Below are 72,089 nucleotides of genomic sequence, written 5' to 3' on the forward strand. Positions count from 1 at the left end.
AATCTATTAAGTCCACGCAATTGATAATTATTATTAATAATTCTCTAAAAATATTAAAATAGCGCGATATCATTGAGGACATATAGTTGTACTCTCAAAACTCTGGCAAATTGCTAAATGAGTGAAAAGATGATTAAACAATTCTATTTTAATAAACATGAAACGAGCGATGTTCATATGAAACATATAAAAATAATTTTCCAGATGCTGAAGATGCATATAAACCAATGAAAACCCAACCGGGATATATAAAAACCGTGCACGTCACCAAGAAATACGAAAGGAGTCTGAAAAGGATAATGTTATTGGATCTTGTTTACATGTCTGCCCTTCGTATTGAATTCCTTTCACATAGCTAAGGATAAGCAACAGACTATAACTTCAAAACTGTATTGCTTCTGAGATGTCGTTGAAAGCGAAGGCACTAAAGAAATGTGCTGCGTAGATGTCTATCATTTATCCATATTCTTGAGCAATCTCTCGATATCGCATTAGCAAATTTTCTTTTCCATCATAAAAATTAAACGGTAGGAGCAGCATACCTCTAATAATAAAGAGGTCTTTCAAATGTAAATAAAATAATGCTTGGATATATTTAGCCAGCATAATTTTTTTTAACAAATACATGAACACTGTGGTTTTAAGGTATTAATCATGGATTGAAATGTTTTTATGGCAGTCTAATTTAAACGCATAAAGACATAAACTAGGAAATGCTTGGAGAAAATTTGATCTTAGTAAACTTTTATTGAAATTGTCAAGAATTCCTCCTCAAAAAAACTAAATTAATTCTTCCGAGTCCATTAATCACATGTAAATGAAAAAAAAATGAAACTGCATCTTCGAATGACTTGAAAAACGGCAAGAAATTTGCAGCTGATTTTATAGGATGTATGAGATTTAACTCATTCGTAATCTATAGGCTGTATGATATTTAACTCTTCGTATTCGTAATCTAAAATTAAATCATATTCAAGCAAACATTGTAAAGAATATACTTTTAACTAGAACAGGCATACAAATAATTTTCACTAACGATTCATTCGAACTTCTTTTAATAGAGTGTGTAGTAATGTGTAGTAGCTGGCATATAAAATAGATGTTTGAATATGGATTAGATTTCTCAGAAATAAAATGTGTCCTATCTTTCTGGAGACATCATAGAAATATATGGGTGCATTAGGTTGTGTGCAGGCGTAGTTACTCTTCATCCTCGTTATAACAAAGCCCCGCAAATTTTAATAACAGAAAAAAATATTCATAACTTGAAACTGATATATTAATGGCATAACGGTATAGAATTGCGATGTATTTGAAAATTTCTTTAAAAAAACACATCATGATTTCATGATATATAAAATAACCTATGATAAAGAAAAACCCTTTATTAAATTGGAAGTAAAAAAATCATTAAAGAAAATCACTTATAATAATTTTATTTGAGTGGTTCACGTCTTCTTGCAGATGATGCGGTTAAGAAATCAAAATAATTTTTATGCAGACATAAAAAAATAAAAATAGGTGACATTTTATGGTTTCTTAAGAACCCGCAACACATCATTTGCTTTGTCGAGCAACCTTTTCTTCCCGGATCATACCCATTCCTTTCCCCCAACCTCCCTTCCCTTAACCACCGCATTTCAGATATTGGGCTCTATAATCACTCCGAGAAGAATGATTATACCGGAGAGAGATCGCAACATTTCGCACCAAAAAATCATTAGCGCTAATGATTTTTTCTAGACTCTTATCTTAAAAAATAACTATGATAAAAAGTAAGAAAAAAATGGATCAAGAAAAAGAGATCATGAAAAATATCATTTCGGAAAAGTTCAGCTTAATGTATTGATACTTTTGGCGTGTCCATTTAAACAAAATGGCTCTCGCTTCGATCGCTGAATTAAGTTGAGATGTTTACAGTAACAAATTATGCTGATTGTGTCTGTCTGTTTCAGTTATTTTGCTGCTACGCTTTCCTTATTTGTGTCATCCCTATAAATCTTTTTTGGCTTTTATATTTTGTTGCGTCATTGTAAATGAGGTTAAATGAAGGGGGGGGGGAGACGAATCAGAAATGGAATGTTAAAGTAGAGAGTACGAAAAAAATGTGCTAATGAAAAAAAAAGGATCATTTATTTACTAAACTATTGAACACAAACTCATTATTATAGAAGGGATAATTTGAGTTAAATGATACAAAATTTTCTGCTTTTGGCTGAAAAGTGATCATTTAGACACAAATATTTATTTAGTTAAATATTTCTAACGTGTTGGGAAGTGAGTCTTTTTCTGTGAGCTGATAGTTTATAAAACTATAATAGTAAAGTAACTATAATAGTGAGCTAATAGTAAAGAAAAAAAAACTTTCAGTAGAATTTTCTGCATTTATGATTAATAACAATGATATTTTCTCATAAATTAATACATTATGATTTAAATATTAATTCATGTGATAAAAGATTCAAAGAGATTATTATTTTATGTGATAAGAGAATAAAATTTTCTCTTCTTTTTATTCTCTTATCACATCAATTCTTAGAAAAACAATGAGAATTATTGAAAAGATTTTCAAAACAAAATCCGTTTTATGAATGAATAACGGACAGAGCGAATGAGTTATTTGGTGTCTCAGTTTAATGAACTTGTTTTGTTTAATGCATCGAATATGGGAAGGTTTTACAAAATGTCTCATTTGAGTACAACACTCACCACAACATAAGTCACGGTGAGAAAGAGAAATGGAATTTCAATTATTTTTCAGCAGTGAGTAATAAAGAATACGTTTTTTGAAAAAGGCAATAATTCAAATTTAAAAATTTCTTAACCGGGAACGAATCAATCCAACTTTTGATGTTCTTTACTGAAAAGTGAAAGTTTATTCTTTACAGATGTAAATTCTGCTATCTTCACATGTATGATACATTTTGACCAATAGCTTCCTTATTGCATTATAAATATATTTTCAAATCTAAATGCTAAAATTCTGACTCATTTCCATAAGAAGCAGCTGTTCAATTAGTCATGAGTAAATTCAAAACGTTGCGGAAGTTCAGTACTAGCAAAAATCACAACAGTACAAACCACTGGTTAAATGGATCCTATTATTCCTAGCAATTTCTGCATACCAAGAGTTTCCAGAATCACATACAGAGTGAACTAAAAAATGTGGAACAGACTTTTATTTTCTTAAATATTGAACCTAGACATATATTTACAGTTACAAAGTTTTATTAAAGAAAGCAAAACGTTTCAAATTGAAAAAATCACAATTTTTATATGTGCTTCATTTTGCCAATGCAATGGTCATTTTTATTATGTAATTATTTTGAAAAATATAAATATCGATTTCTGTAGGTATGCCGTATCTTTGCGACGATGTATACGTTCAACTGCCACGACTCAAGCCTTATATTTGGATAATATATTTAATTAGATACCCCATTATTTGTTATCGCTTGATTAAAATTGAAACGGGGTCATCTAATCAGATAAAAGGTTCTGTACACTTAGATAGAATACGAGAGCTAGAAGTTATTTACGCGACACTCAACGTATTATTTGAGCACTTGACTGAAAAGTTTGCTCCATGCTTATTTCTATGATATTGATATTTTTATCATGTGAGAGCATGATGTCGTGCTTATCATGTGAAAACATGGTGTGGTTTTTATCATATGAGAACATGATGTTCATGTGTGAACATGTTGTTGATTATCTTGTGAGAACATGATGTTCATATGTGAACATGATGTTAGTAGTTTTTGAGGTTTTTGAAGCTCGAAATCGCGTAGGCAATGGATAAAGCATAAATGGCAATTTTCATCATCATCTTTTTAATCTCATATATTTTTTTTACCAGCTTTTACCAGTGTGGCATTATTATTATGTATGCTTCTTTGAAAGCAGATGTGTTTTTAAAAGGTTGACATAGAACTATGATATCATAGCTGTTATTTCATCTCAAAATCGGCCGAGCTCCAAAACTTTGCTTGAAAGCTCGAAATATTAAAAATGAATTTAAAAAAAATTATATATATATATATATATATATATATATATATATATAGGGATAGAGACAATAGAGAAGTGTCACGTGATTGTTTCAAACCGGTTTAAACTGATTAATGACAAATTAATTAAGACAAATAATGACTTAAAAATAATAATGTTCTCACATGATAACTTGAAATTTGCGATCGTAGATTTCATTTTAATTTCCTTTTATAATTTTTCCCCTACCACCAGATGTTTGATTTTTTTAAATATTTTTTTACACCTTTGGGTAATTTCTAGCTCTCTTCCGAATATATCTTTTAATATGTTGATCAACAAACGGAAAGGTAGAATTTAGTACAGCTGTAGAAACGTAGAATAAAACTGTCAAAAACATTCGTACGGCATTTGTTTACTCTTGATTGTTTCCAGTAGTTACGACGAAGTAAGAGAGATTTCTGTGCCACGCATAACCTGTTATATATGCAGATTGTAATAAAAGTAAGAACTTGTATAATTCTAGATATTTTGAAAACCAAGCATCCAAGATAAGAAAAAAGTAATTTTTTAAATTACATATATCAGAAATAAAATAAATTTTTTATGATAAACTGCTGTAATGGAAATTCCTTATCATAAAAAACGAATGTTATAAGAGCTGTAAAGCAAATCGCTTAGTATGAAACATCGATTAGTATAGTCAGCTTAGCAGGTCTCTATTATCTTGCGTTTCGCAACGTAATGTTTACGTTGTTATTCTTCAAATCGAAGAAAACTTTCTGGTGTGTCATAATTGGGTAATTTGTCAGAGTTTGTTGAATCAGAAAAAGGAATCGAGAGGCCGCAATTATGCAAGCTCTGAGTGTAAGAGAACAGAAAAATAATTCCTTCCATTCAATTGGGCGCAGAAAAACAATAGCTCTAATGGGGATTCCGGATTGTGTAGTGCTTGCGTGCACTGCCGAAGACGTGGTTGGATTGCACAGCACAGAAAAGTATACGTGCAGAACATTCAATTCCTCCAGCCGAAAGAAGAGTTTGTAAGCTTAGCAGGTTTGTGAGCTTCATCTGCTTAAAACTGCAAGGAGTACGAGTCTTTTCTTCAAATCGTTGAGCATCAGTACAATATTACTAGAACATCAGAACTGGGTTTGACTGAGTTTTTTAGACCCAGTGTTCAGTGTTCATTAAGATAAAAATCGTTTAAAAACATGCGAAATTAATTTCCCGATGACGACTTATTCTTTTTTTTATTTTAAAAGTTTGTAAATTTGTTGCGAAATTCTTATGAGACAAATTGCCGCCAATTATTATATTATCGTTGTACTAATTATTATGCTACCGCCAATTTTAGATTTGCAAAACAAGTTGTTGAATACTGTTAAAATAATATCAATATTATTTTTAATTTACTATTAAAAAATTATTTTAAAAATACACAAGATCACATACGAATAAATGAATGTAGGAATTTTGCGCACCAAAATGAATATGGAAAACTGTTTAATGTCCAATGATTATTTTATATACTCCAAGTTTTCAACCTTATAATTAAGCACATTCTGTATTTCGTTATTACTTCATGTTTCCCAAAAAATGTATTTGGACATATCATATTAATTACAATAACCTTTACCATAATTTTAACGAAATACAATCAGGTCATGATATTGAAAATAATTCTCTAGGCACGTTTTATTGACTTAAAAATATCCAATGATTGAAACAATATTTTCAGGCATTCATTTTGAGAGCATTTTCTGGGTCCAAATGTTTTTAGAGTTTTCATTAAAATTCCAAATACTTTTTGTTATAATACATGGAATCTCAAAATATATTTACCAAATCATGGTCAGTCGATTAAGAGTTTCATTTTATTGATTTAGCGTATTGAGAAGAATTTTAGAGTTTTTTTTCTTTTCTTTAGCAACAATGAGAATTTTTATCAGTTCGGTGGTTATGATTCATTTATCAATACTGTTTCATCATTAACATAAGTTGTATAATTCGAATTTTCAAAATTTGATGAAATTCATGATTTATTGAATTGCATGTCACCTGTTTCTTCTCATTTATATATATAGAAAAGCTTCACCATTTTTTCAAAATTTGTCTCGTGATTTTTTTTTTTTTCCTTTTTCTTGGAGTTTACGGAATTCTTGTAATTTTCCATAAAATAATATTTTCTCGATTGCAATCCATTCATGTGCACTTGGCGGATATTATATGCCTTGGATAAATTTAACTTTAACATTTTCCACTATAAAAATGATATCACAATACAAATATGCAAATAAAAAACACAGTTATGTGAGAGAAATATTTAATGAATAATTCAAAAAAACAGTTCTTTGTAAGTAGAAATGTGACTTCTTTAAGAAAAAGTATTTTTAAAAAATGAATATAATCATTTATCAGTTTATGAAAATAATTACAAAGTGGATGTATTAAATTAAATTGTAAATTATTAAAATGGAGTAGTGAGATAACGATATAATATAATAGATTAATTTGCATTGCATTTTGGTTAATATTTTAAATTCTTGCACAATTTTTTATTATTACCAAGTGATTAGGCCATAAAAGTGATGATAATTCAAAATTTAAACATACTGCTTATAAAAAACAGGTTTTTGAAAATTCGGGAATAATCTTTACTATTTGTTTTCTGATTATATGTTTTAACTAAATCACTGAATAATCTTTATTCTCAGACAAATTTATTGCAATTTGTCTGATATCCATACATTGATGACTTATTCTCCTTTCTTGTAATTTTTAATTCAAAACCGATACATTTTCGTAGAACTTTACGTTCACTTCCTACAATTCTAGATGTAAGAATAGGTACATTTCACACATATGGGTGAATGGAATTTTAAAATATCGTTTTAATACAAGTTACAACAACAAAAAAGCAGTGAAAGGCTTATTTTTAATTCTCAGGATAAAATTCATCTCAACTCTCAGCTATTTTCTGATTTACATTTTGAGCGAAAAGTAGATAAATTGCAATATTTTAGTGGTTCAGCTTTTATTATGATCTTTATGCGAAGAAAAAAAATCGTTTCACATGCGTCATAGGTTTTAATACATCTGATAAGATAAAATCATGAAATGATGTAATAACTAAGAAAAAAATTGAGAATGCATCACCTTCTTAGAAAATAAAAACGCATGGCGAACATGCTATTAAAGGGATATTTCAGCTTACATTTATCTAATAGAAAGTTTTTCCCGATTTCAAATTTCATCAACAATTATTTTACTAGATATCAAAATTTGTTAAATATTATAATTCCTTTTCGCAGCATTTTATAATATATTACCTTATATCATTAAATCACTAAGATCAATTCATTTACCATTTTTCATAACAAAAATGTTTGTACTAACTTAATTACATTTCATTTTAAAACCACCACAGGTTCTTAAGAAAATTTCCAGATGCTACGCTTCTTCCCAAATAGAAGCAATATTATATGTGACTATAATGGAACATATATAAAACAAAAATTAATGTTTGTGAAGAGTATGAAAGCAATTGTAAGGCGCTTTAAAACTGTAGATCAAAGAGAATTTTGTTTTTAGATTAATACATTTTTTCAACCACTCTTTATCAATCTTTCACCAGCCATTCTGCATCTGTTTTAACCTAATTAGCTTGTATTATTAAATGAGAGAACTAAGCAATATTTTGGAAAAATACGAAGATACATAAAAATTAAAATTAAATTCTAGTTTCAATATTTATTAATATAAATTACCGCTTTCATACAATTGTTTAATTATCTTCTATTAACATATATTTATCAATTTATAATAGTTTTTTATAGTAAGTTTCTAAAAAAAATATAAGAATTAGTACTGAGCCACAATGTTTCCGAGAAATGTGATTTCTAATTAATCTCTCTTTTAATTAGCTTAATAAACATTTATTATGCTTCTTGTTATTACAATTTATTTTACGTTAAAATAAAAATCTTAAGTTTTTTTTTAATTAATGTATTATAATTTGAGCTTCAGATAATATTCAATAAAGCTATGAAATGTGTTTATTAATTCGTTTTTTTTAATGTCATAAATATTCCTATTCATTTTATGCAGACGATTTTTAAGTTCCTTTATATTTCACTTTATTTTTATATTAAAATGCCTTATTAAATCATTCATTAATGCGTGCACAATATCGAGTGGGACTGCTTTAGAAGTAAACATGAAATATATTACCGAGCTATAAGCATGTTTTTTTCTCTACAATTTCAAAGAATATTTATCGATTTTTATTGTTTTAATTTCAAAGTCTTTCTCAAAGTGAGCTATTAAATTTATACACTTAGGAGTTTTTATAAATAAATTATATTCCATTATTATATTATCTTGTATACGATTTTTCTCTCAAGAGGAAGGAGACATGAACTAATTATTCTAGTAATAACATTCACTTCATCATTAAATATTGGTAAAATTTGTAAATATATATAACGAAAACAAAACTGGCTGGAATAGAGGCTCTGCAAGACCCCAGAGCTTCATGTTTTCAGTGGATAAATTAAATCGTTAATTTATTTAATTTTATGTATAACGCTAAATGCATACACAGTCCAATTTGCATTTATTTGCTTTCAATTTTTAAAGAAATGTAGGAAACATTCCGTATTTTTTGGATGAAGAGAAAATATTTTTAAAGGATCACAATTTCTTCACTTGAAGATGAATTTTTTTCTTTATTCTTTCTATCTCAAGGTTTGATGAAAGAATTGTAAAATAGGGGATTCCAGAAATGCTAAAAGGGTGTTTTCAAATATTTTTCTCTTACCCAAAATTTGCAAATAAATAGGAAAACGAAGGCTTATTAAAGATACAATTAAAATAAAACTAATATTAAATTTATTAAAAAATCTTGCAAAACAATTTTTTTTATTCTTGATTTTCTAATATGCATATTTATATCGTATACTTGCACTTCTTGATTGTTTTATTGGTGATTCTCAGTCGTATTATTCTTTTCAAACTAAAATAAGAAAATAAGATATTTTTTCTTAATGCTAAAATTTTAATTAAAATTAATTATAAAGTAGCAATTCTAAAGTAAAATTAATTATTCAGTAGTAATTCCTAAATAAAATTAATTATTCAATAGCAATTCGTAAATAAAATTAATTATGAAGATCATTAATAAATATGTTTTCATTATTTTATTTCTGACTAAATATTTAATTGCTCGAAACTGTGTTTTGCCGAAATGAGAAATTACTTTCACGAATCTCCATTCCTTGAAAATACTAATAATATTGCAACTTTGCAAAAATCATTCATTATAAAGTTCTGTGGAGCTGCTGTGGATTTCAGAATATTATATTTTTCTTTTATCATGGTTTAAAAATGATCTTGCAATGTAAATCTTAGATTTAAGATATAAATATCTGTGGGAAACATATATGGCTAAATCTAAGATTTTCTGCCTGTTAACACGATTTTTTTCTATGAAATAATAAATTACGCAGATTAGAAATTAATAACGAAATGACAGAGTTTTAAATTAGAGACAAACGAGTTCTAATTTATCTAAAACATTTTAGAGAAAGAGAAAGAAGAATAGAGAGAAAGAAGCAAATTTAAATCTAACTAAAAATCATGCTTTTTTTTGCTTATTTATTTCTACCTATAAATTTTATTCGAAATATATCATCATAAAAGTTGAAATTATCAGATTGATAATATATTTATAATTATTAATAAATCATTTGAAATAATTTGAGTTATATCCAGAATTCACTTACTAGCTTCACAAAGCATCATAATACGAAATATTGAAATTGGTATGAATTAAGTTTGATGTCGCAAAATTTTGTTAAATCATGAATTATTTACTCAACAATGTTGTGTATTGTTTTTCACATATGATATATTACAAATTCTTTTATCAATACCTTGATATCTAAAGTTATCATTTCAATTTCCACTAAGTTTTAAGTTTATTTATTTAATAAGGATAAATATAGCACTCTAAATTAAATTCTGAATTATTTATTATTTCTAATTATTATCGAATGATCACAACAATTATTTCAAATTATTCAGTAATAATAATGGGAAATACTATTTCAAAATACAAAAATATAAACTTTGTCACAACTTTTGTATATTTTAATCTAGAAATCCTCAGTAAAAAAGTGTGTTGCATTTGTTACACACATTTTCTTTTCATAATATTTTGGAAATGGTGTATTGTCTTATGTGCACTTTACTGTGGTATAATTTTTATGTAAATTTTAAAAAATCATATAAAAAATTGCCAATGAAAATCGAAATATTTTATTCTTGATTATTTTTAATTGACAGGATTGAATCATTGCCAATGTTTTAGATTGCTGAATCAAATGGCTTGAACACCATACACAGCAAAAAATCCCTATATACTTTGGAAAATAGGAAATCAAAAATTCAGAGCAATTTCGACAGCATTAAAACGATATTGCAAATCTTTACTCCATATACAAGGTAATTCTTCTAATATTAATATTAAACGAAGGGTATATTTTCTGTCTACTAAATTTTTTAAACAAATTAAATAAAGAATTCTTCGAAACTTCTTTGTTCCAGACATTTATTTCAATTTTGATTGATGCTGAGAAAACCGCTTGAATGCATTTCCTTTAGAAACATTTTTCTATTTAAACCTGCTATTTTAAAATAAAAAGGAAAATAAATATGAATGAATCTTTGAAGAGAAAATCAATAAAAATAATTTAATTCAACCCTTTTGGGATTTTTTTAAGATCCTTTCTCTATGTCGAAGAATGTGAACGAAGGCAGTTTCCTTTGAATGTGTTCATGTATCTGGTATTTTTTTATGGCACGAAATTTGGTGGTGTGCAAAGAAATTTTTAAGAACTTGATTTCAATCGAATTTGTTAAATTTTATGTGCAAATGTAATATGTACAAATATAATTAATTATGTACAAATAGAATTTCTGAAATCAACATCTTGTAGAAAATTAGCGTGTTCGCAGGTAAGAGGAAAACAATAAATAAATGATATATTTTCTTCAAAAATTTGTTCAGAGAATAAAAGGTAACCTTTTCTTCCATTCAAATAAAAAAAAATAATGTCCATTATAGTATTCATCGTTTAGCTAGTTTTATGAGCGACTTGAATGTTATTTATTGTAGCTAATATTACCTATGTGTGTGTGTTTGAACTCACTTTTACATACTACAATAAATTTATCAGAAAAAAATATTAAAAAAAATATTTTTTTTATTTCTCTGCTTAAATGTAGATTTTTTTTTACTACTTTATGGTGTTTAAGTTTTCAATTTTCAATTTATTATTAATAATAATATGAACTGTTAAAACTTTTCCAAATTTACAACTACTTGTACTGATTTCCAATTTTAAGAAATAAATCTATGTACTAAAAATATTAATATAACATATTTCCATTAAGAATACAAAATTGTTCAAAATTTCTCAAGTCAAATCCATAGTTGAGTGGTAACCCGACTGCCGTTTTTGTTGAATTATATTAGCGCTGAACAATCTCATTTAACATACTTGTGAGCAAACGTCTGACCTTGGTGGATATCGCATAAGTTGAAATTGCATACTTGGGTGTACCTTGATGATGATTCGATGAGGAATGCCGCATTTAATGGAATTTATCATAACCTTAGCTGCCGCACCGAAGGTCATACAACACTAGATGAATCGATGTCGGTTTAAGTGCTAGATAATACTCATTTTCTGAATATTGTCATTATCATTTGAGAGATAATATACAAATATGAAAGGGGCATGGAAGATGTCGGATGTTGTTGACTGCTTTTTCCTTGAAACAGTTATTTCAGGTACTAATATTTAGTTTAAATTATCTTCCACTGCTCCATCTAAAGCATATTATTAGGTATCAGAGATTAAAGACGGCAGAGTCTGGGGATCTATCTATCATTGAAGTCTGTCTGAAAGCCGAACTATTGACTCCGGGATAACGGCTTTCCAAAACATTGACATTTGTGCAAGCGCGATTAATTACTTCGATATAATCTGATATAAATTTTATTTTAGAATAAATACAAATTTATAGTTGTCGGAAGCTTACTTTAAATATAACCAAACTTGTTATAGATTATATTATATTACATACAATAAAACAAGCATAACTAGCATGTTTTATGCCAAGAGTATGTTTCCAATGAATAAAAAAAGGGAGAAATAATTAGTTTTAATTTTTACTCATTACGAAGAACATCAAATAGATGAAGCATTTGAATTTTAAAAAAATGCACATACATAATCAATTCATGACTGGGAGGTGTCGTCAATAGAAACATCGTTTCCAACAAAAGAAAAAAAATGCCAATTTTTTTGAAAACTTTTACAAATATAACAAATATTTCTTATTATAACAGTTAATAGAGAACATTTATTTATTTATTTTGGAGTGGGAGGGGGAGAGAGAAACATTTTTAATGACTATAAAATCTATAATCAAAATATCTATTTGACAACGATGAATATTTTTATTAAATTGTATATCCTTGACATTTGTTTATCAGTGTTTTAGTATTTTATTAGAAATATATTTTACTAAGATTTGAGCTGGTTCCTTTCTTTTTGAAAACATCACTTTAAGTAGTTGTGATCTTATAGTGTTTTGCAGTTAAGATCTTTTAGATAATCAGATTTTTTAATGCTTGTACTTGATTAAATACCACTTGAACATTTTATTAAAGACAAAGAGAGAAATTGCAATTTTTATATTTTAGAAGAGAGTTTATTTCTTTTGAAATTATTTTAATATTTCTTTTATTTTTAAATAATAATTGTATAATGTAATACACTGAGGTGACAAAAATCACGAGATAGCAATATACAAATATTGATATATGTATATGTATAAATGGACAATGCATTGGCAGAACTTTCATTTGTATGCAAGTGATTCATGTAAAAAGTGATTCTGATTATTTTCACACGACTTTGAACTCGGAACGGTTGTTGGTGCTAGATGCATGGGACATTCCATTGCGGGAGTCATAAGGGAATCCAACAATCAGAGATCAAAAGTGTACCGAGAACATCTAACTTCAGGCATAATCTCCCACCATGGACAACGCATTGGCCGACCGGCCGCACTCAATGACCGTCACCAGCGACATAAGCACTGAATCGTCAGTATCAACAAGCAAACAATTCAGCATGAAATAAGAGAAGGCATCAATATGAGAAGTACGACGTAAGCGATCGTTTAGACAGTGATGAAAGATTTTATTTTAATGGTTTTTGTTGCTTTTTGAGCTATGGCAACATAAGACCGATTTGAGTGCTTTTAATATAATAATAACATAACTTTAATAATAAAATATTGAATGACTAAAACATTGAGGAGTTAAAGCTATTTGGCAGGATGAACTTCCACTGATGCGGCTATAAAATGACATAAAGGTAATACTTAAGACCATGAAACACTCTTTCGAATAAACATTTTTTTATTATACATGGAAAAGAACTACAAATAAAATAACCTCTGGATTTCAGCCAATATTCACATTTAAAGCCCTCCAATCCCCCAAAATTCGTTTTTGAATCGTCTCCTTTGGGATGCGAGAAAGCTAAATGAACAATAGAACGAGAAGAATGGTTAGAAGGATGCAATTTGTTACATGTTTTTCACATCACAAACATCCATTTCTAGAAAATATTGTATGAAATCGTCTCAAAGAAGTCTGTCTGTCTTATCACCTTAATCTATGCGGACGTAATAAGAAAATAAAATTAAAGGGATGAAATTTTGTAAAAAATTTATCATCAGACTTGTGTATGTAGACTTTTAATTCTGTCAAAGGATATTTCCTCTCAGTCTGTCTCTTTGCAGGCAGTTAAATGTAATCACTCATAAACGAAACACTCTAGAAACATGAAATTCAGTTTGCAGTTATAACACTTAAACTTTTCTTTATCGAATTTTAGATTCGATCTGTCGAAGAGAGGAAAATTAAAAAGTTTGCTGGATTATATGCTGTGAATGAAGAAGCTTAGTAGAAGTATATTTTGTTGGCATACGAAAAAAATTGTGGATTTTAGAATCACGAGTGGGCTGAAAATTCTTGATGGATTGCATAATCAAAAATGTCCTTTTTAAACACTCTGATATTTGTTGTATGTATATGGTTTATTGCAGCTCATGATTGAGGGCCTCTTACACAGTGAATCAGAGGATAAATGAATGTGCTGCGAACTAGAAAAATCGAGTACATCATTTCGAAAATCTTCACCTGAACTAATATTCGTATATTGTTTGAAGGCCCAAAGGCATCTTTCATTTCTGCAATGTTATTCACTATCTCAACATTGTTAAGCAATGTATTTCAATACATCGAGACTCAAGGGAAATAAGCAGAATGTAAGTATCATTATTACAATTTATTGTTTTCAACATCAAACGAAAACTCTTAAATAGTAATTGGTTAAAATGATTTTAATTAAAATATGTTTTTTGGTTTTGCTCATGACAAGCATCGAAAGAATTTCAGCTTTCAGCTTCAGAAAAGCTTTTAAGTCTTGTATCATCTACTTAATGAATGTATTCTCGAGTCGTTTAAGAAGAATAGTTAATTAACTAAAGCATTAACAAAAGTATTTTTCACTTAATAATTTTAACTTTTTTTAAATTGTATGTAGCTAATTTGAGAATTAATTTGAAACGTACTGAAAGGATTTTTTTATTATCTTTCATATTTTTAAATAATGCTGAATCGTGTTTTAATTTTACTAAAACTGATTCTTTCAAATAAAATATGTCTGCTGACGTACGGAAAGAAAATATTATTTGTTGTTCGCAAGACAACTTCAGTTTGCTTATATTTTTTGAGATAAAATGTATTATATTATTTTAATTCAAAAGTTTTAACTATTCTGTTAAACTGAAATATTTTTAAGAATTTGGAAAATTACGAAGAAAAGCAAAAAAATCTCTAAGCACACATCTTTTTAAAGTATTAACTTGTATTCTTAATCATCCATTAAGTAACAAATAAAACAACCGTCTGTTTTTAGCTTCTGCTTCAGAGGATGCAATTTTTCCATTTGCCGGATGTAGTTAAATGTTCCTCAAACAGTAAAAATGTTTAATAAGCGATTTATATTTTATTTTTCTTTCACTTTAAAGGAGTCTAACCGTTTCACGGAATAATTTAAAAAAAACTCATTCAATACGATTCGTTTTTCCTTTTCTTATATAAGGGAAGTTCATTAAGATGTTCATCTCAGTTTCAAGATGATTTAAATTGTTTGAGAAATTATTTTTTGAAATTTCTTTTTAAATGATAGACAATTAAATGTAGATTTACAAACTTTAGGAACTTTTATCTTTACTAAACTTTTTGATTTACGTATGTGTCGCCTTTTAATGAATAATTCAGAAGTATTTCAGTTAAATCACACTTTTACAGTCTTTTATGTAGAATACTTTGCTTTGTTTTGCATGGAAAGAAAATATTCTACATATCATAGAACACCTTTACTTCATGAAGTTTTCGAATGAAAAAAAGTAGTTCTTAAATAATTTCGAAATTGCAATTGCTAAATTATCTTTAAAAAAATTAGAAAAAATTTCACAACTTTCAGGTTTTACGATAATGAGCTTCATTAAAAAAATTATTCAATTTTAAATGTCAGTTTACTTTAGCTATATTTATAGGCAATTCCGAAGCAACATTAAGGTTCTCCTTTGGAAGGACATTGCAACTCGCAGATGACAACGTCTGAACTGTTGCCTCCCCTTCCCCAAACTTTCACTTCACACCAATGAGAGGGTATTTGCAGTCAATGCAATAAAGAGTGTATCAGAGTAAATTTCGGTTTCTGACCCAGAATCTCTTATCCGAAAAGGAAGAATTTCGTCCCACGGATCTCCACCTCTTCATAGGAATGAATATTAAGAGAGTATTTAGCGGCTATTAAGAGAATATTTACAGAGCCTCTATTTTATATGAAAAGAACGCAGATGCTTTTAGCTTTATTGCAAGATTAGTAGCTTGAAAAAGTAAGAAATTTTATATTCAAAAATTTTATATAAGCGTGTAGTGTGAGAACTGGAAAATTTTAAAGATATTCAAGAAAAATTAAAATGGGAACCAGAAAACATCGCTGCAATATCAGTACCGATGTTTGCAGAGAGTGTTGTCAAATTCGAAAGACAAATTCAGAGCAAGGTTAGTAGGCATTCAGTAGATGAAAAATTACCAGAAAACATAGGGTCGCAGGTAACGTTTATTCAGTGAAAATTGCAAAAACAGACGTTGGAAAGGCAATGAGTCTGGCGAAAAGAATGGCTCTATGAATACGAGGTAATCGGGAAGAAGCCTTCTCGTATGTAAATTTTTCATGTTTTCGAGAAAAATAAAGCAACGAGCAAGTATTACTTAATGTGCATTGCAGAATGGATGGTCGTTAAATTTCCTTCGCAAACAACGTCAGATTTCACGAATGCAACTAAAATGTTCTGGTGCTCCATCATGCATTAATCAAATTTTCTGACGTACAATTGTTGGTGTTCTCTGCAGTAAATCCGGAGGAACGTTCTAGAAAAAAACAATGTACTTTTTTGCTGCTTAGGCATTTGGGCAGAAGATACAGTCCAAATAGATGATTCTGCCAGATGTTAATATCAAACTTGTGTTGTACGTTCGGCGAGATAGTAATGTGAGGATTTTCGAAGGACCAAATATTCGCATTGGGCGTGTTGAAGACACCTTATCTCGTAAAGCAGGCTTCATCAGAGAATAAAACTCTAGAAGAAAAGTGTGCATCTTCCTATGTGGCATCAAGTATCCAGCGTGCAAACTCCATCCGATTTGCAATTTTCATTGAAAAAATTTCACCTGCGACCCTATGTTTTCTAATAATTTTTCATCTACTTAATGCCTACTATCCTTGCTCTAAATTTTTCTTTCGAATTTGACAACGCTGTCTTCGAATATCGGTACTCATGTTGCAGTGTTGTTTTCTGGTTCTCGTTTTAGTTTTCCTTGAATATCTTTAAAACTTCCCAATTCTCACACTACACGCTTATATCAAATTATAGAATATAAAATTCCTTACATTTTCAAGCTTTTATTTTTCTTCAAGTTTTAATATTTTTTCAAATATATGTTCTAAACTACATTTTCGTTTTCAGTAATTTATGACCGCCTAGTTCATCAATTCACATGTTACCAGCGTGAAAAAACTTTTAAGTATGTGCTTTCACTTTTAAAAAAATCATAATTGAAACACCATTTGTTATTTTTTTATAAATTTTTTACAGTTTCCAATAGTTCTCCGACCCTCTCTATTTTTGCGATTTTCACCTATTATACATCGTTTGGGACCTCATGTTGTATGGTGATTCTTTTTCTTCTTGATGCCTATTATCACCCCTCTGAAATTGTCGGTCGAATTCGGCAACACCCTGTATATATATATATATATATAAATATTTTTATATAGCACATTATCTTAATTTTTAAAAAAATCTCGAGATGTCTATCAAATATTTTGATACCGTCGTTTAATATTAGCATTTGAAAAAGTTTTGGATCTAAAAGACCCGCACATAAAAACAGGTTTAAGTAGGAGAATGCCTGAGTGGCGAATAATGGAATATTTAACAGTCAATGAACAGGAATCTTTCAGTGCAGATGAAGGTAATTAAAATTATACTACAGGCATGTAATACATCTCTGTTTGTAATGACAAAATACCTTTAACCTCCAAGATGCTGTAGTGCATAGAAGTGTTTCTCTTGTATTTTACTCAATATTTGAATTGGAATTAATTGTATAAAGTTTATTTCTCCCCTTTTAAACATTAAAATTTTCAACTTGAATCTTCCTGGTAATGATTCCTACAAGTGAAATTATAATTAGAGGATTATTAATAAATTAAATTTTTATGGTGTCACATCACACCGGTAATAAGTCGTCTATCGATACACAAAATACATTTTAACCTTCACATCACGTAAAAAAGAACATAATTTGTTTTAAAAAAATATTTTGTGTAACTATGGAAGCAAATATCAATGAAATTAATTGCATTTAATAATTTTAATTAATACAAGCCACATCATTTCATTATTCTAATTGAAAAATGAGCTGTAGAAAGTGTACCAATCTTCTAATGAAAATTGTTTGATTACTTTGAGATCATAACGGGGTAAATAAGTTACGTGTTCTGGAACCTTTGATATTTTGGTTGCCGGGTGTCATTTGGTGATTGTAAAGTAGATTTTTAATGCAGATTTTTCTGAAGAAGGATGTGCATATTTAACATTTTATAAAATCAATCAGCCCCGGTAGAATTTACATTTTTTTCTTTTTGCATTTTAGATGACAGTTTTTGGAGCATATATAAGTACAGGGGTGTTCAAATTAAAGTTGTATCCCTGTTTAGGATACTGTGTTTATTTAGTGTACAACGTCTTCATATTTGGAGGGTATATATATATATATATATAAGTAATCAAAAATATTAGCATTAGGTAATTAAAAACTAGAATTGAAACAATCTGAAATTAAAAATATTTTGGAAACGAAACTAAATTATTTCGGAATCGCAACTCAAAAGTTATTTCTGATTCAAACTAAAAACTGCAAAAAGAACAGAAAAAGTACCATTGTATTTAGAGAGCGCAAATGCAGCTACTTCTAAAAAACAGATGAATCAAGACAATAGTAATAAAAACCAAGTTAATAGGAAAAAAAGTATCAAAATTAAACCAAATAAAATAAGAATCCGGCCTGAAAACTTTCTCTTGGGTCACCCTCATTCAGGGATTATATAAAAAGGGACTTTTTCTCTAAGGAAAAACAGACTAAAAAGTCCAACTATTGATTCCTCGTGACCCGAAAATCCTCTGAAATTAGGCTTAAGATATACAATTTTAACAGAAAAGAAAACAAAACAATAAATTAGAAGAATACGACCACTAATAAGCAAAAATACAATAACATAAAATAACCATATAATAATACTCAATCCAATTATAAAAACAAAAAGTTAAGCACATATCAGCAGCTGGCATTTTTTTTTTTTTGTAATATAAGCTCTCCCATTGTTTCCTGCGCCCTAAACTGCCCTAGCTAACACCATTCAAGATAAAAAAAAAATAATCGGATTGTGATGATTTTAAACAACGCAGAGCTCCCAGTTACGGTTACAGTAGGAGAATTTAAAAATTTTCGAATGGCAACACCCACTTTTTTTCTTGCGCAAATTCATCAGCGTATTGAAAAACCACAAATGGCGTTGGAACGATTAGCGTGTGACGAAAATTGCCGGCGTAAAGCATTTGCAAAGAAGAGCATTATAAAGGACTGATGACAACACAGAGAGGAAAGAGAAACAAGCTTTTATTGGAATGGAAATTTATAATTACAGGTTTTCAATGTGTTCACCTTCGCAGGTGACAACGCATTGCATTCGCGAGATTGTGGACAACAATGCCGAACATATCATGACAGTAGGAATCTACATAACTTCACACGTTATGGCATCGTGCAATTCTGACGCATGTCATGGACCAGGCGTGTATACCTTAGATTTCAGATAACCCCAAAACCAAAAATCCATAGTAGTAAGGTTGGGGAGAGATGACTCTAGAGAAGACTGCAAGAGATGACTCTATCACCAAAGTGTTGTTGCAGTACTGGTCGAACACATTGGGAGACGTGTGGAGGAGCCCAATCTTGCATCCATACAATGTCACTAATGACATTTCGTTGCTGCAATTCAGGAATAACATAATTCTGCAACATTCATTGTTCACTTGTGACAGAGCACGATTTCAAACCTGTGGTAGTGACCTCTTCGAAGAAGAACGGACCGACAACAAATGTGCTAGCGATGCCGCACAACACAGTCACTTTGGCTTCGTGTAAAGGCATTGGTGCCACATCGTGAGGGTTTTTGTCAGCGCAGTGAACACAGTTCTTGGTGTTAACGATTCTAGTTAAAGGTAAGTGTACCTCATTCTACCATATTATCCGCAGCGGACATCTGTCATCTTCATCATTTCTGATGAGGGAAAAATTTGCGAAGTCCAGACGCAGTTCCTCATCTCCAGACTGCAATATCTGAACGCTCTGAAACCGATAAGGAAATATCCGCAGAACAGAGCGCAGAAGCCTGAGAACTGTGGTTTTCGGTAAATCCAAACTGCGAGCAACACTTCTTGCAGTATGCGATGGACCTGCAGTAATCTTATTATGCACTTCCGGAACAACTTCAACTGGAACAGTTGATCGCCCGGATTGATCGCAAGTGCATCCAGTTTCTTCAAATTTTCTTACCAAATCACGTACACTTCTTACGGAACATGGGCCTCGTCTTAGCTTGTGATTTCGCCGATAAATTCACACTGCTTTGGCAGCATTTTCCCGGCTCAGATAAAACAGTTTTATCAATTCACCTCGTTGTTTCTTTGTAAGCGTCATCTTGTTGCACAATCAAACATCTGATTGAAGAAACACTCTTCCCACACTGCTTTGCACGTGGTGTTCTGCGATTCGTGCTTCTACTGTCTAACCCTGTGAATTATGCAAAGTGCGTCAAAGCCCCTCCTCCCTGTGTTGTCATTAGTCCTTTATAATGCTCTTCTTTGCAAATGCTTTACGCCGGCAGTTTTCGTCACAAGCTAATCGTTCCAACGCCATTTGTGGCTTTTCAATACACTGATCAATTTGTGCAAGGAAAAAGTCGGTACTTCCATTCGAAAATTTCGAAATTATCTCACTGTATCCGTAACCGTGAGTTCTGCATTGTTCAGAATCATCGTAATCTCCAGCGTATACCTTCAAAGAACCATGTCTGAAATTTTAGTTCGATTGGTTGAGCGGATAGGCCGCTAGGGTTCATATATAGGTTAAGTTTTTTTTTGACCACCCTGTATATATTTGTTACAGTGAAAACCTGAAATCAGTCAGAACGTGAATTAACTAGGGAAAACGCGTTTTAACTGACAGCGCGTGTGAAAACCCGAATTAGCTAGGGAAAACGTGTTCTAACTGACTGCACCAGGGTAAATCCGAATTAACTACGGAAAACGTGCACTAGCTCTTTTATTCTTGTTGGAACGTGTTTGATCTGGTTGATTCATTTACGGTAAGTGAAGAAAATGTTAATGCTTTTTGCCCTAAAAAGTGGAAAAATAAATTTCTTGAACTATTACAATTGTTGCAGTAAAAACAGAATGATTTTAATGTTATTACACATGATGAATACAACAATCTTTTATCTGAGGTTGAAGAAGCAAAATCTGCCTTTAGCAAGACTTATGTTCAGTACCGCAAAATAAAAAGCTTTGACATTCTTGAATTCAGTGGAGTAAAAAAAGTTGATTTCTTCAAATGAGCCCATAAAATATTATTTACCAGTTGAAAATTTTTTTGATGTTATCGAAAGTGTACATGTGGCCATAAGACATAGCGGGAGAGACAGACTTAAAATCTAAACTTTAAGAAAATATGCTAACATAACCACAGAGATGATACAATTTTTTATCAATGTGTTACACATGTCAACAGAAAAAAATATGAAAAAGAAAGGTTTTGTTTCTAAACCTATCATTTACACCGAAATGAATAGTCGCTGCAAACTGGATTTGATTGATATGCAATATGAATTTAGATTTATTATGGTTTATCAGTACCATTAAATAAAAATTGTGTTACTACAATCATTTCAGAGCAAAAGTGCGGAAGAGGTTGCCTTGTAAGTACTTAATATCTTTTTAATATTTGGGGCTCTTTGTATACTGCAATCTGATAATGGAAGTGAGTTTGTAAATTCAGTTATAGAGCAGTTATGTATTGGCCAGAATTGAAGAGTGTTCAGGGGAAGCCTCGTCACAGCCAGTTGCACGGTTCGATTGAGAGGGCCAACGAAGACGTTGGAAATATGTTGGCTTCATGGATGAAGTATAATAAAACTACAAAGTGGTCCTATGGTCTTTGTTTTGTCCAGTTCAGGAAAAACAGAGCTCTACATTCAAGAATTAAACAATCACCGTACACATTTATGTTTGGGATTAAACCAAGAGTTGGAATGACAGCCTCAACCTTGTAATCAGATATTATAAAAACTATGGAATACGGGGAGTAACTTCAGAAAATTTTCGAGGATATGAATGCAGAAGAACAAGAAACTGAACAAGCACAATAAGGGGAGCATATGTTTGCTAATAAATCGACCTTTTTTTCTAATTAGGGAGAAAGCCAAAGAAAATTTAATAAAGCAAGCCAAACGAATGGAAAAGATCTCCGATGCAACACATCCAGAAGTTGATATTGGAGGTAATGTTGTTGTTCCCATTCCAGATGTTGATATAGCAAAAGCTGATTTCGAAATCTTATCTGTGTAGTATTTGAAAAAAAAAAAATTAAGATCGCCTGTACAAAATTGGCACTAAGGATGGAGTTCTGAGCAAACTGTATTCGAGGTGAGAAATGATATTTAAACTTAATAAGTTCAGTATTTATTCAATAAATATAATTTATTCAATTTATATTAACTTTAAATTTTACAAGTATTTATACAGTAGATTATATCTATTCAGGTGCAAGTTTGATACAAAAGGTAACATATTCCCTGATTTGTAGATCTAAATTCGATGTATCACCGCAAATTTTTTTTAACTAAAGGAAAAGTACCAATTCAGAAAATTTCTCTGAGAACAGGAGGAAAGGAGATATAAGAACAGGACAAGGTTTCGTCCATTGTTCTTCAAAGAGATAATTCTGTATGAAAAATAGTTCTCTTTGCAATTCTAAGTGTCACAGTAGTTTGCATAAATAAATAATTTATAATTCAGTTAAAATAAATAATTTATAACAATGGCACTGCTTTAAACAATATCCAAATAAAGTATATTTTCTTTAATGGTAGGTCCCCCCCCCCTCAAATACTGTTTTGCTAAGAATAATTTAATATCATAATTTTGTATAGATGTAAATAATTTTGTCTAAAAAAAATCATTCAAAACACAAATAAAACGGTTTTTCCTAGTTAATTCGCGTTTTCCCTAGATAATTCGCGTTTTGACTGAATTCGGCTTTTCACCGTAACACACACACACACACACACACACACTCATATATATATATATATATATATATATATATATATATATATATATATATATATATATATATATATATATATATATATATATATATATATATATATATATATATAAATGATCTTCGAAATCATTGTTTTTACTTATAATGTGGAATATTTAAAAATAAAATGAGGATATCAATATGCATTTTTTAAGACATTTTCTCTTTTTTCATTCGTATTTTATACTTATTACTACATAACAAACTTTTTGGCAAAACAAAATTTTCCTAAAATTTTTAAAAAGATCAAAATTTTTTCCTTAATTTCCTTGAATCAAATTTAAAGGAATGTTGAAAATAAAATTCTGATGTAAGTAAATAAAATGTAATAACAAAATAGTTATGTTCAGTTGAATAGAATATTAGAAGCATTTAACACAATATTTTAAAATTACCAAGCAATTCTCTTATGCTCAGATTCATTTACTTATTCACAAATGAACAATAATAATATATTCGTAAGTTATTTAATTTTGAATATGTCGCAAATGTTTTGAGATCATACTCCGTTGCTAAATCTCCTCCAAAAAAGCGCAACTTTTGTACATATTCTTTTATTTTAGAATTTTATAAAAGTAGTAAAGCGTTAAATAAAAAGACCAGTTTAGCAGAAGACCGTCTGATTCTCCGATAGTTTCTTGGTTTATCTAAGCAGATCACAAAGACTACCTGCTTTTTTTTCTTTTTCACCAAGTATGCTCTTATTAAGTGCCTCTAAACTTTTGAAAGGTAGTTATTAATGATATGGCGGTGCTCCATTTGATCTCGACATTAAAGACATTATATTTTTTATCTTAATTTTCAAAGTAATAATCTTTTTTATATATTGTTTTGGGTATCATAGATATCGACCAGGAGTAATGAGTTCATTCGGACAGTTCAAGGGTCACAGCATCTTCATGAAAAAGTGATAAGCAGTTCAAAGTTCTAATTAGTTCAGCACCTTTCAATTCTTTTATTGGGTCGTTTTAGTGATCTATCGGCGCCCTCTTTGATATCGACCACAAAGACATTCCGAGGCTCATTCTTTTCTTACAACTGTTAGCAAATCTTCTAGATCTGTCTTATGATGCCACTGAATATCAATAAAGTTTCCTAAGTTCATTCTAAGAGCTCAGGGTCCAATTACTGAGAAGGCGTGTCACAACACCTGTAATACTGTCTGAAAGTGTTGAAGCTGATCATTTTGTTGAATTTCCGCTACTAAAAAGTTCCTCCGTCTTTCTTATGTTTTCTTTCTTTTCCTAAGAATCCTTCCTTTTTCCTAAACCCTGATTCAATATATTTGAGGAAATTTTGCTGTACTAAGAATCATTCTTTGCCTAGAAGGATTATTTCCTCTCTATGCCGGCAGCTGAAAGGTCCATGAATTTTATTTAATAGTATTCGTATTATATTATTTAGTAGGGATGCGGCATTTTGTGAAAGATTTCAACATCTCAATATAATAAAATGTACTTGAATTGTCGCTAAAACATCGTCAATATGCAGTTTCCAGTCCTTTATAAAAATGACATTTTCTTTTTCTTTTTTGAGAATTTTGCACAAAGTAGAAAATGTGTATAATCGGAAAATATCAATTAAAACTATATGAAGGATAGTGTTAAAGTGCCACAGGCAAACTCTAATAACTTGCACTGGGTAGTCAATCATGTATGTGATTTAAAATGTTATTGGAGGTATACCACCCTTTTACTATTAAGCACTTTTGGGATTTTTGATAGGTTTGCATCAAATTGTCTATGTTTCTATTTTTCTAATGCGATTAATTATTTAGTTGAAGGGAAGCACTTTTCAAATTGACATTGATCATTTAGGTTCAACTGTAACACGGCACAACTCTCTGCAATGAAATACTTGACTTCGATGTAGCTGACAGTGACTCATTCGAATAATTTATTAACCGTTTTCTCTCAACAGTATTACAGACGATCCATTTCTCGTCGCCCGTTATTATGTCCATTAAAAATAAATCGACTCGTTATATTTAAAAAAATAAATTGCAAGTGCAATAAGGAACACTCAACATTTTCCTACTTTCTGAAGTATTCAAATATTTTTAGGACAACAAAATTCAAGTGGCAAAAATTTTTCATAAATGGACCATACCGATACTTTGAGTCTCTCTGATGTTTCAAGAGTGATAGGATTCTGATTATTTGAAATTAGTATCTTTATTTTTAATCATCAATGTTGGCACATTGCCGGTTTTGAAAGTGAGATTTATCCTGTCTTAAATTTACAAAACTTATTTACACTATTCATTCATTTACACGGTCCTCTAAGTAAGTAATACATATCATTTTTGAAGCTTCAGAAATATTATAGATTTTATGATATAAAAATTGGATTAAATGATCAAAATGGTAAAAAATGCAATTTTTAGCAAATAAATATAAGTGAAACACTGTTGAGAATATATAGATATAAAAGTTAATACAAGTACTGACTTTTAGTTACGAATAATTTGAAAGGTTGACAAAAGCATCCAGCGATCTTCCAATGATTAGTGCAAGCTATCAAAGACGGCAGAATCCTATCACACAACCTAACATCTAGTTTGTGATTTTATATATTTTAAATTAGTTGATAAAAACCAAAACCAGTTCCAGAACCTAAAATACTGGTCCTATTTTAAAAGTTTCTATTTTATAGGAAAGTTCATGGCCCAGTTGTCACTACGTCCACTGATTTCGTATCCATATCGTAAAGTGAAACTTTCTCAAAATTCCAGTTTCTACAAGTAGAATACTTATGCCAATTTATTTCACCATTTCGCAACTAAAACTAAACTGTCAGAATGCTCTATGTTCATTGTAAAAGCATAATTTAAAGTAGAATTTTTGTTTGCTGTGATAAAAATGTATTTCATCGTAGTTTGCTGAAGTGGTTAAATTAAAATTGTTAATAAGATTGAGCGAACCGGTGTCCGCTGAAGGTGCCTAATACCAACGAAGATGAATGTCAGTCTGTCTATCTTAAAAACATTGTTGAACCTAGATATTCTAAACTTATCCAAATATACTTTGAATGTAAAAGATGGGCATTTAGAAGACTTTTCATTCATATTTTAGTCCTTTAAAAATCAATTAAAGTTTCTACAACCTCAGCAACGATATCTCAAGAAACATTATTACATGAAAATGATTTTTGTATCATTTTAAAATCGAAAGAATTATCTTTCCATTTACATATTATGGAGTTGGAAATCATTTAAATATTTTATGGTATTTAATCTTGTTTTTATAATTTTTAATTATCGGGATCTTGGATCCATATCGCTCAAAAATGTTAAGCAACATTCTATCATGCTGTTAGGGAGAAATTTTAAATAATAGTGTCATCTTCATGTTAGTTCCTATGTCGCCCACTTGACACAAAACTTCAAGTGATAGTTGTTGCTCAATAGAAGCCAATTTTGGTTTTAAGGATTATATAATTTGGAGTTAAGAAGTAACATAGAATTTAATAAAATTTCTCCTGCTGAAAGATACAATAAATTTAAAAGAGTACACCATACACTCACAGGCTTGGGTTAGGAAACACGTCAATAACACTTTGAAACGACTTACGCCATTTCCAAATTAATATTTTTTCCTACTTTTCTATACGAGGATATGTATTCATATTTTACTATATGATGCATCCTATTCAGGAATATAAGATGCAAGAGCTTCGAGATGGAAATATAAGCAAAGCTATTATCTTCCACTTTACTTCATTATTTTAGTTTTCATTAAAATAGAAATATGTTTAATGGGAATCGTGTTTGCCTGTTCGCAAGCCGCCACTATATAAATATACTAATTCTGTCAGGATGTAAGTACATGATCTTACTAAGTGTCGTTAATCTAATAATGATGATTTATTGCCAGTTTAAATTGCAGATTGTATTTCATTAGGTGGGGCGAATGAAACGATGTTTCTTCAAATTGGACAAACTGATTGAATGATATTTCTATGTACAGAATTTGCAGAGATAGGATTATTTTTTAATGTAGAAATGTTGGTTATAAATGTTAATGAAGATTTTCATCGCAGAAATGTAAATTTATGCAACGCATAAAACCTGTATTACGCACATGTTAGTTTAGAAGTACATAATTGAATTATTAGGATTTTAAATAAATTTGCTAATCACGCGTAATGAACTTTGATGGATCGACATTTGCAATATCGACTTTATACAATAATAAAGAAAAATGTGAGAAATTGAGAATTTCAAATAGATATCTTAGAGAGTACTAAAATGCTAAGAAAAGAAATAAAAGTATTTACTTGCATTTGAACGTTTTCTAATACAACGAAATATTTCAGTTACAAACAACGTAAACGAGAGAATAAAAGATTGTTTGAAATTATTAAGCTTTATCCTTTATTATTTTTTTTGTGCAACGAAAATCCATATGATTCAATGCAAACCCCATCATCACTTTAACATATGCTTGTTTCAAATTAGATTCTTGAAAATTTTATAATAGGATTCCAGAAAAGCAATCCTTGATTATTATCTCTCCGTAGAACAAGCCGTCTAATATCGATCTTTTATCGGATATGAAAAGTCAGTTTTTTCTCATTATAATACTGTGGCCAATGAAATCGCATTATTTTTTTTATGAAAATGGCATCTGAATGAGTCTATTAATACTGTTTTAAAGAAGACAATTTAAATCCTTTTGCAATAGAAATGCATGTATGGCTCTTTGCTTTTGCAACTACGCCATCTTTTTTCTCGTTTATAAAATATGGCAAAATATATGATAGAGTGTTTTCATTGACCAAATTTAAATCTAATGAGACAGCATCCATTTTGAAAATCCGTTGAAAACTTGATAATAAACTCTACACTTTCTATTAGTTGAAAAGAATAACAAAGTATTATTAACAATTCCCAAAATCCTCGAATAGAAAGATATTTCTACCATTCTCCTTTGGAGAAATGTGTGTCTCTACTCGCTGTCTGCCGTCTCTCTTTCATGATCGCCTATTCTTCAGTGATTGTTACTCGGCACTTAAGATTGGTTTATGATAAATGCTTGCTGCTATTCGCTGTTTCTTTTTTCGTCTAGAATCCCAAGGAATAATCAATTTTTCATGATTTTTCTAATCATTTCTTTTAGTATGGCTACTACTGAACCACAAAGAGCAAACAAATGTGATTCTCTTAAATGAATTAATTTTAATAGTCATTTAAATAACCATTAAAGATAGTAAGTACTTTTACTGCTGTAAAGTTAATTATATGTTTTAAGGGTGGTATGACACGCTGTGCCACTTCACAAAATAAAATGAGTATTCATTCTTTGGTCATTTTTTCCCCGCTCTGCTTTTTGTGTTTGAAAACTTTCTAATAGTGCATTCGTTGTTTTTAGAGAGTAAAAGTTTATAATTATTTTAATATTTTAATAGAATTGTGAAACAGGGACAGCAGTAAAAGTGCTTACGGAACAATATTTTTCTATGAAAAGCTATTTCGTACGGAATAATGTGAAAAATCCATAAATAATGTCATATATTCCGCAAGCGTCCAGAATACACCAGAAAACCTTCGCAATGATAAATACTTCCGAAAAATAATTTTGTTATGGTTTAAGTTGTTGTTTCAATCAATGGAAATTTAAATCTGAAATTCATCGATAAAAAGAAAAAAAAAATCAATGGGGACAAAAATCATGACATATGCTCAACACCTTCATTGTCACTTGCTGATGTATTAAATCATTAAAAAAATGATTTTTCTGTAAAATTCTGCACCATTTCCGCGAATGAAATGAATGCAGGTTTACCATTACATCTGTTGTCCATGTTCGAAAAAAGGAATGAAAAGGTTGTGTCGTATTCCGTACCTAATTCAATATAATTAAGACTAGCGCATTTGGATTTTAAGGTTGCATAGATGTTTGAAATCATAGATGCTGGATTCCTGTACTGTTTCTTTACTTCGTGAAAGCGAGAGACAATCTCCTAAAATCATTCGCATCGCGATGGGATAATTGCGTAAGCGATTAATCTTTAATTATCGATCATGCGGTAAATCCGATGAAAATTATTTGAAGTTGGTTTCCCAGTTATGATTTTCAGCTTATTAATTTAACTATCTTCCATTATTATACTTATGTAAAATAGGATAATTTAATATCAGTAAAAAATGACTCACTATTAGTAGCAATATTTAATAATTCTTAATTATTAAATATTTCAAGGGATTGCCGTACCTGACGAATTTTTCTACAGTTCTCAGATATATCCTTTTGGATTAAAATGTTTAACACAATAAAGGAACTTTTAACATACTACAGGTTTTCCTTTTTTCCTTTAATTTATTTCCTATAATTACTTTAAAAATTCAAAAATAGAAATATCTCCCTTATTTTATAATTTTTATCCCATATATATAGAATGATTGTTTTAGTGTTATTCTTTCGAAAAATGCTTATATAAAATGATTTATTTTAACCATCATTTAATTAAAATATGCTTAATTCAGTTTTACATTTAATCAAATGTTTCTCTCTATCAGACAAGCTTGGGTCCTAGTGCAGTTAAATTTACCCACTTCCTAATCGATTAATAATTTTTCTTTGGAACTGTGCTCATCAAACATGCAGCATTTCCCTCAAATTAATCACCAGATTAGAAGTTTCCACACAAATTGAATTTCAAAATGCATGCAGAAATTAGTTTTATGGAAACAATGGGTCCCCGCACAAGGAGATGATGCGTTCTGTTTGATTGGAAATAATAGTATTATGGAATGAACTTAAAAAGCTCAAAAATTCCTCTAAACTGTTTTAGAAATGCTATTTTCCTATAAATAGTGGTCACTGTCTGCATATAATCAGTAAGTAAAGGTTATACATTTTCTAGCAAAAACAGTAAAAATTCTCGTGATCTGTACCACTCGAAACGAACAAAAGCGCCGACAGAATTATGTTGTATTTTCTTAAAAATAATAAACTAAGCTTATAGTGACGAGAGTACATATCCGCTTTGAAATTTCAAATGATATATTATACTTATTTTAAAATGTAACTTCATTTGGATTATGTTTATTTGGATTTCTTTCAAATTGTCTTACTTTCACAGATAAATTTTTGCTTAAAATATGTGAAGAAAAATGAACTGATTGAATGACTGTTTAATGAATTTAGAAAACAGAGCACGTGAACCAGACATATGTGTATATATGAGAAAAGGCACATATATGCTCATATGTATCCGCATATACAGTGGCTCCCAAAATTGAGTATACACTATACTCTTTCTTCTTTAATTTTATTCTTTTTGATCTTAACATTCCTATTTATTTCTAATATTTATAAGAACGACAAAATATACATTAACAAAAGTACCAGGCTAAAAAACAAAACGTAGGAATCAATAATATTTTTATTACAATAATTTTATAATTTAAGTCAAAGTTGCAAATTCCAAAGTCACAAAATTGAGTATACACCTTATAAAATATGCGACTTGACTACCATTATTTATTTTCAAATGAATAAGTAAAATAGTTTTGTTACTCTAATTGGCAATCGTTGATTTCCAAGCGAAAACAAACGTTTTGGTTATCATAATGAGCTCCAGAAATGAAACAAATGTTGAAATTCGGAAACTTGTTATTCGATTTTCTGAAGATGGTGAATATCTACGAGAAATTGCAAGGGAAATTCAGCGCAGTCACGGATGCGTTCAAAAAATTATCCAGAAGTATAAAATGTATGTACAAATTGCTAATAAACCTGAAAGAGGAAGAAAAGAAATCATCAGTGCCACGACCAAGAGAAGAGTTATTCGAGAGGTAGCAAACAATTCTAAGGTGAATGCTACAAAAATTGCTACATTTACTTCAATAACAATTGGAAAGTGTGTTTCTGCAGAAACAATTCGAAGAGTAATCTGAAAAGCAAATTATAATGGTCGCGTAGCCAGAACAAAACCATTCATTTCCAAAGTAAATAGAGAGAAAAGAATTTCATTTGCTAAAAGTCATATTTGAAAACCCCCTGACTTCTGGAATCAAGTAATATTCAGTGATGAAAGTAAGTTCAATGTTTTTGGTAGTGATGGTCGATGTTATGTTTGGAGAAAGTCCAATTCTGAACTTCTTCCTAAAAGCATCAATCCTTCTGTGAAGCATGGAGGTGGTTCACTTCTTGTATGGGGCTGTATGTCTGCAAAAGGAGTGGGAAATTTAGTTTTCATTGACGGAATCATGGACAAAATTAAATATTTGGATATGTTGAATAACAATTTAAATCAAACTGCCCAGAATTTGGGTTTAGGGTCAAGTTTTATGTTTCAAAAAAATAATGACCCGAAACATACAGCTGAAATAGCTAAATTATGATTGTTGTATAATTGTAAAATGCAATTGCACACCCCTCCTCCATCTCCAGATCTCAATGTGATTGAACACTCGTGGGCCAAATTAGAAAATCAGTTCAAAAACACGCTATTAGGGGCAGGGAACGCTTAAAAAAAGTATTACAAGAAGAATGGTCGAAAATATCCCCCGAAAAACTCAAACTCTTGTCAACTCAATGCCACACCGTTTACAAACTGTTCTAAATGCAAAAGGATATGCAATAAAATATTAATTTATCTTTTTCTCTTTTTGTTGACAGATTTTTTTAGATGTATACTCAATTTTGTGACTTTGGAATTTGTAACTTTGACATAAAAATGACTGTAAAAAAAATATTATTGATTTCTCCGTTTTCTTTTTCAGCCTAATACTTTTGTTAATGTATATTTTGTCGTTCTTATAAATATTAGCCATAAATAGGAATGTTAAAATCAAAAAGAATAAAATTAAAGAAGAAAGAATATAGTGTATACTCCATTTTGGGAGCCACTGTATGTGAAAATGGATGCCAAAAATTCTAATGATATGCATTTGTTAAAATCCTGTTTGATATATATCATGAAAAGCTGATAACAGAGTTTTAGTCATTTCTTTGTCACATTGAAAGGCACATTAGGAGAGTGCCGCATGCGTCATTTGCAGTCTGAAGAATTTCAATGATGCAGAAGGTCGTATGTCAAAATACTCTTGTATAGCAATAATCACTTTTTAATCCGTCACTGGGAAGGTGAAAATTTAGGATTTAATTGGGGATATTAGACCGCACACCTCATTTTCCTTACACTCAAATTAAGTTTTCTAACAAAAGTATAAGTATGAAAATCTGTCAATATATTCTGCAGATGCATATATGTATATATATGTGTGTTTCAAAAATTTTTCAAAATATATTATCATTGAAAAAAGTAATTGCATTGTATAATGCATTTTATTCTCACATTATATATTATAACAAATAATATTCTTCAAAAAACATATTACTTATGATTTTTTAAATCATATTTATTTTTCCAGCATACAAAGGTATATAGAAAAAAATATAAGGAACAATTCAACAATGATATGAAAATTTTTAAAAAATGGATAATGGGTAAAATGGAACCTATTTTTTATTGGCATCACCGGTTTTCGAGGGCATTTTAGGTTAAGTGCAAGTATAAAAATAAGACCATAGATTCTGTAGATATTTCTCTTGGTATATTAACATATTTTAGAAATTTTTCAAAATATATTATCACTAGAAAAATGAATTATATTTGAACCTACGCATCAGAATCAGCCGAATCAGAACTTTCATCGAAAAAAATTTCGGTACAATTTTCCTTATCCCTAAAATCACTTTCTGCTTCATTTAAAAATGTCTGGAGCACTGCTTCATAATAGGATCAGTAAATTGGATGATATTTCGGACCCCAAGATGTTGCTTCATCCGCTAAGCCTTGTTTATCACTGGGGCACTAACAGGGAGGTGCGTTCTTAGAGACCACGCTGGAAGAAATAGCTGAATTATTTTAAAAAGCATCCGCTGAAACCATATGAGAAAGTGCACGTGTAGTGAAGTTTACGAAACAGGAAGCTACAGGGTCAATCCATTCAATTGAGCTAAAAATAGAATAGAAGTGACTGAAAGTCCATCTTTAGCGGTCTGACAAACGGTACCTCTCCAGTTAAGGGTTAAAGAAATCTTTACATTTCTAAATAAAATCCAGAGAAAAGTTTGACTATCATTTATTCCATATTTCTTGAAACCACTTTCCATCCGGTAATAAATTACATAATGACAAAAATATCGTGAATGACATACTCCGGCATCATATATGGGACGACTGATCGAATTGGTTGTCTAGGGAAGAATTTCAGTTAGGAGCGGAATTTCAGCTAGAGTCGATATATATATATATATATATAGCTTAACTTCAGCAATATGAGGGCAATTAATTAATTTTAACAATTAATTTCATCGGAGGTATTTAATGCATGCATGTTCCACTTACACTAAAGTCTTTCGATGAAATCGTGTATCGAACTTGTAACCTCTAAGCTTCGAAGTTGAGATTTCGTCTTTAGGCTCTAAGTTGGTGTTGTGTTGGAAGATTTGAGACAGACATTTCGCTCATGCTCAGGGACGATATTTCAATCTAAGTTTACGTGTCAAAAATTGGATCACTGATTCAATACAAAAATAATTTATTACAGAGAGTCGCACAATTATCGCCATGAGAACTAGTTCAATGATTAAACTTCCTCTATAAAGGAAATTCACACAGCGCAACACTCCACAAACTAAGATACGTTTCAGAAGAAACTCAGGATAAACCGAATTTTGCATTTGGCTTTTAGTATTTAAACCTCTCATAAAGGTAAATGCCTAAATAATGGAATGCAATACTGTTGTTCTGAATGTATCTGAATATAAGTAAAACTTGTCGAAAATTTACCTGAAGCATCAATTATTTACTATTTCAGAAAAAATTACAGGCAAACAGTGCTTGACCTGCTGGCTAAGCTTTTGATATAATATAGCCTTTCGAACAAACAATTTCCGACATTGCAGGGTCGCGGATCATTTGTTCTGAATAAATACGTTTCTTGAGCACTTACACGAAACAGAAGAATGCCTAAACAACTGTTTGTGGTCCGCTTTTACCCGTCAATGGTGTCTTCTTTGTGAATCCGTTTCATACTTATAAAGATGCACACATACATATGATTACGTAACATGAACACCATTCCTTTCAAATTTCGCTTCCTCTTTGCTCACATACATAAGGTAAATTTCAAGTAAGTTCTGTTTAGAAGAGTTTTATGCAAACGCTGATTTCTTAATATTTTATTTAGAAAATTTATAGTGTTTAAACCGTCTCTGTCGATAGGAATTTAACCGTAAATAAAACTTTTTTGTTATTAGAAAATAGAATGTCATTTTTAAGAAGGTAATACCTTTGAACAAACATTCCTTTTTATGCAAAAATTCTATTTTTTCTAATTTATAAAATCCATAAATGTATAAAAATACTGCAACTAAATATTTTTGATATGTATCAGAAAACCAAGAAGCCGACATGCGTTTCTCCTATTCTAAAGTTGAAGTTCCCTTATAATATAAATTCTCTCTATAATATAAACGTGTGATTCTTTTTTGTTATTGAATTCAAACAACCAAAAGGTGCAAACTTAATCTATAGAACGCTTGTTTCATCCAAATAAAACGATCATTATCCATCGAAGTATTTTTAGAAATGTAAAAGTTAGACAAAAACCAATGCATCATTTCTTTTCATCCAGCAGATTTCCGTCCACAGTTTCTTACTATATATATTCAATTCCTTTTGATTTTTACAGATGATTCATGTTTCCTTGGTAAGATAAGTCTTGTTTTTCTTCCGAATAGCTCTTAGGGCGGGAGGAAACATATTTACCTTAGACCGGCCGCCAACCCACCGGCCGAAAGAGTGCTAAGTGAATGTTCCTGGAGTCGTGTATCTGTGATCAATACATGACATCCGGAATTTGGACATAACTCCATCTAACAACATGGAGCTAACTTCTCACCCGAAGCTGGCTATCGGATTTTCTTTCCGCAGGAAGAAGTTGTTTCGCCCTCACCTTTGTTATTTTATTTGATAAGACAACAGCGCATCGACCGAATGGGACGAATAAGTACGGAGGAAGAGTTAGTGTTGCCCCCCCCCATCTCTCTGCTGGCAGTGTTTTTTGTTTTGTTTTTTTAATCAGCTTAACTTATTCACCAACCAAACAAGATTGTACTAGAGTCTCTTGCTCGAACCCGCACATTCAGTGAATGTTCATATCTAGTGAAATACGTATTTGCTCATTTTTTATACCTATAATTCTAAATCTCTGATAAAAGAATAGCATTTTTCATATTTTTTTAATATAAATAGTGAGCTTTAGACACCAAGAAAAATGTCCAAATTGTATTTTTTAAATCGTTTATAATAAATATTTAAAGCTGAGATAATGCTTAGTAAAGAAGGTCATATGGATCGGTATCGAGAGGAATGCACAGTCATTTCGTCGGGCTCGCTATGGAGTCGACCCTATGCGTACATAAGCTGAATTGTAAGGAGATCTATTTTTATTGATCATGAATGTAACTACTGAGGTAAATTCGTTATCGAATGTATAATGTTTTTGTTTGTAAAAAATTGTTTTTAAATATTCTTCAATCTGATTATTTATTTTCTTAACAGACATTTTGTTGCCCCATTTATCAGCACGGTGTTAAGCATTGAAAGATAGAACTATCACGCAATGAATACTCACATTTTATGACTCGAAGTAAAATACATAAAGAAGAAAATAAAATTTTAATAATTAAACTGTCTTTATGATCTGAAATGTCCTTCAATTTTTCCAGTTACTTTTCTACATGCACACTTTTAATGTTCATTTCAGTTTTTTTAAGGTTTAAACTTCTTAACTTTGAAACTTTAAAATGACTGAAGAAGATATTTCATCGCTTCGTAACTCATACTGAATGCATGGAAGGACGACGATTATCGGACAGACGATTTCATTTTGGATAGAATAATGTCATAACAGTCCACGTTTTTTAAGAGAACTTCAAAAGACTAAAAAGGAAACTAATAATATGGTATGCATTTCACACTTATAATGATTTCGACGAATTCTGATAGTGAGTATTGGCGACTTGGGTAATATTTTATCGGATAAAAACACGCAAATGTGTGGCATCGAATTTGATTTAAGTATAACAATTCTTGAATGAATAATTTAAAATATTCTGCAATTCAAAATGGAAAATCTTTTAAATATAGTTGAGGTAAGAAATATAAACAAATAATGACCCTTTTTTATTTATTGTACACGGAAAGGCACATAGTATTTGGGCATATAATTTATGGATTTAAGCATTTTAGATTTCATAGAGAAATGGAAGAGAGCAACTAGAATGTATATTAATATGGTTGTTTTATTCTAATTCAGACTGAAATTCATTTAAATTGTATTTTAAAAATAATTATAAAAATTAAAAGTATTATTTTGCTAGTATAGAGAAGATAAAAATGGATTACACGCCCATTAAATGATTACAGTATGTGATATGATGCGTGGAAAGAATTTTGAATAATTATGATGACAGTGATAGATCAAATAGCATTTATATTAAAAAACAACAGTGGTAGGAATATAGAAATCAGGATGATGACAATAAAATATTTGCTTCTTATAAGGGAGATAGAATTGCTTTCTTTACTTGCAACTACAATACTTGCGATAGCAACACAAGCTTCCTGAACTGCGTTTTCATGGTGAGTCGATCTGCTACAATATGCCATTTAGTCTCAACACACTCAATGACAAAAGAATGAAATTCGTCCTAACACTATTATATAAAAGTTTTTAGTGCATTTCTAAATAATTACCAATCCTGTTTAAAATAATAAAACTACCTTGGTGAAAATTTTTTTTTAAAAATCCTCATATTTTAAATTAAGGTTTTAATTATGAGCGTCAAATCTATTTAAATAATCAAATTTGTTATAACTTTTGAATTCAAGAATACTGGAAATTGAAGACATACAACAAAGGGAATATTTGTGTAAAGTTTGTCCTAAGCAGTTTTTATTTGATTTATTATTTCTTTTAACAGGATATTGCTTGATATATCTTTCATTATATCTAAAATTCAACATCATTTCAACAACATTTTGAGTCTAAAACAAGGAAAAATGTGTCTCATACGTGCCTATAAAAAACATGCTCAGATTTAAAGAAACTGTCCTTTGTCATATTCTGTGAAGACAATTTTGTGCTTATATCTAGTCATCACCAAAAGGCTCATTGGAAAAAAATAATTCTTCAAGAAAATATATCCTCAGGTTTGCATTATGTCCTCAGGTATCCTTTTTTTTTGTCATAAACTGGCTTTTGTGTGATATTTATTAACCCTTAACTGGGGATGTGCGGTCTGTGAGACCGCTAACGATGGATTTTCTGTTGCCCCTATTCTATTTTTAGCTCAATTGAATGGATTAACCCTGTAGCTTACTCTTTCGTGACCTTCAACACGTGCATTTTTTCAACCGATTTCAGCAGATGCTTTTCAAAATAATTCAGTTATTTCTTCAAGAGCGGTCTCTAATATCGTATCTCCCTGTTAGTGTCCAAGTGAAAAACAAGGCTTAGCGGATGAAGCAAAATCTTGGAGTCCGAAATATCATCCAATTTACTGATCCTATTATGAAGCAGTGTTCCAGACATTTTTAAATGAAGCAGAAAGGGATTTTAGTGATAAGGATAATTGTACAGAAGAGTTTTTCGATGAAAGTTCGCATTCAACTGATTTTGATATGTATGTTCAAACGTAATTAATTTTTCTAGTGATAATGTAATTTGAAAAATTTATAAAATATATTAATATACTAAGATATATATATATACATAATTTATAGGTTGTTTTTATACTAGTTCTAAACCTATATGTTTAAAATGCCCTAGAAAACAGCTATGAAAGTCACACAAGCCGATAAAAAAAGGACAAAATTTACCTTTTTTTTTTTTTAATTTTTCATATAATAGTTGAATTTTACATTTTATTGTCTTCTATACACCTTCATATACTGTAGAAATCAATATGATTTAAAAAGTAAAATGTAATAGGTTTTTTGAAGAATATTATTTATTGTACATGTAATTTGAGAAGAAAATTATGTTCCAACGCATTTACTTTTCAATGATAATATATTTTGAAAAATTTCTAAAACATATCTATGTATCAAGAAAAATATCTGCAAAATGTATTGGCAGTTTTTCATCATAATACATGCATTACAAAATTTAATTTGAGTGTAAATGAAATACGGTCTCGTAGACCGCACCTCCCCAGTTAAGTCCTAAACTTCACCTCCCCAGTTAAGGGTTAAGAGTATTTTTTCGAAAACTGATTGAGTGCAAATCGTTGAGTGCAAATTGATATCATTATCAAATACTCACCAAATGTGCATCAAGCCTCCTGTAATGTTTTGAACAGCTGTGAATCCAAAGTAAGGTTACTAGAACGAATTCTAACGTTTAACACTTGTAATAAATTGTAGGAGAACTTGGAGAGCTCGTGGTAGATGTTTGTTTCTCTTATTTTTGTCTGTGGCTCAGCAGTGGAAAAGTGCTATCCTGAAAATATACAAGAAACTCAATAGATAATGAAAGAAATATTTTAGAAAAAGAAATCACTGCAAATGAATCCATAAAAAAATTGCTTCCTTTTTTTATAAAAGATCGAGAATTTATTGAAGGTATTATTGCATAGAAAGGATTTATATTAGAAAAACATAAGACGTTATATTAATTATTTGGAAAAGATGCGTTTCGATTTGTCTGTAAAAATATTTTATTGAAAACATTGTTTAAAATTTAAAAATAATGGTATTCAAGAAGATAACTAGTAATTAAGCTGCTTCGATCTTCTTCTTCGAGTGGGTTGTTATTTTCCAGCCCATTTAAATTAATTAACGAGCAGTTGTTTTCGAAATTTCCAAGCATGAAATGCATAAAACATACATATACATATGTAAAATTAAAAGATTTTATGGTATGACTTAAATCAATATTAGCATTTTAATTTCCAGTTTTATTCCCTTTTAAAAATGTCCTCTAGAGAAAAAGCAAAAGTAATTCTAAAATGTGTTTTTAATTGATATGATGAAATGTCTTTAGTTCACCATTTTAAAAAATCATTTCACTTTATTTATTTTTAAGTTAAAATATCGAATATATGTTTGAATTTGTTCAGATGTTTTCTAAATCATTTAATACTTCAATATTTGCTTAACTAATTTAATATTAATAGATATCGTTTTATCTACCTCATCCAATATTTGTGCAACTATTTTAATAATAAAGGTTATCATTTTACTTACTTCATTATAGAAAGAAAAATTATGAGCATACTATGAGAAACATATAATGGGAAACATTTAGTCTCTGATAGATTAGAATTCATTTGCCTCCTTTAATTCGAAAGGGAAATTCACAAATTAAAATCTCTCCTCTAATATTCCCATTTGATGAATCCTTTTTAACCAATTAAAATAGGGTATAATCTAGAATGTCTTGATTTTTTTCCTCCATTTTTTGATTTATGTATCTTTTAGGAAATTATTAAGAATACCTCCATATCAATTCACAAGCATAATTTTTCAGAAATTAGACAACTGTCTCCAATTTCTGTCGTTCAAAGAATGAACAAGGAAAAAAATAAAATTGAATCAAGGGAATATATTGAAATTTTTCATAATCGTTAAGTATGCCTCAATCCTAAAACGCCTCCGCTAAGCCTAGATCGGGTTCTCCTCTTTGTCGGTATTGACCTGACGAATCTAGGCATTAGATTTACGCTTTTAATATAGAGAGAGCTTCTTTTTATTGGATGAAATACTATGATTAAGTATTTGTTCGATGGAAAAGTGGGCAGAGCAAATAACTGAAATAACCCAAGAATAGCGATGGAGAGAAGAAAAACGACTTTTCGGACTTTAAACAAAAGAACCCCCAGGAGATGTTTAGAACTTTTTTTTCTTCTCTCTCTCTCTAGAAAGAGGCAGTTTTAGAATCTCCTGTGGGTCAGAGGTTTTGCAGGTCAGAGGTTTTCTGAAGACTCTACCGTTTTTTATCTCTTTCTTTCGTGCACGTTTTCTGCGAGGGAGATTTTATCCACCTTATCCAAAACTTATTGCGTAATATAATAATATATATATATATATATATATATATATATATATATATATATATATATTAAATAGAGAAAAGAATTGAAGACATTATTCACAATTCTATTTGAGAAATAAATATGCTTGTTAATATTCTTTTCCAAGATAAAGTAGTTCTAGAACTGCCAGTGATGAGAAATAATTTTTTGACTAGAAAATATCCAAAAGCAGAAATTTCTTGAAACTTTGATTACCATTTTGAATTTGAGAAAACTTGAGGAACATAATCTGATTAAACGAAAACTGGTTTAAAATTTTCATTTCGAAATATTTTTTTATCAATGCATCTAATAAGTAAAAAATTAATTCTAAAAAAAAAATGCTTAAATAAAGTATATATAATGTATGTAGTTTCATAAAGAGGAGGCATTCAGATGCACAAAAGAAATCATTTTTAATTATTACATCCAAATAATAAGCATGCGAGTTATAAATAATGATTTTTTGTACTTTTAACATCCATATTTAATTGTATTAAAATAGTTGCAGAATCATGGTTACGCAAATTATGGACAGTGTCTGATTTGTTTTATTCTCAAAATCTTTTTATAAATAAGCAAACTTATATTTCAACTGGATAAATTACCATATAAAATATCAACATTTTTTATCTCTTTCACAGAAAAATATCTAAAAACAAGTGGTGTAAACAGGATGAACTTACAGAGAAACGTTGATGTTTATCTAGGCAGTATCTCTGCATTTTTGAGGCCGTTAGCTATGGATAAATATAGTAAAGACTACTAACTGAAGGGACAAAAAAAAGAATTAAAAATGATAAAAATTACAGATATAAAACAATGCAAACCCTAATGCAATCAAATGTGGCTTTCAACAATTGTGATTTCAACATATTTAAGTGGAATTAAAATCTTACCCACTTACACACTCTATGTTAATCATTGAGTGCTTGGAGACTTGGAGTAAAACAAAAACTTTTGCCTGTATGGTAATAAAAGCATTAAGAATACTTTCGCCCAAATATGTACAAAAAAATGCAGAATATCTTCGTAATTGGAGACCGCTCGCTGGGACTCTCTCATCAGTCTAATGGAGACTACTGTTTAGAAATCTGCAGCTACTGCCCAAGTCCTTTAGTTTTGCTTTGTTGTTTTCACCTGTGAGAGCAGAGTCATTTGGCTCTAAGTGTGGCGTAATGTCTCTATTTCAGCATAATAAAAATATTGCCTTACCTGCTTGTAAATTTTCTTGAAATTCTAAACGTTGTTGAAGTTTCTATGAAAAACTATTCAAGCAGAATTGATTATTTTTTACAAGATATTTGCTATTTCGCCGGAAGTTTTAAAAATTATAAATTTATATCTTAACTAAAACAATACATATTTGCATAAAAATTTAAATGATTTCGCTTTTGTATATAGTTCAAATTAAGATTTTCCTTTCCTCCGTATGGTTCATGAGAAATAAATATTAATTAAAAGACTATATTGTAATAAAAAAAAATCCGTACAATATTTAATAATCTTCAAATTTATTTGCTAGGAAAAATAGGAGACCATAAACAGAGTATATTTTCATTTGTTTTAGTTTCATTTTGCATTTTAATTTTTATTTACTCTCCCCATACAAAAGAAGGAGAAGAGAGCTTTCATTGTGCAGATCTTATTTCTAATTCTTAATTTACAATTTTCAAAAGGTAATAACTTTGAATAAACTTAGGAGGAGTTTATATACTTTATCCCAAAGCATTTTTAATATACTTTGGAAGTGAATATTTAGAAAATTATTTTAAAAATTAAATTTGATGCAAAAAATATTTTAACTACTTTTTTTATGAATGATAACATTGCATTATCATTCATAAACATGTTAATACGTTTATTAATAAGCATTAACATATAAATGAATATGTTTTCAAATTTAGTTATTAAAAATTACCATATATTGTACAGTTTTTTTTTGTAATGAATATTGATGCATTTTTAAATCTATAAATATTAGATACTTTGTACTGACGAGAAATTATTCATTTATGTTAAATAAACATGATCAAAAATTTCTATAGCAAACTTTTACTAAGTATTTGAATAAGACTTAACGATATATAATTGATAATAAATTATTTATATGAATGCAAGAACATGTTTTCTTAAATAGCCGTGAGGAAAAATGTTCTTGATGTTATAGCAACTGCTTCTTGTGCAATTATATAAGTTCTTCCTTTTTATTTCTTTCAATGTATAAAGTCAGGATTAAAATCCAATTACCCTGCTTGATATATCTTGCTGATATCGTTCAAACTTCTGTCAGATTATCATTCTTTGCCTATACCATGATACTTTTTTCGAAACCAAAGTGTCAGCAACTGCGTAAATCTTCGATAAAAAAAAAGAAAAGAAAAGAAAAAAATGTGGCTTATAAACATTTTTATTTTACTGGAATTAAAGAGCATATAAAAATGTGCCTGTAGGCTTGTTTGCATCAAATATAAAAAATAAATAAATATCCAAGATTTCTGAGTGTACACTATGAGCCAGCAGACCAGATAGACCTTATTTAGACCAAATAATTATTAATTTAAATAGTTCTAGTGCGGAAAAATGATCAAAATAATTCTAAATTAGAATTCTGACGTTAGAAATGATTACATTGCATTTGAAATATGGAAAAGAAGGTTTAATATCCATAGGTGGTGTCATAATTTATCTGGTGTAATTCTTCGTAACGTTCCTGGGAAATATTGTAGAATTGCAATACCTAAATCTCCTTCATGAGAGTTTTTGATGTATTATTTTACATGTAAGAACAACTAATAAAGATATTTTTCTAATTTCATAGAAACACGTCCTACATGTATTTAATACGAATTTATGATTTTATATTTTCGGCGAAAGATTTTATCTGTCTTTTAATGATGAATCTAGAAGAAAATTAAACAGCCATTTATCTAACACTTGAAAAAAATTCATTGAAATATACAATCAAGTAACCGACATATTTATACATTCATTATAATTGTATTGCCATTTGTCATTTGTATCTCATAAATCATGTACTTTGCATGATTGAACTCTCCTGACAAATCATTCACTAAACACATTCAGCTGTTCTTCAAATTCAACACAACTCTTCTTCCAAACGACATTCTTGTATTCATTCTTATTTGTATTACGCAGACGAAAAAAAAAAATGAATTATTCCAAAAATTAATGAAATTAAATTTTTTTGATTTAAGAAAGTAGTTACTTACAGCATCGTAATGATGGTTCCAATGACAGCTATCTAAAACCAAAAAAATCATTACTTTTACGTAGATTTATTATCGATATAAGAAAAAGTATTATTTTTTTCTTATTTTTATTCCATGAATTCGCATCTAAATTTATTAAACAACATTGTATCTCTCATAAAACACCACTGTGGAAATTATCCAAATTGATCTACATTTTATTAAAATGTTTGTCAGCTTTCACAGAATCTCACATTTAATCTGAAATAAATAACATTTAAAATATTGTAGCCTCTTCCAGGCTACAACATTTTACCAGGAACACTTAAAATATTGTGGTCTTACAATTCAGGTAGCTAAAAGACTATTGATTGACAGTTTTATGGATTGTACGCATGCAAGATATGATGAAGTATTCGGGACACTTTCGAATACAAAAAAAAAATTATGGCTTTTCCAAGCGTGTTAAATGGATGGATTTTCAAGTCGGAGTACGGTAATTTATACTTGAACTAAGAGTTTACCATGAATATTGCTTTGTTTGGTTTAGTTATATTAACGTCCCGTTTTAAAGCAGTGCTTGGACTATTTTGGGATGAATATCACAATTTTGAACCATTGTCAGATGACGAGGACGACTCCTGAGCTGGCACCACTCTCTCCTAACTTCCTCATCACACGTTGGGCCCCAGCGAATTTAATGCGCCCCAGACCATCTTACACGACGGTTCTTGGGTGGTTCCTGAAAGGCCTCCGGTTCCGAAGCCGATATCTTCCTACAGGCCACCGTGGCTGACCATGAATATTGAATGCATAATGAAGAAGAGGCTGGCCTTGGCTCATTAGTTTCGCTGAAAAAAGAATAATGATTTGAAATTCTCATCAATAATTTTATATGTTTGGAAAAAATGCTTCAAAAATTCGCAAATTTTTTCGTGAGGTTTTTGTTTATAAAAGTAGAGTTTTCAATAAAGTAACAAATTAATAAAATATTTGATAAGCTATTATATTAAAACCTAATATGAATTCATTAAATATTCTTGAAAATAAAAGCATTTTATAAATAAATTATAATTGTGCATGTGTGAAATTTAGTATAAAAGGCAACAATGCAACATTTTCAGTCTTAAGCAATTAAGATTTCGAATGATATCAAAGTTTCAGCAAATTGAATGACTCTTTAAAAGAAACTAAAAGTCGAGCAAGGGATCAACATATTGATATTTTTTTAAACTCGTATCTCTCAATAGTTAAACTGAATTTCATGAAGGCTGGAAATATAATTAACAGATTTTCAAACTGAGTACTTAGCATTAAATGCAATAAATAAAAAAATAATTGCATCAAAAATAAGAAAATGCTATTATTATTCATCATTATTTGCCCAAGAATAGACCTAGAGTATTTTCGCACTTGATTTATAATACAATTAAAAAGTTTCAAATACTTTTAGGCTTTGTTTATCCAGCAGACCATCAAATAATAGTATGAAGACCACCTTTCATAGCAAAGACAGCTGCTACTCTAAAATGGAGACTATCCACTCATTTTTGGAATTATTCTGTAGAAGTTATAGTCTCTTCTAGTGAAATATATCTGGGAAGCTCTATAGCTGTTATGAGATGTTGTGATCTAGCTCTGACCATTCAATGAACCCCACAGCTGCTTCAGAGAACGGAATTCTTGAATATGAGCGCACCAGTCCAATTTCATAAAATTCATGTCAGCAAATTATCTCTGCATAATCGCGCTTTGAAAATAGGAGCAGATTCGCTGATAAGGTTGCTTAGGTAATGGACCGGCTTGATTAGAAATCGATAGGATGAACAAGGGATATCGAAATCGAGTGAGTCCTATAAATATAAGCGACAGAGCTTACTATCTTTCATTTATAAAAATGGAACATCATTCCTTTAGAAACGTTCCAAATCATCCCATTTTCGTGAATAATCCGTGATCTTTTTAGAGTAGTAGTTGTCTTTGCTGCAGAGGTGGAAAACGTTATATTAATAAACCTTATACCCTTTGCAATCGGAAAAATAATTATATGCATGATTATTCACAGAATATAAAAGCTCATTTCATTGTTGAGTATAAATTACAAAGTGTAAATTGTAACCCCACCCTACCTTTCTCTTACAAAGCTGTATATATATATATGCCTATATATCTGTCTTTTCAATGATGTAAGAAAGAGCGTGTTATATTCTTGCAAAGGCAGCTAAATTTCATTGACTGAAATACTCAACTTATTTGAATATTGAATAAATTCACTTTAAATTTTAATAGAACTCTTTGTGAGTAGTTCACCATATATTTCTACCTTTCATGAATAAAAAAAACTTATAGGAAAATGTGAGATGATTTTTAATGAAAACCTTTTAGATTTTGTTGAACCCAAAAAATATTTTTACAAAAATGTGCGTAATTATTTTCCCAAGCATATAAAACCACTGCTGAAAACTACAAATCATTATTTGCTTTCTGTGAAAAGTGGTGAGCCAAAATAATTTTCTTAAATATAATTTTCCTTCAGATCCATAAATATCTCTTCATCAAATCTTCATTGCAAAAAGTTTTCAAATATATATTTTTACATGATCAAAGTTCAAGGATAGTTCACCCAGCCGTCCTGGAGGAATCTGGAAAAATGCGCAATTGAATTAGCTGGACACTTTTTATCACAAAGGTTATCCTGAATGCAAAAATTATAGAATCGTGTTCTTTGTCTATAAGCATTGAATGAACTGTATATATATTTAACTGTCAGTATAAATATTTAACCATTTTATGATGCATATTGAAAAATGATACATGATACATACAAATCGGCAAATGGTGGTTCAAATGATTTTTTTTAACTTCAATCAAAATGAATTTCACACTGAAGATTGGCGATGTTCCAATAGGCCAGTCTCGGTCTAATGAGCACCGTATTAAAATGCTGATCTCAAAAAGTCCTTGATTACCGCTCGTGAAGGGACATTGAGATTCAGAGTGTCCAATTCGAACATTTATGAGTATTTGACATGGCTTGATTTTGACAATATTTCAAATATGTTCGATTCAATATGCTTCGATGCAAATAAAGAGAAGATTTAAATGAAACTATTTCCCGATGAAATTTATGGTTTTAACGCATCGAAAAAGATTTATTTTTGAAGGGTGTTATAATGGGAAATAATATATGGATCATCAGTTTTCAATATTAAAATATGTGAATAACCTCTTCTCCGATAAAATTCGGATGTATTTAATGAACAAGAAATTTTATTGCTATTTGCATAAAATTCCAGCCGTATTCTCGTATTAAGTCTATAAAATTCCAGCCGTTTCGTTTAAGAAACTAAAATTATATTTACGATTATTTACTTCACTGATTTAATAGTGTTGACATTTTTATTTAGCGTTTACCATTCTAAAATGTTCATTAAAAAATGCTTCCGTTTCAAATCTCGTATTAAGTCTATACACGAAATAACTCCTAAACTCTTCCAATGACTGAAGTCATTTTATTCATCCTTTTGACTTTTTCTATGGCAGCTGCCATATGCAATAATGTTGAGTGGAAACTGCCGTGGAATACTTGACCCAATATCTGCCACCCCAATATCCTGAGCACACAATCAGATAATCATGTTCCGTTTCTAATGAATTGGGAGGACATTGTCTAATGTATGGACTGCGTTATCTAGACTGATACAGCCAAGTGAAGCAATTAAATCGCTAAAATATATTAGCTATCTGAGCAATTGGAAGAAAGCTAATAACCAGAGATGTTGTAAACTGGTCACTAGCAAAACCATTTTCCGTCACTAGGAAAATGCAAGATATATTATTTCTTATTTGTGCTTGATTATGTTAGACCCAAATCCAAATTTGCCTAATATAGAATCGCCCTACTGCTCTTTGGACAGTTCGTAGCAAAATTCGCTAATAAGGGGAAATTTCAACTCTCTGGGGAAATGCAAGCAGCACATGGAATAGTCTTTTAGCAATAAGCCAGATAAATTCTAAAAGACAGGGATAAGAAAAAACTTTTTAAACAATGGCAAATAATCATCAAACAAATGCCATTTATTTATATTGAATATACTTCTTTATTAGTAGAAAAAAGTTGTCACTCTTATATCTCAAACGATCTACTATTTATTGTTGCCATCTTATTATAGTTTAGTCTTTAGTATACAGTGATTGATATAGTACATACTATTGATTTATGTCTATTTCCAATGTTGCAAATTATGAAATTCAGATATTCAAAATTATGCAGATTTAATGGAAAATGAGTTGTGGAGTTTTAATTTCGTCCTCCGTCAAATATCTTGTGAGATAGTGACAGTGATCAATACTTTCTAGCATTGCTTATAATAAAAATGTTATCACTCTTATCATACATAAAATTTTGTACTTCGGTTAAGACTATAAATACATTGAGTGCTCGGACTTTTAATTTTACACATGAATGTAGAGTGCTTCTTTGTCTAGTATCGAAAACCAAAACTGTGTACAAATGGCGAATAAAACGTACGAAACATCTAAACTTGACATTAATATAGCCTTTTTACTGAATATAGGCTGCGATTTTTGGTGAATAAGACACAAGACTAGAAAATCGAATATGCGTTTTGGAACCATTTTTGACCGGTTGAAATAATTTGACATAGAACTACAATTGTATGCACAAAATCAAATACCATATTTCATTTACTTAAACTTTTGCATTTTTCAGTTATTGCGTTTACATCTTGAGATCGGACAACTAATCCGTTAACCCTGTCAAACGATTCAGTGAAGACAGTCGAATCAAGCCTAAAATATTTTCTTGCTACGATGTTTGAAACGAAAGATTTGAAATTTAAATTTTTTAATTGTTTTTATTTTTTAAGCTTTTATTAACTACCATTCATTTGAATAAATCTGTATGACATTTTTTTTAATGCATGTGCGGATGCTTTGGGCAAAAAGGCACGAAATCTTGTCCAACCTAATTCCACCATCACACTTAAAGATACGAACGCTGCAGTCAGATGTAGACATAAATCATCCATACAGGAAGCCTTTGATGGCTGACTTTCATTTCCCTAAGAATGTAACACCCACACTGGCTAGATTAAGAAGAAATCACTGTAAGGGAATGAACATCCTTCCTGATGGGACAAGAGTCTGTATGCACTGCAAGAACTGCCTGAAAACTCAGCTTCACATACAGAGACACATCTTCGAGTGTCCATCTGTTAGCGCAGATACCTTAAAGCTTCGCTGGTTTCCGCTGATGGATCTACTTTGGAAGATCCATTACAGTCCTGATAAACCAAAGCTGGCGGCAGTATTCCTCCGGACCTTTGACAATATCTGAGACTTTCGTTCCTCACTTTTTGCATTTTTATGGACACGACAACAACAACAATAATATAGCTTTTAAATCAGAAAAAGATTGTTTTAAGATTGTTTTGGAAATGCTTATAGTGTGAGATAACAATTGGAAAAAAAATTTTAACTGAATTGTTATACCTTTCTTTGCCACTGAAAATAGATAAAACAATATCTTTTTATTAGTCACTTTAGGAACTTTTTTTTTAACAAATGTATAACATCTGCATAATTCACTTTTCATTATTCTTCTATCAAATTTTAATCCACCGTGTTTTCTAGGGACATTTTTATCTCTTAAATGAGAATTCAAACATTAACTGAATAATTAATTTTTAAGCTTTTTAACTGATTAAAAATGTTATTTTTGCTTGAATTGACAAAAGAATGATTAATTATGAAACTCTCCTCACTTAAAAAAAAAACTAAAATTAAACCTTAAAATGAAATATTTTTCCAGTAAACGCAAATATTTCATATGTCTGTGATTTTCCGCAATTACAAAAAGAGTATCGGATTGAAATCAATAATAAATTACAAAAACGTTTCTTCGTTTTTAAAGAAATTTGTTACACTTAGATAGCCAAGTAGTATAATAGTTTCAAGACAAATATTTGACATATAACAGATTAAACATTTTTTAGACAAACTGTTAAGTCGCCTTTTAGAAAAAAAAATGATTATGCTATTAGTTGAATAAATACATAGATTTAGATTTTTAGAATGCAAATAAAAGTTCGATACAAACTTTTTTCACTTTCCATAAATTTAATGTCAATATATTCTTAAATATTCTAGTTTAATTTATTCTCTACGTTGCGATAATATTAATTTTGAGTGTTTAATTGCTGAAATATTCTTTCAAACTTAGCTTTTTATTAAAAATCAAAGTCTCTCTTGAAGGGCAAACATGATGGATAAAATATTGAAATTCTTAGTGATGGCGTTGATTTTGTTTATTGAGAAAAAAACTCTTACTTCTTGAAAGTTAAAAATGATAAATAAAATATCAATATTCTTTAAGAAGAAGAAAATGATTTGATCTTTAATGAATTTATTTAAAAATATGAAAGATGGTATTTTATATTTAAAAACCACAGATCTGGTGTGATGCTTAGAAGCTTTTAAATTCTTCACGACTCCTCATTTTACGAAAGTACCAATATTCTGGTTGCAAATATTTTATAATTATCCTTTGCAAATCTTTGTGAAGCACTTACTTGATATCAGCGAGGAACATGAACGGATTCTGAATGACGAAACTGTCTAAAAATAAAAGTTTTCCATTAGGAAACTTGAAAAGAAATTTGCAAGATCTTTCTTACTGTATATTGGCTATTAAATCTTTCTTACTGTATATTGGCTATTAAATCTTTCTTACTGTATATTGGCTATTAAATCTTTCTTACTGTTTATTCGCTATTAATCAGCTGGAAAGATTGATGTAAATTGAAGATGTTAGTAGTTGCTAATTTCTTATAAATTTGGGTTTTGTAAAAAATTAACTTTCCTCACGCATTTCCACAGTATAATCTTCACCCCACTTATGATATTGCATTTAATAGGAAAATTTTTAATGTAATCATTATTATTTTTTATTTTAAAGACATAATTTTAAAACATCCTCTTCCTCTAATATTGGGGTAAAGGATTCAATGGACAAGCTCATTGAAGACAAGTTCAAAATTGTCTAATTTGAGCAGCAGAAAAACTTCATGTTTTCCCGAAACAACCATTGCATCTTGAAAAAGTGACAGTATGGTGTGGTTTTATGACTCCTTTTCTTTGGAATGTTTTTTTTTCTTTCCTTTTCTATGAGGATATACATGCAAATGGAATCGAAACCTGTCCCGTCGCAGGTCACTGATACCGGATACGCTGAGGGATTACCAGATCTTTAGAATGAAATTACGGCTTCAGCAGCGTGGATTCATTCTGGGCATCATTTTCATGCCGCATTTTATCAGGCTTGATCGTCATGCATCCGAATAAAACGGCATTTCAGAGATGCAGGGATGATGAGCCTGCGTTTTCCAGTAACATGACCTCCTCGTTAGACGGATACCACCCCCTGCGAATTTTAATTGTAAGATTTCCTGAAGGACCATCTCTACCGTCAAATCCTATTTGAGTCAGGAATGAAGGACAGCGTCCGGTGCCATTTTATTGATATTCTGTCAGGTTTTCTCCGATGAGCTGCGAAAAATATGATTCTTTACCTAAATTATATTGTTGAGCATTAAAAGAGATATAATGAGCAACTTTATTGCTATTATTTAAAGTAATTAACATTTATAAAGTGTATTAAATGTTTTTATTTGTATCATAGCTCTAACTATCGACGAATTTTGAACTGTTTTTTTTTTCTATTTAATTAAGTCAAGCGTGTCTTTTGAATTATCTGTAGCTAAAATTTTATCTCTTACTTACCAGTAGACTCCATTCAAGAGCCCTCTGGGGTACTTATATCTTGCTAAACCTGCATTTATTAAGGATATTTGCAAATACCTAAATGAGTTAGAGCTAAATGAATGAATGCTATCTTGAATATAATTGTACTAGTATATTGCAAAGTTATGATGAAAAATACCAAAGAAATAAATTTCAATAAAAAATAATAATTAAATGAATTTTATTATAAATGATTATCGTCCGCTAAATACAGCGACCGACAAACATGATTGTCTTATAATTGAATCTTAATTTGACACTATGCTTCTTGGGTTCAGTTAATATAAAGCGCATTGCTTTTGTTAAAAAAGCTATACTCCAATGACTGACATTGTTTTAGGATTATATATTTCCTCAAAATATAAGCAAAAGGGTTTATTTTTTCTTTTTTTTTCTGAATGACCTATGACAGAGGAACTATAAATCGTCATTTTAAATTTTCAATTGTCATTAAAAATGAATTGAAATACGGATGTAGGCTTAATATTTATGCATAATTTTCTTTGTTTACCGTTTAAACTCTATCCAAATACAATTTTAATAACAGATTTTCAGTCATCACATGCACACTTCTCAAACCGAATGCCATTTTTTATATGAAAAAGAAATTAGTACAACAGAGTAAGTAGAGAAAGATGCAATTTAGCTTGAAACATTCGACATATGTGTGTAAAAAGGTGATAGAAAACATTAATAATTCAATAGTTTCAGAATAAAATGATGGTTGTTCATACATATAATTTAAATTATTATAAGTTTGAATATCAGTATGAGAATATACATGTTATTTTCTGAAAAAAATTATTGCGAAGGGTTATTAAAGAACTATCACGATATACTTTCACGATATTTTTAAATAAAATGTACGGTTCTTTTGAAATTCTTTGTCTTCGTCTGCTTTCAAAGAGAACGAACCTCTTCAATACGCTAGACATTCAGTGCTCCAATGCGGGAGGAACACTATCATTAGGATGATTATAATATTATCATGTTGGAAGCTAAAGGATAAGAACATGGGCCTAATTTGTGAAAGTCGCGAGTAAGTCTTATGATAAGTACTACGAGCATCTGTTCCAACACTTCAGACTGGACAAGTATTCTCTTGACCTCTCCACAAGCGCTAATAAATGCAAACTAAAAGTTTTTGATTGCAACAATAGTATCGCTTTCAAAAGCCTAGAATATTTTCTTATAAATGCAAAGAATATCAACTAAAAATTCAATTTTTAAATGCGTTTAAAAATGAAATTAATTTTAGAAATATTTAAGATAATACTTCTAATAAATACTTATTTATAATAATTCGTAGAAATATAACTAATATATCTTTCTGTTCAATCATCTAATTTAAACATGGTTTTAAAAAAGCATTTCTATAAATAATAGTTTCTAAAATATCGTAAAAAATCAAAAATGTGTTAACAATTTTTTTAAAAAATTAGTCATTCACTCATTTTAGTGAAATTAAATATAGACTGCATTCTCTTTGAATCCTACATATACGCGTTTGAAGTCATTCATTATAGAAATTATTCAATTTTAAAACAAAGGGAAATGAATTACATATGAAAAAATGACATATTGATGAAGAAAGGGCTCTTTTAAGTGAATATTTTATTTCATAAGACAATCGTGTTTTAATAGATTGCGCTAAATGGCAAGTTTAAAATTCCTTTGTATCACAGTACGTATTACACATACTTGCATTGTGAGAGAGTTTCTAAAAAAGCACTTATCACCTAAGGGAAATGTAATTAAGACTCGCCTAACACTCGGTCTCGGGAGTATTCATTTCGAACTCTTCATAAACTTTATTCTCTCTAATTGGATTCTTTAATACTATTTCTATTTAGCCGAGATTGGATTTCATCTTCCTAATGCACCTCGGAAGGAAATGAATTCTCCGTGAAAAACTTTCATTTCGTTGTTTCCTCTATTTTATTGGTGTATTCGAAAAGGTTTTTTTAAAAAAAAAAAAAAAAAAAAAAAAAAAACGAGATTTCTTTATGTGTGTATTTCTTCATTCCATAAAAAAAAAATAATAATGAAACTTTTAATGAGTTTTGAGTGGCAACAAAACAATTCAGTTGACATTTTTTTCTGGAATTTTCTTTTACCACTGAAAGAATTACTGATGAAAACACTACTTTTTTTTTAATTAAGGCTTTGAATAATTACGTTCCATTTTTATGTACTAGGACGTGCAATGCATATTAAAATAAGACAGTCTTTTGTTTCAGTCATGTTTGGTAGCTAGAGAACATAGTTAGAGTCTTTCATTTAAAGAAGCTTTATCTAGTTTTAATGAGATTGCTTTATAGCCTGTGGGTCATTCCTAATGATTGGAGACTAATCTTTAATTTCATTTCGTTTCCGGTTTTCAAGAAATTTAATTTAACCACGTTTCTTTAAACTAAAGTTGGTAACTTAGAAAAGTAATGAATCCCCTTAATATTGGCTTTGCGTGAAAAAACATACCTTTCAGAAATGAATGCTTTTGTTTTCTGCACAAAGTTTGATTACGGTTATTTTAATTCTGAGCGATAATTGAAAAGCTTAAAGAGAGTGCATTCTAGTAGATTACATTTTAATAAATTAAGAGATGAATTCATGATTTAAGGGTACATCATATACTCTAATGCATTATGTGCTAACGAAGGGAATCATTCTAGCTTCTTGATTACGGTTACAACTAAATTTCAATTTTTCTGTAACGACAGCATTTGTAATAAATACACTCAGAATATCCTCCGAGTTCCCTTTCGGACGAATCGGATTTTTTTCGTATCATGGAATTAAGCATTCAACCTTTTTTTTTTTTTTTTTTTTTTTTTTTTTGCAATAATCTACGACAGGCAAGCAGAAGTGCCAATAACATAATATTACAATTGTTTTGCTTTCTTTACATAAAAGAAAAATATCTGATGGAGCAGCGTGTATATTGCCCTTAGAAAAGACAGCATTCTTTTTTTTCCTACAATAAAATGTATAAAAATTTGAATTTATATTTATTTTTAACAAATCTGGATGTATTTATGTCCGGTTTTCTTCGTTCAAAAAGAGATAATTTATTTTCTACTCATGTTTTATATATTAGATTTATACGATGCTATCAACTTACAATCAATACAACCAACCGACATACCTTAAAATCCCACAATGCCCAAGGGCCGCAGCGGCCTGTTGGTAAGGTCTCTGTTTCCGAACCGGAGGGTTTCAGGTTCGATGCCGGATTCCACATAGATTCTTGGAAGTGTGTCTGGTGCACGTTAAATCCGTTGGAGCCAAATGTCCTCCCACTGGTATGAGGTGGAAGATTGGAAAGGGAATGCCTGTCCAGGTGTCGTCCTCGTTACCTGACCATGTTTAAAATTAAGAAGTTCAAATTATCCAAAATTATGAGGTTCAAAATATTACTAGTGTTGCTCTAAAATGGGAAATTAATATAAGTAAACTACACGTAATGAACAAAGATATATACCAGTACACTTTACACCGCTGCTATTTCAATTCAGAAAAGAGTTCAGTAGAATAAATGGTTTTGAGTTATTCATACTTTAGAACATACAAGCAAAAATAATTTATAAAATGAAATATATGTACCTACAGTGGTTTTTCATAATTTCACATATATACACACGTGAAAAAAAAACTAATGACTGAATGAGATTAGTAAAAATTCTTTTTTCATTTATAAAGATGCGAAAAGTGTCTTTCTCTCGAAAACGTTTTCAATACAATTTAAGTAAGTGGAAAATGACGGCTGATGAAGAAAATATATTCAAAAATGATGTCACCCAAATAGTCTACATGAGTATGTTTATTCAGTTAAAATAATACTTACAATTTTCTTTCATATTTTAATGACACTGAAGATACAAAAGTAAGAAAAATGATTTTATAAAGCTTAATTAGTAGAAAAATAATAAATATTTAAATTCTTCATGGCCACATTTAAAACAATGATTTTTAGTTAATGCCTGATAAGTGATTGCAAAATATTCACCAAATCTGAAATTTAGCAGACTAATCATTTGACGACAATTTGATATACAATGTGTCTGTAATTGAAGTTCCTTCATCCAGAACTTTAATTATTCGCCGAAACGGTATTGCACTTTGTGAATTTTGCTATAAAAGGCTGAGTAAATATTTCAATAAAACACAATTTCTAAATATGGAAGCCGGAAGAAATTATATTATTGTTGACGTCAAATCATCCCGTGAAACTAACTGCGCCGGCAAACAAAAGTTTCTCTTTTTAAATCCTTGTTATCTCCTTTGTCAATGATTCATAAATTGTTTCATCTTTTGTAATCAAAATTCATGTTTAGTTCTGAAATGCTATTCAGAATAATTGAAAAAAAAATTTTTTTTTGAAGAATTTTCTACAATTGTGTTGTAAAATAGCATCGTTGTGAATCTACAAAATAGTTGCCATTCATTGAAATTTTACAAAGCAACCCCTTTTAATCAGAAAATGGTTTTACATTTTATCATCGAATAAAATAAACTAAGGTATAAAAATGTCTGTATCCATTCCAAGAACAACCTATTACACTGGGTAAAACTAGATTGTTCCTTAACACATTTAGAAAATTAAAAAAAAAAAAAATTAAAACAGGGAATGAAATCGGCCGAAAATGCGAATTCCTTAACAAAATGAGTCGCGAAATAGCGAAGGAAAAAATTCCCCCAAATTAAATTTCATTGAATATAGGTAGGAATTCCGGAAATTCCTTCTCTATTCTAACGATGACAATCTCTTCTTTTGTCTTTTGCAAAAGAATCCGGCAGAAGAGGGAAGAATGTAGAACAAAAAGCCCGGATTAATCCGGCACAAAAGAAGGAAGTTCAATTCCGGAAAGATATTCCCGGACTTCTTTATCAATAAAATTCAACGAGGAAGGTTTTTCTTTAAGTAATTAGTTTGATAGCCGTTTTCCTAAAAGTAGATGCATATTGAATACTCCTGACTGAGACTAAAAAATATTCACAAAAGGGGATACTTTGAATTTTTGCCCAAACTCTTTTGGGAATCTATCTGTCAGTCACAATTACTTTTTTCATAATTTTTAGAGTTACTTGACGAATTCTGTGGATTGAATGGATTTCAATTTCCTTTTTTGAGATTCTTCAAATTGTTATTTCTTCTTTTATATTTAAAATATTTCAAATAAACTAAAGCAAAATTGTTGAATATATTTACAAAAATATCGTCAGATTATTTCCTCTTATACAAAGTTGATTGATGTGTTAAAAAATCCCAGACATAATTCAATGATTTAAATTATTACTTAAATAATTGACTTATTATTCATTTGGAAAATAATTAATCATTTGTCCCTATGATAATTAAGAATTTCTTTTTAAATCTATTTACATAATAAATTCATATTCTAATGAATCCAGGTGAGATACTCTTCATACAAAGGAAGTCTATATTTCATGTTATAATTTTTACAACATCTAACATTCTGAAAAAAACAATGGTTGAATAAATTAAGCAAGCAGTACATAACTTAATCTTTGAAATTATTATTTTACTTTTTTTATATATGATTACTGAAAAGACATTTAATGGAAGTGACATAATATTCAGAAGATTTGTTGACGACATTCAGATTTTGCACAGTAATAATTAAGGTTTATCGAATTATATTTCTGGCGCTGTGAGCACTATCAATTTGGAGGAAAATGAGATGGAAAAGTAAGGATCAGCTCGAAATTATTAAAAAAAACAATATCTAATGCAATCGGTCATTTTAACGACTATGATTACTGCGTTATTTTTAAATCTAATCCCAATTTATTTGATATGTTAAAAATAAATAAATCCCATGCAATATATTTATGAGTTAATATAAAGAGTATTCAAAGCTACGGTATTCTTAATGAATGCAAATATTGCCAGCAATGTATGAAACGTTAGCATTCTACAGAATGCCCCGCATTTTTAAACAAAATATGAAATATGAGAATTATTATTTAATTTTCCTTGGAAACATATATAATATCTACACATTTTATAGAATGAGAGTTAAGGAGGAGTAAGGAATGCTGTTTAGGTAAGGAATGGAGAAAGGTCATGACAAGACTGTCATTTAAAGATATGCATTCCTCAAATATAGAAAAGCTTTTAAAAAAATAAAGAAAAATAAAGAAAGAGTACCATTAGAAGATTTTTATTCGAAATACGTAAAAAAAATATTATTTTGTGCTTTTAAATAATAAACCAAGTAAAATATGTATAACTTTATATTGAATAGCACATAATTTTATTTCTTATTAGTAGTTTTGGATACCAGCTGGTTTACCGAGATTAATTCTCCCTATAAATTTCAATTAAATATTTTATGAAACTTGTTATTTCAATAGCTCCTTTGGCGAAACATTCTCAAGCTTCAAATCTTCTCACATATAATTCCTTTTATTCTAGAAATCTTAAGCCGTTTTGTTCACTGTACTATGCATTATCTACATTTCTGCCATCTCCTCTAAAATTTGAAATATAACTTCAAATGAAAACTTGTGCAAAAAAAAAATGCTAATATCAAGCATGATATTTAAAATGAAAGAACAGAAAAGAGAATCATTCAGCGAGAATAGAAAAGAAAATAATTCATACAATATCTCAAGGTATTATTCTATACAATTTTCTTTGATTAATCCTAAAATTCAGTTTTCGGTTTTAACTTGAAAGGATTTAATTGACATATATAATAATATTTATTTTTTTCAGTTCAATAAATGTATATCCGATAAAAATATTGTGAAGTTTAAATTTTACATAGTCCTACGATCGAATGAATCATAGGCAATAAAATATTCTTGACACTTAAACTTTTAAATATATATTGTTTTCACTCTTCTGCAACAAGATCTGATCGAATTATGTAGCTTTAAACATTATTAATTTAGAACAATCAATAATTTTTTTTAATTATTTTTTTTATCGAACTTGCCTTTGAGGAAATCCAGACTCTTCGAGATAGCCCAGTTGAGTGTTCTAAAAGCGGGAGTTTTAATAAAATGGTGATATTTATATTCTCACAATTCAAAATCAGTTTTTATCGCAAAAGAGTAAAGCCAAATTGGTATCTCAAGAATATTTTATGGAATAAGATTCATAAGATCGGTTGCTCGTGTAAAATCTTTAAATTTGATCCATCAATAGAATTGATTTATCAAATAATCATCAGAACACTTAAAATAATGACAGAGCAAGCTACATAAAATTTTATTTAGTTCCTTTAGAACATTTTTCTCATTATATCTTATTAATTATTTTGAAATGAGCTCTTTGGTCCCGATTAAAATGGGTATCTTGTATATATTAAACGAAGCATGACTTAAATTACGGTTCATTATTGCATTAATGATAAAAATATTTTAAAAGTTGTAAATTCATATTTTTTGCTCTTACCTTCTTAGAAATATTATATTTCATATTTAGTTTGTACAAACGCATGCTGAAAATGACACCTAAATGAATTTAATTTGCAGTGAGAATTTATCTTTTAATTTTAGCTCTTGTCAGCCTGATGGTAACACGTTGATAAAAGCTAACTTTTTTCATGCAAGCATAACGAGCTCATGCAAGTCGAATTTTATTTTTATTTTGGGCGATTTTTTAGAAAACGTGCTTAAAATATTTGAAAAAATGACTGCAAATTTAAAATAATAGATGGCAAAATAACGCATGCCTTTCTTTGCAAAGGCGCTTGCTACCACACTTAAATAGAGACAGTTCTGCTCGCAAGTATTTTCAGATTTAAGTTTACTTTCCTGTGCACCCTGTATGTGTATATATATATTACGATAATATAAAATATTTTTTATGCTGTGATACATATGAAAGTTATGGTCGGTAAATGTCAACATTTCGATTCATTTTTAATTAACTGAAAATTAAAAAAAGAAAATGCTTCAAGAAAAATATATGTGCCAAGTTTAATGGCATTAGGTGAAACGAGCTAGCCTGCTGAGCACCTACACACACACACACACACAAAGAGAGAGAAATTGAGACACACGCACATAGACTTATATAGAGAGACCGAGACTCATACACAGACACACAGACAGAGAAATAGAGTCATTTCTATTATAAATAGAGGTAAAGAATAAAACAGAGTCAATGGTGGTGTATTTCATATTTTTCCTGCTGGTCATTTGGCATTCTATATATAACTTAGGAAACGAATGACATATTAATCGTTTCATAGTTTACCGGCCAATTCTTAAAATATATATCCTTGAATTCTTTAAATATATATTCCGCATAAGCTTTAGATAAAATATTGAACGTTAATCTTTATTGCTAGCATTTATTATTATCAGATTATCTGTTGCATTTTACTTGTTTTTTTTACTTATTTTAAGATCTTGCTATTTGTTTGTGCCTATAAAAATGTATTTTAAATGAACAAGTAATACTTCTTTAATAACTTTCATATTTATTTACGAGATAATTCATTTATTTTACATTGAAATGGATTTCCCCTCAAATAATTTGTTACATTCTTTTTTATAATTTTAGATTTGTTTAGCAATTTGTTATAAAATTTATTTTTGCAAAATATTCACTTAAATAAAATTGTTCCATATAATAATATTTTCCAGGTGATTTCTTTTGCCAAAGAAAGAAGTATCATTTGAATCTATGAGGTATGAAAAAATGATTTGTTTCCAATAACAGTGATATAATATTAATGGTAGTAATTATATAGCTTTGAAAAAAAATATTTTTACAATACATAATTTACTTTTTTATTAAAGTATTCTACTTGATCTTATTAATTTTTAGAAAAATGTTGCTGGACTGAAACAGAATTTTATTGCATTGCCCTAACATTATTTCTCTAACAGCTATTTTGTTGAGAGTAGAGAGGACAGAAATCTCTTTTGAATATCTTGCAGAAAATTTAATCTAAAAACGTTCCATGTTAAAAAAATGATAAGCTTCGCGTTAAGGTGGTAGCGTAATTCGTACAATTTCAGAGATCTTAGGTAGGTTCCTGGCACTGTTTTAATTGGAAAGTAATTAAACTGCAACAAATTCAAAAGCATGCTTCCTTAATGGTAGCCCGCACATAAAAAAAATCATGTATAATGCAATATATATATATATATATATATATATATATATATATATATATATATATATATATATATATATATATATATATATATATATATATATATATATATATATATATATATATACTAGCTGCCTTTGGCGACCAGCCGGTTCGCCAATCTTAATGTTCTTTAAATTTTTAATAATTAAATATTTTATGCAATTCCTACTTTAATAGCTTCTTCATCAAAATATTTTAAAACTTCAGATTTTGATAGTCATATAATTCTCTCATAATATTATAAACGCCTTCAGTCATAACGTAATATGTATCTCTCTAATTTTCTGTTAGTTCCCGTATAATCTATACTATAAATTAAAGTGGAAAGGATTAATCTGCAATTAATATAATAATATTTTTTACTGAAACAAAGTATGTTTTTGTAATATGATTACTGAAAACAGTCACTGAGCGTTTAAACTTTATGGGCACTAATGAATATCTTTCCTAATTTATGTAATATTTCAAGAATTTGTCAACAAAATATTCTCAGATTCATTATGACCAGAACGATTAATTAACAATCTTTAATTTTAAATGCATCAAACACTAAGAAAATAAAACGAATCGTTTAAAATAATCGGTTGAAAACAGGTAAAAAAAAACTAAAAAAACGATGTACGTAAAACTATAAGCGTATACAAAAAATATATAACAAAAATACAATTTAATTACAAAAACATGCAACTAACCTAAAAATAATTTAAATCATCCGTTGATAATGGTTGTCATGTCAATAATCAGAACACAATGCGCATGAGTGAATTTTCAACGGTTTCAGTTACGGTAACGCAAATGCGTGAGTTTTTCTACGCCAGTTGGGGTAACGCTATGCAGATTAGAAATTTTTAATTTCCTTTATTCTGTTTTATTTTAATTCAAAAGTACTTAAGAATGAATCTGAAAGATCGATTCATTAACAATGTTTCATTTTAAATGCATCAAACATTAAGAAAATAAATAGAATCGTTTCAAATAATCAGCCGAAAAATCTTAAGCCTAGCCTCATGACTGTTGGGGAAAAAAACTGAAGCCGTACTCATTTGGCGGTGGGGAAAATGAAAAGATTTTTTTGGCGGGAAAGTTAGTTTTTAATTAATAATTACAATTCTAATTAAAAATTCAAAAAAAGGGCTATCCTATCTTTTAAGTTAGATCAAACTGCACACGGTGTGCAAATTTTATTAAAATTGATTAAGTAGTTTAGGAGTCCATCGCGGACAAACAACGTGACACGTAATTTATATATACTAAGATAATGCCAGTTTTGTGGCCGAAAAGATAACACAATTTTGAATTTTTAAAACTTCCGATTTATTCCCTCCCGGGAGGCATAATTTATGCACAAGAAATAAGCGACGAAATACGTCAATCTAAGCGTAGCACAAGAGCAAAAGAAAGTGAAATATTTTACCCAGTGGTTTTATACCATAAAATTCTGATAGGGATTTCTTTACACGTGTCGATTTAGATATGAGAATTATAGGAATCATTTAAAAGAACTTACGTGTCTTGACAATCTTTTATCCCTTCACTGGGAACACGTGAAAGTGCTAATGAAAGCAGTTTCACAGAGCTCGTGTAGCATTCATTGAATATAAAAGGTGGAATTTTATTACGAAATAAGAGAACATTTATATAGGTAACAAGAGAGCAAGTTATTAGAGGTAAAATTATGATAAAAATTCGGATTTAATTCAGGTTTAGATATATCATTGTACATATGTCAGAAGATATCTTAATAGAAATGTTTCTGATTCTCTCTCTATTTTTTTTTTTTTAAATTCACCATTTCAAACTTTTGAAGTCAAACATTTGTTGTAATTGTTATATTATTGAAACGCTTCTTAAAGACCGTGGGTTTAAAAGTAGAAAATGAAGTCGAATCTTCATGTATTGATGATCAAGAACAATCCCTTCGAAATACTGGTAGCAAAAATGAAAGTGACTTATTTTTCATTAACAACTTTGATAATGCCATATAAAATATATTTATAAGCATTTTAAAATTAAAAGTAGACAATGAATTTTACAACAAATTTAATGTCATAGCTAAAATAATTTTTTTGAACTGTAAAAAGGTACAAATACCATTTTTGTACCATTATATTATATAAGTTATAGCGAAAAACATGAAAGCCCAGCTTAAATTTTAATTCATTAACATTTTAACTAAAATTTCAAAAAAAATCGCTTAATGCGCTGATTTCTACTCTCCAAATTATATATGAATAAAGTTTGGCAACTCTATCAAACAGTGCGTCATCAGCACACACAGACGCGCTCAAATATTCCCCTCTATTCATAGCAGAAATAAAGGCTTATAAATGGAAGAAAGTTCAAATATTTATAAATGACAGGTGGATTTCCGAAACCGATTACAATTTTCTTTTGTCTTCTTTATACCTATTTTATTTCTTCTAAAATATAAAAGTTAAAAATTTAGTGTATCAAAATTAAGTTTAGGCAAAGTCTTGATTACTTTGATACATTTTATAATTTTTTCTCTTGTGCTTATGAATTGATTAATAGAAAAATGAACCAACTGAATATTAGTATATCAATTCCAAATTTAAAACAGCAAAAGAAGAAAAAAATGCCATATCGATATAACAAACTTTATTCAACAGTGATCACTAGGTTCGTACGAAAAGCAAAATATTATTTTAATTCATCTATTTGTGACTTCATTGGATGATAAATAAGTGCATAAATAAAGTTCTTTGTGTTCGGCATAAAGAATAATTCCTTCCTTAGATTGTAATCCCTCCTATATTTTAGTTTATTTTATAATAACACTTTTCAACTTTTTCAAAATGCCATATACAATTTAATATGCAACATTAAGCTTTCTGTCGTATTATGTATTAAATTGGACTTCACCGAAGAAAATGTATTTATTAAGTATTGTCGCTAGAAATAAAAAAGATTATTCACATAGTTTTGTAAGCTATTTTATTCGGATATGTAAATAATCGAGATACTTAAAATACATTTATTTTTTGTAAATATGTACAAAAAATATAGATTATCATCTAATATTACAAAGCTGTAACTGTATTTTTTCAGTCATATGCGAATGCTTAGAATAATAACTTTTTCATGTGCACATGCGAATTTATCTTCAACTGTATAAATATCGGGTATCCATAGTGTCATGTGTCGAAATAAAATGATTTACTTATTTCTTTGTCACATTTTTCTAAAGAATCTTAAAAGATAGTTTACTGGCCAATGTGTCATCCTCACTGAAGTGAATTTCTACATTGACATGTTGGTTATCTCCTTGATATCTTAACTATTTCTTATCCTCTGATTATCTCTTGTATGATTGACTGATGTTTTCTGGCTGAATACTGAGAGGCATATTCGCGCAGTCCTATTTCCAATCTTATCCAAAATTCAGGTAAGGAATTTGGGTTCTGACCCATTTTTTTCGTCATTCTTATAAAGTTTTGGATTTGTAACAATGTTACAGCCAGTCGTTCTACAATTATACTGAAATATTTTGTAAATATTCCTCATTTGGTAAATCTCTTCAAACTATTTTATTGCTGTTAAAATGATAGAATGTGTTATGTGAAATGTTATGTTAAATGTGAATGTGTTATGTTAAAATGAAATGATTTATTGCTGTTAAATCAGTTTCCGAGTCATAAAATACCGATCAAATACAAAAGAATATCAAAATGTGGAGATGTTCAGTGTTTTTCGTGTAGATATTTTTTAATGTAAAATTCTCTTTCAGAAACATTCACTGCTGGAAAATGTTGCAGAATTCGAATAAATTCAAATATATGTGTTTATTACCGAAAAAGAGAAATAAAAATCGAAAAATTCATTGAAAGTAGCCTAAAGAAACCTTTACTCAGGGATATATGGTTTTTATCTTTCTTTCTTGTTTCGGGATTTTTAAAAAATGGGAGATAGATATTATTCAAAAATCTTTTTCTGATATTTTTAAAATAGTATTTCGTTAATGATGTATAAAAATGGAAGACCCTCTTTCCATTTTCATATCTATCAAGCAATGGAATTTAATAAAATAAAAATATTCATTCAATTAAATCTGCTATTAAATATTTGGAAAAACATGAGTATTTGATCAACAAAATAACTTTAATTCACATTGTTGCTACATTATCAGATATATGACACATTCATTTAAGTGTCTTTTTTTTATTGTTTTGAAAATCAATTATCAATTAAAACTCTCAAAGCGTTATTTAAATAATGAAAGCTGTGGAAATGAAGTGAGAAAATCTACATATATTAATACGTTGATTTCATAAATGCCATTAAGAAATGAAATGTTATTTCAGACATTAAGAAATGAAATGTTATTTCAGACATTAAGAAATGAAATGTTATTTCAGACATTAAGAAATGAAATGTTATTTCAGAAAAGAAAATCAAACAAATAATTCAAAATGTAAAAACATTTATACAAATATTCCATTTATGTTAAATCAAAATCGTTCAAAATACATGCGAACAGTCTCCGCAATCTGTCCAATCTAGATATATGCCTTGCCTTTTCTTAAAGTACAAAAGGGTACTGAAAATTGTTTAACTTTGCCGATCAACTAAGTGAAAGATACCGCCTCGAAATGTTGCTATTGGGACTATAAATGAGGAGGATTTCACATTGGATTTTCGTCTTTTTGCTTCAGCACCCTACGGTATTCTTCGATGCTTGTCATCAGTCATTGTCCACTCGCCAATCGGACAGTTCCATTCACTGTGCTGCGGGGGTCGACTAATAAATGACCTCTGAGCAGCAACTCCAGTTAAGTCCAACCATCAAATGCTGGAGATTGATGAAGTGACTTTCACACCCAAGCACCAGGACTCTCGAGATAATGTCAGATTAATGTGTTCTCGACGCTGTCGATCCGAAATATTTTTCGTAACAGAACACTGGAACGTTTTGTGTTTTTTTCTATTCCCCTTCCGTTAATGAAGTTGGTATTTGAATTAGTTTTCTGAGAAATAAGAAGGTTGTGCAACAAAAACAAAGTACATTAAGAAAAATTTAATTCACTTTATTTATAAGGCATATGAAGTGGAGTTTTTTTCCTCATTCGGAAACTAATGAGTTAAGCGAAATACAATGTGGCAGCAAAATAACATTTCCTGTGCTAAAAGCAACGAATGGAATCAGACGAAATATTATGGATTTCAAGGAAATATAAATTCTGAAAAAGGAAAGATTAACAAAATTTGTCTATTAGAGAGATATTGGTACTGTTGGAGTCAACAATTATAAAGAATGCATGGGAAAGGAAATGCAAAATTTCTTTAATGGGCGACAAAAATAAGAATATGGGAATGCATGACATACTCTCTGAAACTCATAAAAATGAGCTTCGTTTATCAGTATTAGTGTCCGCATGAAACACCTACAATGTTCAAGAGAGTCATATGACTCATCATCAGGGACTTTTGCTTTTCTTTTGTGAAATCCCTCTTTCCATCTCTTCCAGTATCAGCACGTGAAATTCGATTCCATTCTGTTCCTTAGTGTTTCAGTTGCAGATACCATCAAATCGAGGAAGATAATTTAAGAGAGTTCTGCTTTTTTTCTTTCAGTTGGAGATTTAAAAATTATTTTGGGCATTACATTGAAATTTCTAATTCGTTGTCCTAATATTTCCTAACATCTAATATAATTTTTAAAATAGCAAAAGGAAAATTTAATAAAATGGTCTGATCTTACATAATTATATTTACATTCAATATGAGCATGTGTAACGTGTTACAAAAAAAAATGAAAAGCATGCTTATTCCATTCATATAATAGAGCTAAATGTAGGAAAATGTTTTCACTTTTCTTGAAGGTAATAATAAAAAGTTACAAAATTTTTGTTATGTGAAACATAGACGAATAAAATGTTTTTCTTACACTTATGTATAATAGTATACAAATTCCTGCTTGTATACACAAAATTTGCTGGGATATCAAAAGGCAAATTTACTCTAACCATTTATTTGTGTGTGAACGGTGTTAACGAGAGATTTTCATTGCATTTATCGGGGAAAATATGCAGATCCCTAAAGATTATTAAAAAGATAGAATCAGGAAACAATAATACCTTAACTTTTGTTAAATTATTTTAAAAAATTTAAGAAATACATTCATTGGAGCGTCTGAAAACTTGTTGAGAATGAACACTTTTGACACCTATACAAAGTTGTATTCTTTTAATAATACTTTCTAATACACGGTCGAGTTCATCATTTGAGACTTACAGACAGCTTTTTTGAATTCGTAGGCAAAGGTTTACTGAGGGTTAGTTCAGAAATAATGTCAGTAAAAACTAACGGAATGTAGCCTAGCAAACTGTTGCACAAAATGAAATCATTAAAAAGTTTCTAAAAAGTCCACACCAGTTTTGATATCACGAAGTATGTATTTTCAATTTAGGTAAATTGTTATCCAATTATAACCTTTTTAATTAAAATGATAACCATTTTTATTTAACCGTTTTTACTGTTCACTTGATCAAATTAAAATTTTATTTTATACAATTTCGATAAATTCTTTTTATTTGATATTTTCTTTTCATTTGAGTATCTACGTATAAAAGCCATTGAAAGAAGTCAACATTCTAACTTTTCAAGTACTTATCTTCTTCTAATTGAGATTCTTCGTGAGAATATTTTATCCGAGTTTATATTATAAGCAAATGCGAAAATTATTGCTATGCTCCTTCCCCAAATTCGTTTGTGTCTTGACGCAGTCAAATGTGTCCACTGAATCCCCTGTCCCCCAAGAAAGAAATTCGTTTGGAAAGGATGCCCATAAGAGAGCGCTTGCTAAAAGTAGTGGATTGATCCTTGACCTCTTCTTTCTGAAGTCTTGTCTCATTTCTATTTCCTCTTCATTTAGAATTACTTTTCTTGCTACTTTATTATTGTATATATTTTATATTTTTCCACGTCACACAAAGATATATTAAACATATTTATATGAAATGATGGTTGCGGTCTTTAAACACAAATCACGAAAGAATAAACAATTAACATTTAACTAAACAGCTTAAAAATGAATGACGAATTTCAAAGAGAATCAAGGGAGATGTTATTTATTAAGCATTTTTTTTTTTAAATTTAGCTTGATTGTTCTTATTTATGAAAATTCAACTTTTTGTTCAGCGTGTAGTTTTTAATTCATCTCTGGACAATAGGAACATAAATAAAGAATGAGTGGCAAAATCACTTTCTTAGTTTCTTTATATATGCTTCCTTAAATACTTAAAATAAATTTCCAGACAGATAAAAATAATGAATATGAAAAAAAAAAATGTTAAATGTTAAATTATCCGTCTTATTATGTTACCTTGTCTTTCTCTTCACATACAGAATAGAGTTTATTGAAATCTGCAAATAATATTTATGTCGAATTCAACTAGATATTTATCATAAAGAATGAAATGTCTTTTCGTAACATGCAATCGAAAGATGTATTTTAAACTTTTTCGCCTCAGCAAACTTTAATTCTAAAAGATGATTATTAGAATTGTTTTTTTTTCTGGAAACCTGTATCTAGGAATACGGAAGTTGTGGAAATGAATAGATGTTAACAGACTATTTCTTAATCACCGATTACTATATGTTTATTTATAAATACATATTTCATCTTAATGACCTATTATTAATTAACCGTTGAATAAGAGAAAAATAACCATTGCTTTTTTTTTCTTACTCAAACTTGAAACAATTGTGAGTCGAGAATGGAGATGTTATTTTTTATGCTTTCGAAAATACAAGCTTCAAATCCTTCAACACATAAAAATGTGAACGCGCAAACATTTACCGGATATATATTTTCTCCTTTAAAAGGCCTTCTTTCTGCTCTCCGAATTTTACTCAGAAATGGCATGGATCGATTCTTGCTAAACGGTATTTAAAGACTCGCTGCCATAAACCATCAGCTCGAGACGCTTATGAGGAATCCGATATAAAATTGAAGCCGGACCGTTTTCGAAACACGTCGCTGAAATGTGTGGACGGAGCGCGTGGCCAATGACTCATTACAAAACCCTTCGACGCAGCTGCTGTAGGTGTGGAGCGTTTACAGCTGAATTGACAGCCTTCTTTGTTTCGAACGTTTGCATTTTAGTGCCGAACTCGTCATTCGTTTCATTGCGTTAAGGATCGTAGGTAACAATCATAGGGAGCAAGAGATGTGTTAGGCTATCGAACTCTGAATGAATCCTTCGAACGGAAGTAGATTTTTTGTTGATTTTGATTGTTGATTCTGATCGCGGAACCAATTGTAAGAAAAATCCCAATGATCCTCGAGTATTGAAAACTCCCAATAATGAAGATCCACACATATTGCCAGTCGGTTGATCTGGAATGGTCAGGTGAACTCATTCTGCCAAAATAGGATTCGATGATAATTTTATTTGAAAAAAAGAAACAATATAGTTAATTCCGCATACATTTTTTTAAGAATCTTATCCTATGAGAACTTGGAAAAAGGTAAAAATTACTTTCTTGTTGACATACTGAAATGGATAATTTAAAAGAAGATGCCGGTCTACATTCAAATGAAATTGTTCAGTATGCATGGAAACTGTTTCTCTTTTTAAAGACATTGAATAATATTTTAGTAATAAACGTTTTATGAACAATGAATGAAGCTTAATTGTTATTATCTGATGCTTAAGTGAAAACCAAATAAATTCAATCTGTACTAGAACTCTTTTTATATTTACAAAGCATGCATTTGCTGCCATTAGACGCAACAATAAAATAAAATTTTGGTGCAAATATCTATTTAATATTTAAATATATCCATTTGCTGCCGCTCTTTTGCTAAATATGCTTTGCATTTTAACAAAAAGATCGCTAAAATGGCTTTTGCGTTTTCAAGTTTTAATTCCACGCAAAGTTGGAAACTCAGTTAAAATGTGTTTCATTCATATCCAAGGTGAGTAAAATCAAATGCAGACACCCATTAGCAGCAACAGAATGAATCATCCTCTATTAGACATACTAAAATAAAAGAACACTATCCTATATAACAATAAAAAAAAACATATTTTATCAAGAGGGACATATCATCTTTGAATGCAATGGTTTTACATATTTATCTATTTTAAATTGTCTAAAAAATAATTGCCGAAACTATTACTACTCTTAATCTAATAGCAAGATGATAGAAAGAAGTTTTTCTTTTATAAAATGAATATAATTGCATCTTTCTGCCATAAAATTGTATTTTTTGTCACTTATGATTTAATTAGAGAATGACTCATTTTTGCGCGGATATAAAATTCCACTAGTTACTATATTTATTCGGTGTGTGTGCTGATCTTTTATCAGAAGGAATGAGGATAAGAAATATTTAACTTTGTGAGTAGAATGAAAGGCAAAATGGAATATTCACATCGATATTAAAATTATTAAGTGAATAAATGTTTAAAATAAGAAGGTAATAATAACGTTGAAACGAAAGAATATGAATATGGGGCTGCCGTTATTATTAATCATAAGTTCTTGTAAGCTGCTTCAGTTAGCATGAATATGTATAAGTGAAAGATAATTTTTCTTTTCGATTCTAATTATTTTAGCTCGAGATGTTGATAAAAAAATTTCTTTTTAATACTTGTGTTGGATATAAACTTTGATCTACCTTCTCGTATTCACAATTCTTAATTTTCTCTATTGATATTCTGGTGCATAGATGGAAAGCAATTAAGACGGTGGGATAATAAATACTGGAATTTTATGTCTGAAATTTCATCTTTCTTTGTGATGAAAAAAAATGATTTTGATATACTCAGTAATAAAACCGAATGGTATTCCTTTATGAAGACGTAAAATGATACTATTAAATGGTCTAGGATAAAATCGAAAGTAATTTGTTTCAAAATGACAACTATTCATTTAATTATTTTCAAATTCTAACTAGTGAAATTTACTGTACCTGAATGCGTTGAAAGGAAAAGAAATGTAAATTATTCGTTTAATGGAACAGAAAAAAAGCTAATTCGCATTTAAGAAATGCTTTCTTGGAAAGGGGAATGACACAAAGAAATGCATGCCATATTTTAAAACACCAGTTCCATTTTTTGCAGTGAAAAAAAAAAACAGAAAAGAATGGAAATAAATTTAGAATGAAACTTTCAAGAAATACAAGAGCTCTTAGGAACCTTAAGTATTTTTTTAGAAAAAAAAATGAATAAAGATATATTTTAGAAAAAAAATATTTATTTGAAATCTTTCATATTTAAATACAATTTCAAAATAATCTTTTCCAAAAGTTGATTTTCCAATGTCGAATAATTTTCTGAGAATACAAACATTTAATCTAGCTTAATATCAATTAATAATTTTAATTCATCTTAGAGAACAATACACTTCTTCAAATACAATCTTCAGTTCAAATGTATGAAGATTGAAAAATACATCTCCTAAGTCGAAGAATGAACTTTTTTTTCACTTTTTATCATCAAGATTTAAATAAATTTATTTTTGAAGGTTTCTGAGAAAAAGAAGGACAATTAAATAAATAATTATTTTTTAACTTAAAATAATGCAAATAACTTAAAATAATGTTGTTACACTTGGATTCGTTTGCTTCGAAAATTCTTGAAATTAAAATTCTAGTTTCTGTTAAGTGTATTTTTTCAGAGACGTTTCTAGTTGATAATATAAGATTTTAGCATTATGAGGATTTAGTATGTACCTGCTGAAATCTTCCATTTTCAAAACATGATGCTAAAACCTGCGCTGTTACTATCAACTTGATATAACTTTCAACAGGTTTGACTACTTTATTGTCTTTTACTACTAGAATCAAAAATTCCCAAATGACTTCATACAAAATTCATGTGACAAAATTTCTTGAATTTGAATTCAATATTTTTTTCGTTCTAGCACTCAATTCTTATAAATGTCGAGAAAAATATTTAAAAATAACAGTTGCCTAATTGTTTTTACGCTAATGTTGTTTGAATTTCAAAAACTTTCTGCACTTCGATTTAAAATTTAACTTCGAAACCCGATAATAATGCATGTGTGAGAACAGAAAAGAAAAATGGCTACTCGTGAGCATTATTCGTTAATGTCATTTTTTGGCGTAATGGCTGGTGGTTAAGTGTTTTGCTGTTTCATGAAAATTCATTTCCTGATAATTTAAAACGTTTTCTTTTAATGAAAATTTAGTGTCGCAAAAGAAGTGAAAGATAATCTATTTAAAAGCTACAATAAAGTACAAATATCCATTCTTTTCTAATCACTTAACTGGCAAGTAATTACTCAGTCATCTCTTGGCTAGATAGTACTGTAGTACTGCATCAATTCAATTTTCTTCTTGTGCCATCCTTGACATGCGCCATAGATAAGTTCTCTTTTGAGCTAAATAGTACATGGCAATCCTTTCAGAGACCCACACAATTTCTTTTGTTTACAGAAATAATTTTAAATGGTTTAACGATTCATAACGAAAAAATATAAAAACCTAAATTACAATCTATTGAGTTTAATTATTAAAAGTACATTTTTCTAAGAAAATATCAAAAGTTAATACTTGGCAAAAGAAACAAATTCCCAAAAAGGCAGCTTCGAAAAGAAATCTCCGAACTTGAAAATCCTGGCAAGCAAAATACTTGAGACAATGTGTCTTTCAAAATGA

Source organism: Argiope bruennichi, chromosome 1 (assembly GCF_947563725.1).
Source record: "Argiope bruennichi chromosome 1, qqArgBrue1.1, whole genome shotgun sequence".
Classification (NCBI taxonomy): domain Eukaryota; kingdom Metazoa; phylum Arthropoda; class Arachnida; order Araneae; family Araneidae; genus Argiope; species Argiope bruennichi.